We start from the raw sequence: 72089 nt of genomic DNA, 5'->3' as shown, positions 1-72089 counted from the left end.
CTATGACAGTCATTAGGCACATAAACAACACATATTCAGACAGGAGCTAATACCTTTTTCAATGTGCCATACATCGTAATACTGTGTGATGTTGGCCTCCCGCAGGTATTTTTGTATTTGAGGGTGCCGGTCTGTAACAATGCTGTCAAAATTCACACCGTGTGCCCTCAAGAGATCAAGGCTCCTCCTCAGACCCTCTTTCTCCATGTTGTTGCTCCCTCCAACTTCATTACTCTGATTACAAAATAAAGGGCATACATGACAATTGTTGTCAATGCCTGTTATGTTAGCAATAGCTACACAGTAAAAAAAAAAAATCCCTGTGCCTTTTTTTCTGTACATTTACTTTGTTACATTGCATATGCATTACATCTTGCATAAGTCTGTAATGTTAGACTCACCTGAACTAGTTGCAGATCAATAATAGTGCTGGTCCTTAGGTCCATCACTGAGTAACTTCCAAACTTGGCTGAAGGACCTTTACGTAGAAAATTAATGTTTACTTTGTAATACATTCGGTATTTATTAGTATTACCATGTTTTGCTTTCACAGTAATATGTAACAGTTGTTCAGCATTTAGTACCTGGTGAATCTGCCCTCATGTCTCCGCCCAGGACAATGTTCTGCTGCTGTCCGAGCTGCTGCAACATGCCATCCTGTGCCGTCTTCCAGCTATGTACAATTGCAGGCTGTATGTACCTCCGGGCATGAATTCGAAAGGTGGTGTAGTGGATCATTTTCAGTTTCATTGCCTGGAATATCTAAGGTCAGAAAAGATGATTCCTTCATTTAGCATGACTTCAGGGACAGTATGTTCATTTATTTATGTTCAGGGTTGATCTTTGTGATATTACTTGCAATAGTAAATTATAGGCTAGACAGTAAAATCCTCACCAACCTACCTGTTTAACTTTGAAGAAAGAGGCACCATTGGCATACACTGCAACAGAAAGCTGGAGGTTCCCTGCAGGAGTGCTTTGTATAATTGGCTGACTATTCCATTTCCTGAAGAAGTCACAGTGTGGGCAGCGTTGTTCCACAGAGAGGAATGTGCCAAATACTTTTCTCTGTACATTGGTAACACGTTGACACACAGGGCACTGCTCAAAGAGCTCCAGCAGGCAGTTTTCAAAAACAATGTAAGTCGCTGTCTTGTGAACCGGCTTTGAAGACTCAAATCTATTAGAATAATAAAGAGTTACTTAAATAATTTCCAAATTCCACAAAATTTATACAATCGAACTGATTGCAACATTTAACAAAAAAATAGTCTTGTCACTAACTTCACATCTGTTGGCTCAGTCAAGGTTGTGACAAAGTCTGCTGGATCATATGTGGAATCCATAGGCTCTTCCACATTCATACTTGAGCTGGCTCCAGAAGGGTCCTCCTCTTCCTCCTCTAGCTCCAAGCGAGATCTCTTATTTGGCCTCTTTATTGGTGTTAATGATGGCAGTGGTATTGACTGGCCAACACCAATATCTGGGTATAACATAGTTGTCTGTGTGCCTGTTACATAATAGTTGACATTTTAATACTGTGGAGTAATATAAAAAAATAAATATATATAAATATAAATATTTCACTTAAATGACAATTAATAGGTCATTTTCATTGGCTTTTAAGTGAAATTACTGAACTTAAATATACGAGCTTGATAAAAATGATAATTTCAGAAGAAAATTTCAGATGGCACTTAGAGGCTTTTGCATCTGAACTCTTATATATATATATATATATATATATATATATATATATATATATATATATATATATATAATTAATGACAATACCACAAAAACTGAATATATGACTTCACACTATATAAGATCTGGATCAGCAAACCTGTGCTTTTGTATTGCGGAAGTACAGTTTTCATTGAGAGCTGGGTCTGGGTGCCAACTGTGCACAGTTTCTTTTGGCTGGCCACATGTTGCACCATGTCCAATTTTTCAGATGTGCTTGCCTATACAAAAGCAAATAAGTGATCAGATAACATAACTTATTCCGGCGTAATATTGAAAAACATCAATTAGAGTATTTATAGTCTTGAATCATATGCATTTGCAGGATGTAAACAGTATTTTGCAGGTATTGTGTTACCATTCATCTTCATGCAGTTATAACTGTTTTTTTTTTTACATTACTTCTTAATCAGTAACAGACACTGTTATAAACAATCTACAAAAGTAAGCTTAGTGTAGTATTACCACGTTAACTTTAACACCTGCGTACACAGTTTGTAATAACACAATAACCATAACGCGTTGTTCATTATAAACGTGGGATTATGAATTATTTTGAGAACGTCGTACATAGAAAACATGCCGTAATGTACCCTGAGTGTAAACCTTAGCCGCATTCATCGTAACGCGTGCTAGCGATTTGCAAAGATTAATATAAAGGTTAATAAAAGTAAAACGTTACACTCACTTTTTCGGGAGGTGCAGCAGGAACACGAATAGTTGGTACTGATCCCTTTTTCAGGAGCAGCTTCTTAGCAAAACCAGCTTTATACTGACCCTCGTTTATAAAGCAGTCTGGTGAGAAATGATTCGCGCAAACATGAAAGTACTGACGCAGATCGTGGGGAATCTGCCCTTTGAATACAAAACTCAGCCACTGCGTCCTCAGCGGTTCGGGTTTAGGGACATCATAATGACTGCTGTGTTCATTATTACACCCAAGAACAGAACACCACAATCGCTTAGACGCCATTCTGCTCCAGCGTATCAACACACATTTCAGTACAATCAACTTGTAAAAGTGCATGTACCATTATATGACCATTGTTGTGGCGCGCTTCGGCACGTGCGACGCAGGAATCGTCCTGATAGGATCGCACTTCCTCACCGCTTCGCCATAGGTTCGTGCAGTTCCCTCAGCCCAGCCAATCAGCACGCTAGACAGCTCTGCATTGTGCTAGCTGTGTATGGCAAGCCGTTTTAACATTTAATCTTTAAAACCCACTAGTCTCTATTTTTATGCTACTAGTACTTATTTTTTAGACACTAGTATCTATTCCATTAAGTACTAGTGTTTATTCATTAGATACTAGTGCCTATTCTTTAGATAGCCTACTAGTACCTTTTTAAAAGATACTAGTAGTTATTCATTAGATTCTAGTGCCTATTAAATTGGTACTAGTTCTTATTTATTAGATACTAGTGCTTATTCAATAGATACTAGTACTTATTCAGATACTAGTACCTATTTATTAGATACTAGTATTTATTCAATAGTACTTATTCAATAGATACTAGTACTTATTCAGATACTAGTACCTATTTATTAGATACTAGTATTTATTCCAAATGTTACTAGTAAGATTTTTTATTTTACTAGGAAGATTTTTAATTGAACTCTCCAGTGGCCATTCTGACTAGTCATAACATAAGACGAGTAAAAAAGCAGCTGTGACTAGTAAAATAAGAATAGTTACTAGTAACAATTACAAAAGATACTAGTGTCTAATAAATAAGTACTAGTATCTATTGAATAAGTACTAGTAGCTAATGAATAAGTACTAGTATCTAATTAATAGGTACTAGTATCTAATGAATAAGTAGGCTACTAGTATCTAATTAATAAGTACTAGTATATATTGAATAAATACTAGTATCTAGTAATAGGTACTATCTAAAAAATAAGATAGATACAGATAGATACCTTTTAACAAAGTTTGAAAAGTCCACCCAAAATACTTTGCAATTCACACAGTCCCAAAACACATGATTGTCTCTTCAAACTAATGACAAAAGGAACACATGCAGGGAAAACTATTAATACATTTACATTTATTCATTTAGCAGATGCTTTTATCCAAAGCGACTTACAAATGAGAACAATAGAAGCAGTTAAACTAACAATAGGACAACAATATGCAAGTGCTATGCAGGGAACAGTCCAGGTGAAGGTCCGTGAATTTGTGCCTCTTTGAGATGGCACCACAAGACGGCGTTCACTTGCAGAGAAAATTTAGCAAGTTTAGTTAACTGGGTAGCAATTGTGAACAATTTTAATAGAGAATTCAACAATAATTTGGATGTCTTCACCACTACAACTAACCGGTTTGATGACGCATTAGTGATACTGAAAGCTGATTGGCCTTGATGGCGGAAACGGGCAAATTGAATTAATCTAGACAGTTTAAAGATGTCAGATTTATTCTCCCTTGTGCCTTTTTGTGCACATTTTCCACGGATTTTAATAATAAAACTGGTATGAAAGAATGAATCTCATATTAAAGAAAACGTCAACATTAAATATGTAACTATTTAATAAATCAGATTCGTGTGCGCGTGCATGTGTATGTGTATGCAAGTGATTCGAATTTTAGTTGCTATAGCGACACGTTATGAAGGTTATGAATTCTGACTGCATGTAATAAGGGATCCACTGGAGGCAAGTTGTAAATGAGAACCCAAGTGCAGTTTATTTGAAACAAAACAAAACATGAAACAAAAACATGACGTGGCATGAAAACAAAAACCGTGGCATGAACATGAAACTTGCACTACAGCAGAACTACAGGAAACAATACTTGACAAAGACATATGGCAAACATGAGGGCTTAAATACACAGACTAATGATAAAACAAGGGACACCTGTGAACAATGATCAGACAATTAACCAATGACAAGACATGGCAGGATCACATGACAAACAGGGAATCACATGACAGACATGGAAACAAGACATGACACAGAAACATGACAAGAACAAACCCAAAACGTGACAGAATCCCCCCCTCTAAGGGTGGCTCCCGACACCCAAACAAAAGAAAAAAAGTTCAAGGAGGGTGGTGGAGCGGTGGCGGTCTTGGGGGCGACAGGACATGGGACGTGGCATGGCGTGGACGGGTCTGGGTCGTGGCATGGCGTGGGCGGACCTGGGCCGTGGCAAGGCGTGGGCGGACCTGGGCCGTGGCAAGGTGTGGGCGGACCTGGGCCGTGGCAAGGCGTGGGCGGATCCGGCAGTGCAGGAGGCCAGGGCGGATCCGGCAGTGCAGGAGGCCAGGGCGGATCCGGCAGTGCAGGAGGCCAGGACGGATCCGGCAGTGCAGGAGGCCAGGGCGGATCCGGCTGTGCAGAAGGCCAGGGCGGCGCGGCCTCCATGGTCCTATCAAGGACCCTACTGCCCCCCCCCAAAAAATTTTCTTGGGGACAGCTATGGGGTTATAGGCTGGAACAGACAACGGCTCAAGAACAGAAATGACATGAAAAGTCTCAGCAGTCGTGATGTGAACAGTCTCTGGCTCGGCAGACGTGACGTGAACAGTCTCTGGCTCGGCAGACGTGACGTGAACAGGCTCTGGCTCGGCAGACGTGACGTGAACAGGCTCTGGCTCGGCAGACGTGACGTGAACTTCACATGTGTGCACCGACCACACACACCATATGGCTGTGGCCATAATTGTTAGTGTAGCCATAACTGAGGACTCAAGATTAGTGGCGGCCATCTCTGCTGAGGGCTCAGGTTCAGGCGTGGCGGCGGCCATCTCTGCTGAGGGCTCAGGTTCAGGCGTGGCGGCGGCCATCTCTGCTGAGGGCTCAGGTTCAGGCATGGCGGTAGCCATCTCTGCTGAGGGCTCAGGTTCAGGCGTGGCAGCAGCCATCTTGTCAGGAGACACAGGCTCGGCGTCGGCCATCTTGTCAGGAGACACAGGCTCGGCGGCGGCCATCTTGTCAGGAGACACCGGCTCGGCGGCCGACGTGGCGTGAACAGACTCGGACATGGCAGACATGACGTGAAGAGATTCAGGCTTGGCAGACATGACATGAAGAGATTCAGGCTTGGCAGGCTTGGCAGACATGACATGAAGAGATTCAGGCTTGGCAGGCATGACGTGAAGTGACTCAGGCTTGGCAGGCATGACGTGAAGTGGCTCAGGCTTGGCAGGCATGACATGAAGTGGCTCAGGCTTGGCAGATACTGTGGGTTTGTGGGGCTTCTCCTCAAAACCCACAGTAAATGAGGAACCGCTCAATAATAGAGCATAATCCATGTATTGTTCAAGTGAGAAGTGAATTTTCCCCCCAGGCAGTCCATAGTGCAAAGGTTCGTCTAATCCATGTCTAAAAATGTCCTTGAGTGCTACATCATTAAAATCTACCTTGTGACAGAGTTCGCAAAAGTCCTTGACATAATCCTCTATGGTCCGGTTGTCCTGACGAAGACGAAGGAGGTCAACTGCTGGGTTCATAGTTTAGGTCAAGTATTCTGTAATAAGGGATCCACTGGAGGCAAGTTGTAAATGAGAACCCAAGTGCAGTTTATTTGAAACAAAACAAGAAACAAAAACATGACATGGCATGGCATGGCATGGCATGAAAACAAAAACCGTGGCATGAACATGAAACTTACACTACAGCAGAACTACAGGAAACAATACTTGACAAAGACACATGGCAAATGTAACCCTTTTGCCACCCTTACTGAATCATTCCTATGGCAATAGAGACATTCCGATGTATAAAAACTGTGTCTAGGATAAAATATGATACTCACTTACGAATCTGATAATAAGAGGTTTCCCCGAAATAATAATCAATGAATAAACCAATGCGAAAATGTCACTAGCAAAAATAAGAATTAGTATTTTTACAGTGTAGCCTACTTAAATGATGAAATGATTAACACACACACAATAACTGCAGTTCAGACTTGTTAGTCTACTGTATTCAAAGTTTGAACAATGGAAAAAAACAATACAGTTTTTAGAGAAAAAAAAATAGTTTGAACCAGTTAGGATAAAGTTTAGTTTTTTTTTTAATAGAGTGCACTCTTTAGTTTTTAGAAACGTTGGCGCGCGTTGGAGCTCTTATCCATTGGAAACAAATTTAAAGCAATAATCCTACCAGTCAGGAATGAAAAGAACCTTGTCCTCACGATCAGATGAGCAAGCTTGTTGCACGCAGAACCTCTCTCTGTCCCGTTGTCCTCAACGCAGATGAGTGCTGATCCTCCGGGCGGCAACACCGTTTCTCCTCACCGTCCGACTTCTGACGAGGCTGATCCTTCCGACTCAGTAGCTTCACGTTAGCTTCACTCAGCTAGTTCAGTTCTGTCCTAGCAACGCCACTCAGCTCACTCTCTCGCGGTACGGGTCGTTAGTAAACTCCACCGCAGTCCACAGAAACGAGAGGTAAGTTATCCAGGCCTAAAGTCACTGAGCTATATAATATTTCCTCTTTCTCTCGTGCACGTGTTACCTTCATGCACCTAGCGCAACACGCCATCTCTCTCCTTCTCTTCCCGTATTCTCAATTTTTTCTTTCTACGCTTCCGGTAATGTCTCTTCTTCTACGCTTTCCATCTAGCGAAGCGCACACAAAGCATCACCATGGAATAAACAGAATAATACAGATTTGTTTTTAACTTACAACTAAACTATGAAATTCCTTAATATTTTAACATATATATTTTACCATCAAAACATGAAATAATGTACATTACCATGTAGAAAAAAACATTTAACACCCCAGTGTTATTTAACTTGTAAACAAAAAACAATATACTGATTTAATAAGCAATCAGGTTATTACACTCTCCCCCTACCAAAATAAAGACATGCCCTCATGGCTTGGTAAGTAATAAGGTAAGATAGACCCAACTAAGGTGGGAAAGGGGAGCTTATCCACTTATAAAAACAAGAAACAAACTTCACAGGGCAAATACTGGGACTCCCTGGTTTATCATAAGTAAGTCTCAATGGAACTTTCTTAAGTCTTTGAGATCGTCGGGTCTCACTATCAATCTGTAAGTCTTCCTGTGAGTCTGTCTTTGGATTAAAAGGTATCAAGTCTTGTGTCTCTGTCTCAGTGTTGCGCGTCTCTTGCAAGTCTGACTGTTCAGCTATGTCAAGTATAGTCTCTTTATTTGCATTTTGGTCTTCTTGAAACTCTTGCAAATCTTCTGTCTTCTCTTCAGGTTGCATATCAAGATCTAGACTGAATGGTTCACATGTTTCATCATCTTTGCTGGTACTTTGTATTGAGAATGGCATATAGAACATTTCATCCTCTGAATCTGTGTCGTCATCTTTGTTCTCTTGTTCTGACATTTCAGGGTCTTGGATGAATCCTTTGTCAACCTCTTTATTTTTGTGTCTTTTCCTCCTTCTTAATCTCCTCTTTGGAATAATGTCTGAGTTTTGTGTTGGTACCAAACATACTTTCTGTCCCAAGGGCAAGATGTGATTACGATGAAGGATTTTGATAGGACCATCACCATCCTCTGGTTTCAGCCGAAACACAGGTAAGTTTGACAGTTGACTTTCAACAACATAAGGTGTTGAGGCCCAGCGATCTGCCAGTTTATGCTTTCCCTGCAGTCCAAGGTTACGGATAAGGACTCTCCAGGTAAAAGTTGTGTAAACTTAACCTTCCGATCATATCTTTCTTTGTTTCCTTTATTTTGTCTAGCAGCGGCAGACTCTGCAAGGTTGTAAGCAGCTTTGAGTTCTTTTCTCAAGTCTTTCACATACTTAAGGTAAGTTTCTTTGCAGGTGTTGTCGCTTGATGTTCCAAAACATAAGTCTACGGGCATCCTTGCTTCACGCCCGAACATGAGATAATACGGCGAAAAACCTGTAGCTTCATTTGGCGTACAGTTATAAGCGTGGACCAGATGTGAAATGTGCTTACTCCAATTCCTTTTCTCATTGGGCTCAAGGGTTCCAAACATGTTTAATAGGGTTCGATTAAACCTCTCGGGTTGAGGATCCCCCTGAGGATGGTATGGAGTGGTCCTCGACTTTTCCATGCCAAGAGAACTCAGTAACTCTTGAATGAGACGACTTTCAAAGTCTCTGCCCTGGTCACTATGCATGCGTTTTGGCAGACCATAATGGATGAAAAACTTTTCAAGCAGAACCTTGGCCACGGTTGCAGCTTTCTGGTCTTTGGTAGGAAAAGCCTGTGCATACCGGGTGTAGTGATCAGTGATGACTAGAACGTTCTCTGTTATTTTGGTCTGGCTCGATGGACAGGAAATCCATACATACTAAATCCATTGGACCGTCACTTTGCATGTGAAACAAGGGCGCTACTTTCTTTGGAAGTGTCTTTCTCTGTATGCACCTTGCACAGTTTTTACAGTGTTCTTCAACATCAGATCTCATTTTAGGCCAATAAAATCTTTCTTTGATGAGTCCGTAGGTCTTATCGATGCCTAGATGACCAGAATCATCATGGAGTGATTTCATGACTGCTGTTCTGAACTTTTCTGGTAAAACTAGTTGTGAACGGCGGTTTCGACCTGGTGGAACTGTCACTCTGTATACAACATCTTGTAGTAGTTTTAGTCTTTCGAACTCCCTCAACAAGAGTGAGGCTGCAGGGTCTCTCGACTTGATCTGAGGTGATCCATTCTGCTTTAAAGCTCTCCATATCTCCTTTAGAGTCAGATCTTCCTGTTGAGCTCTTGAGATCTCAAAGGGACTCAGAATTGGCATTCCCTTCAAGCTAAGTGTGGACAGGTTACAGAAGGCTTTGGGTACAGCATGTATGGACAAGCCCAAATGATCGATTGCTCTCACGTGATTAGTGTTTTTCTTGGTCACGTGAAACACTTGACACATTGCTCTGACGCCATCTGCGGAGATGTCTGTCCACTGTTTTTCTTGGCATGGGTCAGGGTGAGGGCGCCTTGAAAGGGCGTCAGCGTCAATGTTTTGAACTCCTGCTCTGTATTTAAGACTGAAGTCATATGTTGACAGGGCCGCAAGCCAGCGGTGACCTGTTGCGTCTAACTTGGCTGATGTCAGCACATAGGTCAAAGGGTTGTTATCTGTTCTGACCTCGAACTTTGCTCCATACAAATAGTCATGTAGTTTGTCAACTACGGCCCACTTTAAAGCAAAATATTCCAACTTGTGTGCAGGGTAGTGACGTTCAGAGGGAGTTAGACTGCGACTGATGAAAGCGACTGGTCTTAGCCCTTCACCTTGATCTTGGTATAAAACTCCACCAAGTCCTTCTCGGCTTGCATCAATGTGTAGCACATAGGGTAACTGTGGATTTGCAAAGGCCAGCACAGGGGAGTTGGTGAGTCTTTGTTTTAACTCCTCGAAAGCAGCTTCGCACTTGTCATCCCACCGATGACCAAATGGCTCTGATGGATTATAGTAGACCTGGTCTAGCTTTTTCTTGGAACTTTTTGCATGGGGCGGGTAACCAGACAAAAGTTGAGTCAAAGGAAATGCGACTTTAGCATAGTCTTTGACGAAGCGTCTGTAATATCCGCAGAAACCGAGGAAAGATCTCAAGGCAGCTACAGTGGTTGGTCTGGGCCATGTAGTGACTGCTTCTGTTTTCTTGGGATCTGTAGACACTCCTTTTTGTAACACGATGTGACCAACATAAGACACTGATGGTTGACAAAACTGGCATTTGTCCAATGACAGTTTGAGGCCCTCCTCTTGTAAGCGGTCAAGCACTTTGAGTAGTCGTTGCTCGTGCTCTTCGAGTGTTGCTCCAAAAACAATGAGGTCATCTAAATAGACCAACACTTCCAGCAGGTTCATGTCTCCGACAGTTTTTTCCATGATGCGCTGGAAAGTTGCAGGAGCGCCTGACACACCTTGTGGCATCCTGTCAAACTGATAAAACCCAAGAGGACATATGAAAGCGGTCTTTTCTTTGTCTGACTCACTCATTGGCACTTGGTAGTATCCACTCCTGAGATCAAGGACACTAAACCACTTGCTTCCATTCAGACATGTCAGAGCATCCTCAATCTTGGGCACCGTGTATTGGTCAGGGGTTGTGCGCCTGTTGAGGGTCCGATAGTCCACACACATACGGATCTTTCCATTTTTCTTTCGCACAACCACTATAGGGGAGGCATATGGACTGCGAGATTCAGTGATTATGCCAGCTCCTTTTAGTTCTAACAAATGCTCTCTGAGTGCTTCAAGATCGGCTGGAGGTAAGCGGCGAGATCTCTCTCGAAATGGCTTATCATCTGTGGTTTTGATTTCATGCTGCATACTTTTGCTACAGCCCACATCAAACTCATGAGTGGAAAAAACATCTCCTCTTTCAAGCATTTTATTCACCAACCTCTCTTTCCATTCTTTAGGAACAGATGAAGCTCCAAAGTCAAAAGAGGATGGGGTAAGTTTATTTGAGGTCTTAGGTTTGGTCTCTCTTTTCACAGGGGGCGTCGGAAACACATTCACTGGAAAAAGGTGAGCGATTGGCATACCTCGAGTCAGCATGATATCTTTAGACGAACTGTTAGTGACAAGGACAGTGATTCTCTTGGAACTCACAGCAGTGACTGATTGCAGCTCGGGTCTCACCAGGAGCTGATCTGGAAACCTTGGTTCTTCTGCAAGATCATCGGGTAAATCCACCAAAACTGCTTGAGTACTTGGTATCCCTTGAAACTTTGGCACGCCTTTGACCCTTACTACACCTCCTGGGCGTATTTTCATTGATTTTGGTTGAGCAAACCATACAGATCCTCTCATTTGGCTGTCAGTTTCAGATGGGGACTTTGATATTTCCGCCATAGCCTTTTGGAAAGCAGGGTGAATGTGTTTCACGGTTGTGATGTTTTCTCCCTCTTTGTCCTTGTAACTTTTTATGAGCCGTCTCACTGTTGGTGTGTTGGTGCCAACCAGTATAGCTGCATTATCTTTGACAACTGGATCAGGACAGACGAGTACAAGTGCATCAATGGTCTCTGTCACGCCAACATCAGCTTCCCTGAACTCCAGCTTGAGCGACAAATAGCCATCGTACGGGTAATCAGCAGGACTGAGACCCCATATCTGTAGAGCACTGATAGGTGTCAATGGCAGATGTGTCAGAAATCTGTCGTAAAAAAGGATCTGTAGAGTAGAGTGACCTGAGAGCCAGTGTCGAGTATGGCTTTCGTGTAAATGCCTTCAATCTGGACTGATACAGCAGAGCTTGGGCCCACTAAGCCTTTTGGGATAGTGTCTTCCACTATTTCCTCAGTTTTGATGCTCTTGGAACGTGTCTTTACCTCCGGGACGCCAGGCCGTTCCCTTACTGTGCCCCTTGGTAGTTTCCAGACTTCCTTATCAGTTTGATAAGCCGCTTATTTACTCTTTGCAAGTTCTCAACTCCATCACAGTCTCTCATGTAGTGTCCATCTTCTCCACATCTATAACAAAAGATCCCAGGCTGATCTGTGTTGTTCTTTGATCTTTGAGAAGTGGTGTTTCTTTGGTATCTGTTTTTGGTTGCATTGTCAAGTTTGGGGTTTTTTGTTTCGGTTTGAGCCGCTGCTGTTTCAACAGTTGCCACTTTAAGGTTGTTCATTTCAGCTTTAATCTCCCTGAGTTCTCTCTTTAGCTTTTCAACTTCTGGGTCAGCTTTATTCTCAGGTGCTGGGTTGGGGACTGAGGCGACTGGTTTTGACATAACCATACTTTTTGCATCAGTTCTGCCTTGTAACATGTCCTCTTCCTCTCTGACATCTTTTAGCAAATCGTTAAAGGAAGGTGGTGGTCGTAGTTTATGGGTCATGCGTATGCGCATTGCGATCATGTCATGTGGTAATGCACCTCGTACGATTTGTTCGATACGGAGTCGGTTCATGTCTGCCAACTGCAATCCTCCTTTCCTGAAGATACAGTGCAGCAACTTGTCAAGCCTCAGCAAGTACGTGGACAGTTTTTCACCTTCGCTTTGAAATGTGTGTCTGAACTTGACTAGGAGGTCAGATGAAGTTTCAGTAGTCCCAAAGGCTGTTTCAAGTGCTTGCATATAGTCATTTGCTGTAGTATTGGGATTTTGTGCTCTGAGGAATCTTATTATGTCAGCAGCTGGTCCTTTAAGACTCTCTACAACTCTTTGTTTCTTGACACTGTCACTGCATTGCCATTCTTCCAGCATGTGTGTAGTTTGCTCTGCCCAAGCGTCATACTCCTCTTCACCACTAGGTGTTGGTCGCACACCAGAAAACATTCTGAGCTTCCTGTAGCTTTGAATATCAGCAGGCGCAGCATTGCATTTGTCAACAAGCGAGCTAATGGCATTGATGAGAGCAGTATTTACATCAAGGGATGAAGGGTTTAACAGTCCTTTAACATCAGACATACTTTTGCCCTCATGCTCAAGAAATGACAGCAACTTTGCTTGAAAATCTCCTTGGTGTTCAGTTTCTGGCGGAATGATGTGAACGGGCCAGGGGCCAACTTCACCCGGAACGCCCACTTGGTCAGGTAAAGTGTGTGCAGTCACATTAGTTAAGGTCTGGACTAGCACAAAATCAGTCTTAGAAGTCAAGTCTGGACGTTTGTCCACTATTCTTGTCTTTCCCAGAATTTAACTGAGCTTAGGACTTCCTGTAAAACCTCATCTGAGATGTCACATACACCACTTAAAACTAAAGCATGAGTGGGATCTAACTGATGTCTGTGGCACCAAGCTTTAATCTCTACTGCCTCCATTTTGAGTACTTGAAGCAGAAAAAATAACCAAAATTCTCACAGCAAAACTCGAAAAATATTTAGCAGCATCACATAGGCTACAGCTTTAACCCTTGTGCATTGTTTAAATTTACTACCTTTCGTTATGTTAGTGGCTGAAAACAGCCACTACTTTAAACTGCTGTAAAAATGTATCAGATAAATATTTTTTTCAATTTTTTTTGCATAAATCTATTAATCAACCTCAGTCCTGCTCAAAAATACTAAATGTTTAAAAAAAATTCAGGATTTTAACTCTTTAATTGCCAAATTCGTAAATGATGTCACTGATTTGGGGGGAAAAAAACACAAAATGACTAATTTTCAATATAAAATGTGATTGTGGACTGGATTTTTTTTTACCTTTTATCACAGTCTTGGACATGTCAAAGATTAGAAACAACATTGGTTTTGATGCATTGTTAGTTTTTGTGCAGCATGAGATTTTAACTTTTTCTCCCTCATTTACTGTTCGTGGCTGTTTTTGCCCCATTGACTTCCATTATAACCACATTTTTTGATTGCAAAGCCATGACACCATATAATCATGCATTTTTGATTGTTGGTGGTTTTCCCTGTTGGGAAGAGGTAAAATTTGTAATTTTTACTGTTGATAACTAGGTGGAACCATTAACCCTTTAGATAGGCCTGTGCAAAAAAAAGCTTAGTTTCTGGCTTTTACATGGAGTATTATGGAGTTTATATGGAGTATAAAAGCATAATAAAGTGTGTGTGTGTGTGTGTGTGTGTGTGTGTGTGTGTGTGTGTGTGTGTGAACTCACCTTGATGCATCTGAGAAAATCAAAATATGCACCTCAGCTCTCAGAACTACATGGAGTAAACAAAAACAAAGTAAGTGTATTTATGCATCTGCTGCCTTTTGATGGTGAGAAATGCAGACTAAACAAAAACAAAGCAAGTGGATTTAAACGCGTGCATGCAAGCCTGCTGCTCATTTGATGGTGAGAAGAGCAGCAAGCAACATGAGAAAGGGCTTGACTTGTAGTGAAGTTTTAGAGATGATTATGCAGCCTGACCCCTCCAGCGAGCTGCATGATGTATCGTCTTCCCCCTCTGACACCACAGACTCAGGAGAGTCAGATCCTGATTTGGATGTGGCACCCTCATCATCCTCTCTAGCTTCCACTGAAGGCAAGGAGGATTCGGAGGATCCTGGATCTGGGTGGATTGGGAGAAACGGCGAAGTGTGGTTTTCCACCAACGCGGAGACAACTCCCTTTCTTCAGCCTGCCAGAGGCGTGACTCCAGGGCCGACGCGCTATGCCATCGCAAAGGTCCAGAACATGGATTCCGTGTTCAATCTGTTTTTTATGGAGGAGATGATTGACCTCCTTGTCAGCATGACTTGCGTCAACACATACATGTTTGTACAGTCATACAAACATGTATGACTATGCTTTGTGATGGCATAGCGCGTCGGCCCTGGAGTCACGCCTCTGGCAGGCTGAAGAAAGGGAGTTGTCTCCGCGTTAGTGGAAAACCACACTTCGCCGTTTCTCCCAATCTACCCAGATCCAGGATCCTCCGAATCCTCCTCGCCTTCAGTGGAAGCTAGAGAGGATGATGAGGGTGCCACATCCAAATCAGGATCTGACTCTCCTGAGTCTGTGGTGTCAGAGGGGGAAGACGATACATCATGCAGCTCGCTGGAGGGGTCAGGCTGCATAATCATCTCTAAAACTTCACTACAAGTCAAGCCCTTTCTCATGTTGCTTGCTGCTCTTCTCACCATCAAATGAGCAGCAGGCTTGCATGCACGCGTTTAAATCCACTTGCTTTGTTTTTGTTTAGTCTGCATTTCTCACCATCAAAAGGCAGCAGATGAATAAATACACTTACTTTGTTTTTGTTTACTCCATGTAGTTCTGAGAGCTGAGGTGCATATTTTGATTTTCTCAGACGCATCAAGGTGAGTTCACACACACACACACACACACACACACACACACACACACACACACACAAACACACACTTTATTATGCTATTATACTCCATATAAACTCCATATAACTCCATGTAAAAGCCAGAAACTAAGCTTTTTTTTGCACAGGCCTATCTAAAGGGTTAATGGTGCCACCTGGTTATCAACAGTAAAAATTACAAATTTTACCTCTTCCCAACAGGGAAAACCACCAACAATCAAAAATGCATAATTATATGGTGTCATGACTTTGCAATCAAAAAATGTGGTTATAATGGAAGTCAATGGGGCAAAAACAGCCACGAACAGTAAATGAGGGAGAAAAAGTTAAAATCTGATGCTGCACAAAAACTAACAATGCATCAAAACCAATGTTGTTTCTAATCTTTGACATGTCCAAGACTGTGATAAAAGGTAAAAAAAAATCCAGTCCACAATCACATTTTATATTGAAAATGAGTCATTTTGTGTGTGTTTTTTCCCAAATCAGTGACATCATTTACGAATTTGGCAATTAAAGAGTTAAAATCCTGAATTTTTTTTAAACATTTAGTATTTTTGAGCAGGACTGAGGTTGATTAATAGATTTATGCAAAAAAAATTGAAAAAAATATTTATCTGATATATTTTTACAGCAGTTTAAAGTAGTGGCTGTTTTCAGCCACAAACATAACGAAAGGGTAGTAAATTTGCCCACAGTGTACTGTTGAGTTTTTGAAAAATTTCAAAGCATTTTCCCAAAATATGTGTCAAAATAAGATTTGTCACCAAAAATCATTCCATTTGCTGAAACACAGAGAAAGTTATGGCCAAATTTAGACTAAAAAATACCCCATAGTGGATGAAAACATCCCCAACAGCACATAAGGGTTAAAGAAATAAATCCACACTGTACATAAACAATAATAAAAAAAAAATCCTCGGACGAGCCCCCAAAAATGTAACCCTTTTGCCACCCTTACTGAATCATTCCTATGGCAATAGAGACATTCCGATGTATAAAAACTGTGTCTAGGATAAAATATGATACTCACTTACGAATCTGATAATAAGAGGTTTCCCCGAAATAATAATCAATGAATAAACCAATGCGAAAATGTCACTAGCAAAAATAAGAATTAGTATTTTTACAGTGTAGCCTACTTAAATGATGAAATGATTAACACACACACAATAACTGCAGTTCAGACTTGTTAGTCTACTGTATTCAAAGTTTGAACAATGGAAAAAAACAATACAGTTTTTAGAGAAAAAAAAATAGTTTGAACCAGTTAGGATAAAGTTTAGTTTTTTTTTTTATAGAGTGCACTCTTTAGTTTTTAGAAACGTTGGCGCGCGTTGGAGCTCTTATCCATTGGAAACAAATTTAAAGCAATAATCCTACCAGTCAGGAATGAAAAGAACCTTGTCCTCACGATCAGATGAGCAAGCTTGTTGCACGCAGAACCTCTCTCTGTCCCGTTGTCCTCAACGCAGATGAGTGCTGATCCTCCGGGCGGCAACACCGTCTCTCCTCACCGTCCGACTTCTGACGAGGCTGATCCTTCCGACGCAGTAGCGTTAGCTTAGCGTTAGCTTCACTCAGCTAGTTCAGTTCTGTCCTAGCAACGCCACTCAGCTCACTCTCTCGCGGTACGGGTCGTTAGTAAACTCCACCGCAGTCCACAGAAACGAGAGGTAAGTTATCCAGGCCTAAAGTCACTGAGCTATATAATATTTCCTCTTTCTCTCGTGCACGTGTTACCTTCATGCACCTAGCGCAACACGCCATCTCTCTCCTTCTCTTCCCGTATTCTCAATTTTTTCTTTCTACGCTTCCGGTAATGTCTCTTCTTCTACGCTTTCCATCTAGCGAAGCGCACACAAAGCATCACCATGGAATAAACAGAATAATACAGATTTGTTTTTAACTTACAACTAAACTATGAAATTCCTTAATATTTTAACATATATATTTTACCATCAAAACATGAAATAATGTACATTACCATGTAGAAAAAAACATTTAACACCCCAGTGTTATTTAACTTGTAAACAAAAAACAATATACTGATTTAATAAGCAATCAGGTTATTACACTCTCCCCCTACCAAAATAAAGACATGCCCTCATGGCTTGGTAAGTAATAAGGTAAGATAGACCCAACTAAGGTGGGAAAGGGGAGCTTATCCACTTATAAAAACAAGAAACAAACTTCACAGGGCAAATACTGGGACTCCCTGGTTTATCATAAGTAAGTCTCAATGGAACTTTCTTAAGTCTTTGAGATCGTCGGGTCTCACTATCAATCTGTAAGTCTTCCTGTGAGTCTGTCTTTGGATCAAAAGGTATCAAGTCTTGTGTCTCTGTCTCAGTGTTGCGCGTCTCTTGCAAGTCTGACTGTTCAGCTATGTCAAGTATAGTCTCTTTATTTGCATTTTGGTCTTCTTGAAACTCTTGCAAATCTTCTGTCTTCTCTTCAGGTTGCATATCAAGATCTAGACTGAATGGTTCACATGTTTCATCATCTTTGCTGGTACTTTGTATTGAGAATGGCATATAGAACATTTCATCCTCTGAATCTGTGTCGTCATCTTTGTTCTCTTGTTCTGACATTTCAGGGTCTTGGATGAATCCTTTGTCAACCTCTTTATTTTTGTGTCTTTTCCTCCTTCTTAATCTCCTCTTTGGAATAATGTCTGAGTTTTGTGTTGGTACCAAACATACTTTCTGTCCCAAGGGCAAGATGTGATTACGATGAAGGATTTTGATAGGACCATCACCATCCTCTGGTTTCAGCCGAAACACAGGTAAGTTTGACAGTTGACTTTCAACAACATAAGGTGTTGAGGCCCAGCGATCTGCCAGTTTATGCTTTCCCTGCAGTCCAAGGTTACGGATAAGGACTCTCCAGGTAAAAGTTGTGTAAACTTAACCTTCCGATCATATCTTTCTTTGTTTCCTTTATTTTGTCTAGCAGCGGCAGACTCTGCAAGGTTGTAAGCAGCTTTGAGTTCTTTTCTCAAGTCTTTCACATACTTAAGGTAAGTTTCTTTGCAGGTGTTGTCGCTTGATGTTCCAAAACATAAGTCTACGGGCATCCTTGCTTCACGCCCGAACATGAGATAATACGGCGAAAAACCTGTAGCTTCATTTGGCGTACAGTTATAAGCGTGGACCAGATGTGAAATGTGCTTACTCCAATTCCTTTTCTCATTGGGCTCAAGGGTTCCAAACATGTTTAATAGGGTTCGATTAAACTTCTCGGGTTGAGGATCCCCCTGAGGATGGTATGGAGTGGTCCTCGACTTTTCCATGCCAAGAGAACTCAGTAACTCTTGAATGAGACGACTTTCAAAGTCTCTGCCCTGGTCACTATGCATGCGTTTTGGCAGACCATAATGGATGAAAAACTTTTCAAGCAGAACCTTGGCCACGGTTGCAGCTTTCTGGTCTTTGGTAGGAAAAGCCTGTGCATACCGGGTGTAGTGATCAGTGATGACTAGAACGTTCTCTGTTATTTTGGTCTGGCTCGATGGACAGGAAATCCATACATACTAAATCCATTGGACCGTCACTTTGCATGTGAAACAAGGGCGCTACTTTCTTTGGAAGTGTCTTTCTCTGTATGCACCTTGCACAGTTTTTACAGTGTTCTTCAACATCAGATCTCATTTTAGGCCAATAAAATCTTTCTTTGATGAGTCCGTAGGTCTTATCGATGCCTAGATGACCAGAATCATCATGGAGTGATTTCATGACTGCTGTTCTGAACTTTTCTGGTAAAACTAGTTGTGAACGGCGGTTTCGACCTGGTGGAACTGTCACTCTGTATACAACATCTTGTAGTAGTTTTAGTCTTTCGAACTCCCTCAACAAGAGTGAGGCTGCAGGGTCTCTCGACTTGATCTGAGGTGATCCATTCTGCTTTAAAGCTCTCCATATCTCCTTTAGAGTCAGATCTTCCTGTTGAGCTCTTGAGATCTCAAAGGGACTCAGAATTGGCATTCCCTTCAAGCTAAGTGTGGACAGGTTACAGAAGGCTTTGGGTACAGCATGTATGGACAAGCCCAAATGATCGATTGCTCTCACGTGATTAGTGTTTTTCTTGGTCACGTGAAACACTTGACACATTGCTCTGACGCCATCTGCGGAGATGTCTGTCCACTGTTTTTCTTGGCATGGGTCAGGGTGAGGGCGCCTTGAAAGGGCGTCAGCGTCAATGTTTTGAACTCCTGCTCTGTATTTAAGACTGAAGTCATATGTTGACAGGGATTAAGGATTAAGCCAGCGGTGACCTGTTGCGTCTAACTTGGCTGATGTCAGCACATAGGTCAAAGGGTTGTTATCTGTTCTGACCTCGAACTTTGCTCCATACAAATAGTCATGTAGTTTGTCAACTACGGCCCACTTTAAAGCAAAATATTCCAACTTGTGTGCAGGGTAGTGACGTTCAGAGGGAGTTAGACTGCGACTGATGAAAGCGACTGGTCTTAGCCCTTCACCTTGATCTTGGTATAAAACTCCACCAAGTCCTTCTCGGCTTGCATCAATGTGTAGCACATAGGGTAACTGTGGATTTGCAAAGGCCAGCACAGGGGAGTTGGTGAGTCTTTGTTTTAACTCCTCGAAAGCAGCTTCGCACTTGTCATCCCACCGATGACCAAATGGCTCTGATGGATTATAGTAGACCTGGTCTAGCTTTTTCTTGGAACTTTTTGCATGGGGCGGGTAACCAGACAAAAGTTGAGTCAAAGGAAATGCGACTTTAGCATAGTCTTTGACGAAGCGTCTGTAATATCCGCAGAAACCGAGGAAAGATCTCAAGGCAGCTACAGTGGTTGGTCTGGGCCATGTAGTGACTGCTTCTGTTTTCTTGGGATCTGTAGACACTCCTTTTTGTGACACGATGTGACCAACATAAGACACTGATGGTTGACAAAACTGGCATTTATCCAATGACAGTTTGAGGCCCTCCTCTTGTAAGCGGTCAAGCACTTTGAGTAGTCGTTGCTCGTGCTCTTCGAGTGTTGCTCCAAAAACAATGAGGTCATCTAAATAGACCAACACTTCCAGCAGGTTCATGTCTCCGACAGTTTTTTCCATGATGCGCTGGAAAGTTGCAGGAGTGCCTGACACACCTTGTGGCATCCTGTCAAACTGATAAAACCCAAGAGGACATATGAAAGCGGTCTTTTCTTTGTCTGACTCACTCATTGGCACTTGGTAGTATCCACTCCTGAGATCAAGGACACTAAACCACTTGCTTCCATTCAGACATGTCAGAGCATCCTCAATCTTGGGCACCGTGTATTGGTCAGGGGTTGTGCGCCTGTTGAGGGTCCGATAGTCCACACACATACGGATCTTTCCATTTTTCTTTCGCACAACCACTATAGGGGAGGCATATGGACTGCGAGATTCAGTGATTATGCCAGCTCCTTTTAGTTCTAACAAATGCTCTCTGAGTGCTTCAAGATCGGCTGGAGGTAAGCGGCGAGATCTCTCTCGAAATGGCGTATCATCTGTGGTTTTGATTTCATGCTGCATACTTTTGCTACAGCCCACATCAAACTCATGAGTGGAAAAAACATCTCCTCTTTCAAGCATTTTATTCACCAACCTCTCTTTCCATTCTTTAGGAACAGATGAAGCTCCAAAGTCAAAAGAGGATGGGGTAAGTTTATTTGAGGTCTTAGGTTTGGTCTCTCTTTTCACAGGGGGCGTCGGAAACACATTCACTGGAAAAAGGTGAGCGATTGGCATACCTCGAGTCAGCATGATATCTTTAGACGAACTGTTAGTGACAAGGACAGTGATTCTCTTGGAACTCACAGCAGTGACTGATTGCAGCTCGGGTCTCACCAGGAGCTGATCTGGAAACCTTGGTTCTTCTGCAAGATCATCGGGTAAATCCACCAAAACTGCTTGAGTACTTGGTATCCCTTGAAACTTTGGCACGCCTTTGACCCTTACTACACCTCCTGGGCGTATTTTCATTGATTTTGGTTGAGCAAACCATACAGATCCTCTCATTTGGCTGTCAGTTTCAGATGGGGACTTTGATATTTCCGCCATAGCCTTTTGGAAAGCAGGGTGAATGTGTTTCACGGTTGTGATGTTTTCTCCCTCTTTGTCCTTGTAACTTTTTATGAGCCGTCTCACTGTTGGTGTGTTGGTGCCAACCAGTATAGCTGCATTATCTTTGACAACTGGATCAGGACAGACGAGTACAAGTGCATCAATGGTCTCTGTCACGCCAACATCAGCTTCCCTGAACTCCAGCTTGAGCGACAAATAGCCATCGTACGGGTAATCAGCAGGACTGAGACCCCATATCTGTAGAGCACTGATAGGTGTCAATGGCAGATGTGTCAGAAATCTGTCGTAAAAAAGGATCTGTAGAGTAGAGTGACCTGAGAGCCAGTGTCGAGTATGGCTTTCGTGTAAATGCCTTCAATCTGGACTGATACAGCAGAGCTTGGGCCCACTAAGCCTTTTGGGATAGTGTCTTCCACTATTTCCTCAGTTTTGATGCTCTTGGAACGTGTCTTTACCTCCGGGACGCCAGGCCGTTCCCTTACTGTGCCCCTTGGTAGTTTCCCGACTTCCTTATCAGTTTGATAAGCCGCTTATTTACTCTTTGCAAGTTCTCAACTCCATCACAGTCTCTCATGTAGTGTCCATCTTCTCCACATCTATAACAAAAGATCCCAGGCTGATCTGTGTTGTTCTTTGATCTTTGAGAAGTGGTGTTTCTTTGGTATCTGTTTTTGGTTGCATTGTCAAGTTTGGGGTTTTTTGTTTCGGTTTGAGCCGCTGCTGTTTCAACAGTTGCCACTTTAAGGTTGTTCATTTCAGCTTTAATCTCCCTGAGTTCTCTCTTTAGCTTTTCAACTTCTGGGTCAGCTTTATTCTCAGGTGCTGGGTTGGGGACTGAGGCGACTGGTTTTGACATAACCATACTTTTTGCATCAGTTCTGCCTTGTAACATGTCCTCTTCCTCTCTGACATCTTTTAGCAAATCGTTAAAGGAAGGTGGTGGTCGTAGTTTATGGGTCATGCGTATGCGCATTGCGATCATGTCATGTGGTAATGCACCTCGTACGATTTGTTCGATACGGAGTCGGTTCATGTCTGCCAACTGCAATCCTCCTTTCCTGAAGATACAGTGCAGCAACTTGTCAAGCCTCAGCAAGTACGTGGACAGTTTTTCACCTTCGCTTTGAAATGTGTGTCTGAACTTGACTAGGAGGTCAGATGAAGTTTCAGTAGTCCCAAAGGCTGTTTCAAGTGCTTGCATATAGTCATTTGCTGTAGTATTGGGATTTTGTGCTCTGAGGAATCTTATTATGTCAGCAGCTGGTCCTTTAAGACTCTCTACAACTCTTTGTTTCTTGACACTGTCACTGCATTGCCATTCTTCCAGCATGTGTGTAGTTTGCTCTGCCCAAGCGTCATACTCCTCTTCACCACTAGGTGTTGGTCGCACACCAGAAAACATTCTGAGCTTCCTGTAGCTTTGAATATCAGCAGGCGCAGCATTGCATTTGTCAACAAGCGAGCTAATGGCATTGATGAGAGCAGTATTTACATCAAGGGATGAAGGGTTTAACAGTCCTTTAACATCAGACATACTTTTGCCCTCATGCTCAAGAAATGACAGCAACTTTGCTTGAAAATCTCCTTGGTGTTCAGTTTCTGGCGGAATGATGTGAACGGGCCAGGGGCCAACTTCACCCGGAACGCCCACTTGGTCAGGTAAAGTGTGTGCAGTCACATTAGTTAAGGTCTGGACTAGCACAAAATCAGTCTTAGAAGTCAAGTCTGGACGTTTGTCCACTATTCTTGTCTTTCCCAGAATTTAACTGAGCTTAGGACTTCCTGTAAAACCTCATCTGAGATGTCACATACACCACTTAAAACTAAAGCATGAGTGGGATCTAACTGATGTCTGTGGCACCAAGCTTTAATCTCTACTGCCTCCATTTTGAGTACTTGAAGCAGAAAAAATAACCAAAATTCTCACAGCAAAACTCGAAAAATATTTAGCAGCATCACATAGGCTACAGCTTTAAAGAAATAAATCCACACTGTACATAAACAATAAAAAAAAAAAAATCCTCGGACGAGCCCCCAAAAATGTAACCCTTTTGCCACCCTTACTGAATCATTCCTATGGCAATAGGATGTATAAAAACTGTGTCTAGGATAAAATATGATACTCACTTACGAATCTGATAATAAGAGGTTTCCCCGAAATAATAATCAATGAATAAACCAATGCGAAAATGTCACTAGCAAAAATAAGAATTAGTATTTTTACAGTGTAGCCTACTTAAATGATGAAATGATTAACACACACACAATAACTGCAGTTCAGACTTGTTAGTCTACTGTATTCAAAGTTTGAACAATGGAAAAAAACAATACAGTTTTTAGAGAAAAAAAAATAGTTTGAACCAGTTAGGATAAAGTTTAGTTTTTTTTTTTATAGAGTGCACTCTTTAGTTTTTAGAAACGTTGGCGCGCGTTGGAGCTCTTATCCATTGGAAACAAATTTAAAGCAATAATCCTACCAGTCAGGAATGAAAAGAACCTTGTCCTCACGATCAGATGAGCAAGCTTGTTGCACGCAGAACCTCTCTCTGTCCCGTTGTCCTCAACGCAGATGAGTGCTGATCCTCCGGGCGGCAACACCGTCTCTCCTCACCGTCCGACTTCTGACGAGGCTGATCCTTCCGACGCAGTAGCGTTAGCTTAGCGTTAGCTTCACTCAGCTAGTTCAGTTCTGTCCTAGCAACGCCACTCAGCTCACTCTCTCGCGGTACGGGTCGTTAGTAAACTCCACCGCAGTCCACAGAAACGAGAGGTAAGTTATCCAGGCCTAAAGTCACTGAGCTATATAATATTTCCTCTTTCTCTCGTGCACGTGTTACCTTCATGCACCTAGCGCAACACGCCATCTCTCTCCTTCTCTTCCCGTATTCTCAATTTTTTCTTTCTACGCTTCCGGTAATGTCTCTTCTTCTACGCTTTCCATCTAGCGAAGCGCACACAAAGCATCACCATGGAATAAACAGAATAATACAGATTTGTTTTTAACTTACAACTAAACTATGAAATTCCTTAATATTTTAACATATATATTTTACCATCAAAACATGAAATAATGTACATTACCATGTAGAAAAAAACATTTAACACCCCAGTGTTATTTAACTTGTAAACAAAAAACAATATACTGATTTAATAAGCAATCAGGTTATTACACTCTCCCCCTACCAAAATAAAGACATGCCCTCATGGCTTGGTAAGTAATAAGGTAAGATAGACCCAACTAAGGTGGGAAAGGGGAGCTTATCCACTTATAAAAACAAGAAACAAACTTCACAGGGCAAATACTGGGACTCCCTGGTTTATCATAAGTAAGTCTCAATGGAACTTTCTTAAGTCTTTGAGATCGTCGGGTCTCACTATCAATCTGTAAGTCTTCCTGTGAGTCTGTCTTTGGATCAAAAGGTATCAAGTCTTGTGTCTCTGTCTCAGTGTTGCGCGTCTCTTGCAAGTCTGACTGTTCAGCTATGTCAAGTATAGTCTCTTTATTTGCATTTTGGTCTTCTTGAAACTCTTGCAAATCTTCTGTCTTCTCTTCAGGTTGCATATCAAGATCTAGACTGAATGGTTCACATGTTTCATCATCTTTGCTGGTACTTTGTATTGAGAATGGCATATAGAACATTTCATCCTCTGAATCTGTGTCGTCATCTTTGTTCTCTTGTTCTGACATTTCAGGGTCTTGGATGAATCCTTTGTCAACCTCTTTATTTTTGTGTCTTTTCCTCCTTCTTAATCTCCTCTTTGGAATAATGTCTGAGTTTTGTGTTGGTACCAAACATACTTTCTGTCCCAAGGGCAAGATGTGATTACGATGAAGGATTTTGATAGGACCATCACCATCCTCTGGTTTCAGCCGAAACACAGGTAAGTTTGACAGTTGACTTTCAACAACATAAGGTGTTGTGGCCCAGCGATCTGCCAGTTTATGCTTTCCCTGCAGTCCAAGGTTACGGATAAGGACTCTCCAGGTAAAAGTTGTGTAAACTTAACCTTCCGATCATATCTTTCTTTGTTTCCTTTATTTTGTCTAGCAGCGGCAGACTCTGCAAGGTTGTAAGCAGCTTTGAGTTCTTTTCTCAAGTCTTTCACATACTTAAGGTAAGTTTCTTTGCAGGTGTTGTCGCTTGATGTTCCAAAACATAAGTCTACGGGCATCCTTGCTTCACGCCCGAACATGAGATAATACGGCGAAAAACCTGTAGCTTCATTTGGCGTACAGTTATAAGCGTGGACCAGATGTGAAATGTGCTTACTCCAATTCCTTTTCTCATTGGGCTCAAGGGTTCCAAACATGTTTAATAGGGTTCGATTAAACCTCTCGGGTTGAGGATCCCCCTGAGGATGGTATGGAGTGGTCCTCGACTTTTCCATGCCAAGAGAACTCAGTAACTCTTGAATGAGACGACTTTCAAAGTCTCTGCCCTGGTCACTATGCATGCGTTTTGGCAGACCATAATGGATGAAAAACTTTTCAAGCAGAACCTTGGCCACGGTTGCAGCTTTCTGGTCTTTGGTAGGAAAAGCCTGTGCATACCGGGTGTAGTGATCAGTGATGACTAGAACGTTCTCTGTTATTTTGGTCTGGCTCGATGGACAGGAAATCCATACATACTAAATCCATTGGACCGTCACTTTGCATGTGAAACAAGGGCGCTACTTTCTTTGGAAGTGTCTTTCTCTGTATGCACCTTGCACAGTTTTTACAGTGTTCTTCAACATCAGATCTCATTTTAGGCCAATAAAATCTTTCTTTGATGAGTCCGTAGGTCTTATCGATGCCTAGATGACCAGAATCATCATGGAGTGATTTCATGACTGCTGTTCTGAACTTTTCTGGTAAAACTAGTTGTGAACGGCGGTTTCGACCTGGTGGAACTGTCACTCTGTATACAACATCTTGTAGTAGTTTTAGTCTTTCGAACTCCCTCAACAAGAGTGAGGCTGCAGGGTCTCTCGACTTGATCTGAGGTGATCCATTCTGCTTTAAAGCTCTCCATATCTCCTTTAGAGTCAGATCTTCCTGTTGAGCTCTTGAGATCTCAAAGGGACTCAGAATTGGCATTCCCTTCAAGCTAAGTGTGGACAGGTTACAGAAGGCTTTGGGTACAGCATGTATGGACAAGCCCAAATGATCGATTGCTCTCACGTGATTAGTGTTTTTCTTGGTCACGTGAAACACTTGACACATTGCTCTGACGCCATCTGCGGAGATGTCTGTCCACTGTTTTTCTTGGCATGGGTCAGGGTGAGGGCGCCTTGAAAGGGCGTCAGCGTCAATGTTTTGAACTCCTGCTCTGTATTTAAGACTGAAGTCATATGTTGACAGGGCCGCAAGCCAGCGGTGACCTGTTGCGTCTAACTTGGCTGATGTCAGCACATAGGTCAAAGGGTTGTTATCTGTTCTGACCTCGAACTTTGCTCCATACAAATAGTCATGTAGTTTGTCAACTACGGCCCACTTTAAAGCAAAATATTCCAACTTGTGTGCAGGGTAGTGACGTTCAGAGGGAGTTAGACTGCGACTGATGAAAGCGACTGGTCTTAGCCCTTCACCTTGATCTTGGTATAAAACTCCACCAAGTCCTTCTCGGCTTGCATCAATGTGTAGCACATAGGGTAACTGTGGATTTGCAAAGGCCAGCACAGGGGAGTTGGTGAGTCTTTGTTTTAACTCCTCGAAAGCAGCTTCGCACTTGTCATCCCACCGATGACCAAATGGCTCTGATGGATTATAGTAGACCTGGTCTAGCTTTTTCTTGGAACTTTTTGCATGGGCCGGGTAACCAGACAAAAGTTGAGTCAAAGGAAATGCGACTTTAGCATAGTCTTTGACGAAGCGTCTGTAATATCCGCAGAAACCGAGGAAAGATCTCAAGGCAGCTACAGTGGTTGGTCTGGGCCATGTAGTGACTGCTTCTGTTTTCTTGGGATCTGTAGACACTCCTTTTTGTGACACGATGTGACCAACATAAGACACTGATGGTTGACAAAACTGGCATTTATCCAATGACAGTTTGAGGCCCTCCTCTTGTAAGCGGTCAAGCACTTTGAGTAGTCGTTGCTCGTGCTCTTCGAGTGTTGCTCCAAAAACAATGAGGTCATCTAAATAGACCAACACTTCCAGCAGGTTCATGTCTCCGACAGTTTTTTCCATGATGCGCTGGAAAGTTGCAGGAGTGCCTGACACACCTTGTGGCATCCTGTCAAACTGATAAAACCCAAGAGGACATATGAAAGCGGTCTTTTCTTTGTCTGACTCACTCATTGGCACTTGGTAGTATCCACTCCTGAGATCAAGGACACTAAACCACTTGCTTCCATTCAGACATGTCAGAGCATCCTCAATCTTGGGCACCGTGTATTGGTCAGGGGTTGTGCGCCTGTTGAGGGTCCGATAGTCCACACACATACGGATCTTTCCATTTTTCTTTCGCACAACCACTATAGGGGAGGCATATGGACTGCGAGATTCAGTGATTATGCCAGCTCCTTTTAGTTCTAACAAATGCTCTCTGAGTGCTTCAAGATCGGCTGGAGGTAAGCGGCGAGATCTCTCTCGAAATGGCGTATCATCTGTGGTTTTGATTTCATGCTGCATACTTTTGCTACAGCCCACATCAAACTCATGAGTGGAAAAAACATCTCCTCTTTCAAGCATTTTATTCACCAACCTCTCTTTCCATTCTTTAGGAACAGATGAAGCTCCAAAGTCAAAAGAGGATGGGGTAAGTTTATTTGAGGTCTTAGGTTTGGTCTCTCTTTTCACAGGGGGCGTCGGAAACACATTCACTGGAAAAAGGTGAGCGATTGGCATACCTCGAGTCAGCATGATATCTTTAGACGAACTGTTAGTGACAAGGACAGTGATTCTCTTGGAACTCACAGCAGTGACTGATTGCAGCTCGGGTCTCACCAGGAGCTGATCTGGAAACCTTGGTTCTTCTGCAAGATCATCGGGTAAATCCACCAAAACTGCTTGAGTACTTGGTATCCCTTGAAACTTTGGCACGCCTTTGACCCTTACTACACCTCCTGGGCGTATTTTCATTGATTTTGGTTGAGCAAACCATACAGATCCTCTCATTTGGCTGTCAGTTTCAGATGGGGACTTTGATATTTCCGCCATAGCCTTTTGGAAAGCAGGGTGAATGTGTTTCACGGTTGTGATGTTTTCTCCCTCTTTGTCCTTGTAACTTTTTATGAGCCGTCTCACTGTTGGTGTGTTGGTGCCAACCAGTATAGCTGCATTATCTTTGACAACTGGATCAGGACAGACGAGTACAAGTGCATCAATGGTCTCTGTCACGCCAACATCAGCTTCCCTGAACTCCAGCTTGAGCGACAAATAGCCATCGTACGGGTAATCAGCAGGACTGAGACCCCATATCTGTAGAGCACTGATAGGTGTCAATGGCAGATGTGTCAGAAATCTGTCGTAAAAAAGGATCTGTAGAGTAGAGTGACCTGAGAGCCAGTGTCGAGTATGGCTTTCGTGTAAATGCCTTCAATCTGGACTGATACAGCAGAGCTTGGGCCCACTAAGCCTTTTGGGATAGTGTCTTCCACTATTTCCTCAGTTTTGATGCTCTTGGAACGTGTCTTTACCTCCGGGACGCCAGGCCGTTCCCTTACTGTGCCCCTTGGTAGTTTCCCGACTTCCTTATCAGTTTGATAAGCCGCTTATTTACTCTTTGCAAGTTCTCAACTCCATCACAGTCTCTCATGTAGTGTCCATCTTCTCCACATCTATAACAAAAGATCCCAGGCTGATCTGTGTTGTTCTTTGATCTTTGAGAAGTGGTGTTTCTTTGGTATCTGTTTTTGGTTGCATTGTCAAGTTTGGGGTTTTTTGTTTCGGTTTGAGCCGCTGCTGTTTCAACAGTTGCCACTTTAAGGTTGTTCATTTCAGCTTTAATCTCCCTGAGTTCTCTCTTTAGCTTTTCAACTTCTGGGTCAGCTTTATTCTCAGGTGCTGGGTTGGGGACTGAGGCGACTGGTTTTGACATAACCATACTTTTTGCATCAGTTCTGCCTTGTAACATGTCCTCTTCCTCTCTGACATCTTTTAGCAAATCGTTAAAGGAAGGTGGTGGTCGTAGTTTATGGGTCATGCGTATGCGCATTGCGATCATGTCATGTGGTAATGCACCTCGTACGATTTGTTCGATACGGAGTTGGTTCATGTCTGCCAACTGCAATCCTCCTTTCCTGAAGATACAGTGCAGCAACTTGTCAAGCCTCAGCAAGTACGTGGACAGTTTTTCACCTTCGCTTTGAAATGTGTGTCTGAACTTGACTAGGAGGTCAGATGAAGTTTCAGTAGTCCCAAAGGCTGTTTCAAGTGCTTGCATATAGTCATTTGCTGTAGTATTGGGATTTTGTGCTCTGAGGAATCTTATTATGTCAGCAGCTGGTCCTTTAAGACTCTCTACAACTCTTTGTTTCTTGACACTGTCACTGCATTGCCATTCTTCCAGCATGTGTGTAGTTTGCTCTGCCCAAGCGTCATACTCCTCTTCACCACTAGGTGTTGGTCGCACACCAGAAAACATTCTGAGCTTCCTGTAGCTTTGAATATCAGCAGGCGCAGCATTGCATTTGTCAACAAGCGAGCTAATGGCATTGATGAGAGCAGTATTTACATCAAGGGATGAAGGGTTTAACAGTCCTTTAACATCAGACATACTTTTGCCCTCATGCTCAAGAAATGACAGCAACTTTGCTTGAAAATCTCCTTGGTGTTCAGTTTCTGGCGGAATGATGTGAACGGGCCAGGGGCCAACTTCACCCGGAACGCCCACTTGGTCAGGTAAAGTGTGTGCAGTCACATTAGTTAAGGTCTGGACTAGCACAAAATCAGTCTTAGAAGTCAAGTCTGGACGTTTGTCCACTATTCTTGTCTTTCCCAGAATTTAACTGAGCTTAGGACTTCCTGTAAAACCTCATCTGAGATGTCACATACACCACTTAAAACTAAAGCATGAGTGGGATCTAACTGATGTCTGTGGCACCAAGCTTTAATCTCTACTGCCTCCATTTTGAGTACTTGAAGCAGAAAAAATAACCAAAATTCTCACAGCAAAACTCGAAAAATATTTAGCAGCATCACATAGGCTACAGCTTTAAAGAAATAAATCCACACTGTACATAAACAATAATAAAAAAAAAATCCTCGGACGAGCCCCCAAAAATGTAACCCTTTTGCCACCCTTACTGAATCATTCCTATGGCAATAGAGACATTCCGATGTATAAAAACTGTGTCTAGGATAAAATATGATACTCACTTACGAATCTGATAATAAGAGGTTTCCCCGAAATAATAATCAATGAATAAACCAATGCGAAAATGTCACTAGCAAAAATAAGAATTAGTATTTTTACAGTGTAGCCTACTTAAATGATGAAATGATTAACACACACACAATAACTGCAGTTCAGACTTGTTAGTCTACTGTATTCAAAGTTTGAACAATGGAAAAAAACAATACAGTTTTTAGAGAAAAAAAAATAGTTTGAACCAGTTAGGATAAAGTTTAGTTTTTTTTTTTATAGAGTGCACTCTTTAGTTTTTAGAAACGTTGGCGCGCGTTGGAGCTCTTATCCATTGGAAACAAATTTAAAGCAATAATCCTACCAGTCAGGAATGAAAAGAACCTTGTCCTCACGATCAGATGAGCAAGCTTGTTGCACGCAGAACCTCTCTCTGTCCCGTTGTCCTCAACGCAGATGAGTGCTGATCCTCCGGGCGGCAACACCGTCTCTCCTCACCGTCCGACTTCTGACGAGGCTGATCCTTCCGACGCAGTAGCGTTAGCTTAGCGTTAGCTTCACTCAGCTAGTTCAGTTCTGTCCTAGCAACGCCACTCAGCTCACTCTCTCGCGGTACGGGTCGTTAGTAAACTCCACCGCAGTCCACAGAAACGAGAGGTAAGTTATCCAGGCCTAAAGTCACTGAGCTATATAATATTTCCTCTTTCTCTCGTGCACGTGTTACCTTCATGCACCTAGCGCAACACGCCATCTCTCTCCTTCTCTTCCCGTATTCTCAATTTTTTCTTTCTACGCTTCCGGTAATGTCTCTTCTTCTACGCTTTCCATCTAGCGAAGCGCACACAAAGCATCACCATGGAATAAACAGAATAATACAGATTTGTTTTTAACTTACAACTAAACTATGAAATTCCTTAATATTTTAACATATATATTTTACCATCAAAACATGAAATAATGTACATTACCATGTAGAAAAAAACATTTAACACCCCAGTGTTATTTTACTTGTAAACAAAAAACAATATACTGATTTAATAAGCAATCAGGTTATTACACAAACATGAGGGCTTAAATACACAGACTAATGACAAAACAAGGGACATCTGTGAACAATGATCAGACAATTAACCAATGACAAGACATGGCAGGATCACATGACAAACATGGAATCACATGACAGACATGGAAACAAACCCAAAACGTGACACTGCATATATATTTACACTAGAACCGATCGCTGTCTGTATGTGCATAGTGTTTTAAAATCTTAGTTGCTGTAGCGACGCGGTATGAATTCTGCCGATATTAACACTTGAACCGATCGCTATCTGTGCGTGCATATGAGTGATTTGAATTTTAGTTGCTATAGCGACGCGTTTTATGAATTCTGCAATCTGCATGTATATTATTTACACTCGAACCGATCGCTGTCTGTTGGTTGAGAGACGAGGCGAATTTACAGACTTTTGCAGAGAATTTTCTGTGCAAATCTTGAGACTTTGAAGCTGTTTTCTGGATTTCTGAGAGGAGACTTTTATTCTAGAAGGACATCGGAGGATATATCCTTTATATAGAGTTATATTTTTGAAAGCGTCATATAATTTCCGACAATACTTTTATTTGATTATTCTTTTCTTATTTTAGGAGGTTATTTTTTATTTATTTATTATTATTTATTATTTATTTTTAGGGGAGTATTTCTGAGGAGATTTGTATTTTATTGTATTGTATTTTGTATTGTTTTTATTGCAGTTTGCAGGAGGATGTCGATGGCTCACATGATGGGTGAAAGAGGAGGTGAGTGTTAATTAATTTTTCATTTATGGTTTATGGTATGATGTTGTACAATGACTGACTACATTAATGTGAAGAACCCATTTGATCACATTTATTTGATTCCTTGCATGTGAAATAAACTTTTAAATTTGAGTAAATGAAGTAAAAATTTGTAATTGACCACAGACATTGATTATTATTGATTATTATTATTAAAAGATTACTAATTATGTGATGTGTGAAATATTCCATCCTCAGACCACTCCAGATCCAGGAGAGCTGCTTTCTCTCAGACGGCTGGTCAGGAGGTTTGGACGAGGGCGAAGCAGAACCCAGATGATGGACGTCCGTCCACTTCATCTGAACACTCTCGCAGAGGTCAGAATAGGCTTTTAATAAAGAAGTAATGGCTTAGTTTCTATTTCTATTTTCAATGGCTGATTTGTCATTGAAAATAGAAAGTTGAACCAATTAAAGTAATGTGAACACTTTATTTTGATGGTCCCTTTTGAACATTCTGTTGACTATAAGTAACTTTGCAACTGCATGTCAACTAACTCTCATTAGAGCATTAGTAGACGCTCTGCTTAATATCTGCAAACTCTTTATTGTGATGCTCCTCCAACAGAAGCTCTACTGACTATAAGTAACTTTACAACTACATGTCAACTTATTCTAACCCTAACCCTACCAGTCTACTAATACTCTACTAATACTCTAATGAGTGTTAGTAGACATGTAGGTGCAATGTTACTTATAGACAACTGAATGTGTTAAAGGGACCATCAAAATAAAGTGAAACCTATTTAAAGCCCATTCACACCAAGAACAATAACTATAATGGTGACTATATTAAAATCCAAACCGAATGAACGATAACGCTGTTCATTCTAAGCATGTACTGCAGTTTCCCTTTCGAGAACGTTCACTTCGTATTGCGTAGCTATACGCAGTGGGAAAACTCCTTTTCTCAAAAATATTGAAGCCTTTAATTTAAAACGCAGTGCAGCTGCACAGCCATGGCTGGACTGGGATAAAAAATCGGCCCTGACATTTTGGCCCAGACTGGCCCACTACATATGATCATAAACGCCACCCATCTTTGCACGTCCTTGAATATGTATACCAACTCCTATTCCTTAAAACCACTAATGGCATGTAGTGAGTGAGTAGGAACGAGTGAGAGTTAACAGATGAAATAAGTACAGAATTGTCATTTATTAAAGCTGCCGTCGGCAACATTTTTTTATCATATTCAGTGAAATCGACACTATAATCCGACAGAACAACATAAATAAGGTGGTTTTAGAAAAAAACCTGAGCTTCTAACTCCACCTGGAGCGTGTTATTTGTTTTGCAAAAATCCACCGCTCCCGGATCATCGGGTCCAATCGGCGCAGGGGGGTGTGAGATCTGACTGTCAATCACAGGTCGTGCACACGCCACAGATCCCACTCCCCCCTCGCACACGTTACATTCACATGCACACGCCTGAAGTTCGCGCAGTAACGAAGAGTGATGGCGGAAAAGATTCCAATTCCTCGGTTAACCTCAAGAGCTAGGAGGTCAGAGCTTGCAACATTTCTTCTCGACAGGTAATTGTGCTTTATCAACCATTTACTTTATGAGTACTCCATGGTGTTGATCGATGCTGATGAGACAGGCGCGTTCACAGAAAATCTGGTGCACACGCACTGACCCTCACAAAATCGATGGGAGGGTATTAGTTGATAGTGGGGGAGGGGCATGAGAGTTGTAAACATTCAAAATTTTGTCTAAGTCCACTCAATCTTCCAGGGTTGCCGACGGCAGCTTTAATACAATTAGACTCCACAGTGATGAATCCTAAAACAAGCTATAAGCTGCATTGGCATAGCAATACCAGTGTTTCTCACATGGATTTTTGGTAAATCTGTGGTGTGTGGACCTTGGGCCTTCTAGGGGGGTTCGAGGGCATAATGGGTAATGGATTCCTACACTCGTGACATAGCCTAAGTGTTTTGAAAGTAGTTCTGCTTACTGCAGGCTCTACACTTTCTCATCTCTCTACTGATCCTCCTCACTATCCTCATCAGCCACTGAAGCTGGTGAAGGTCCTGCTGCTGCTGAAAACATATCTGTTATTTTGACACATTTACAGCGTCTGCTTGAAGGGCCTGTATTCCTTGCGTTTCTTCTCCATCTCTCAGACTATTCTGACAGATACACACTGCATGCTCGGTCAGAGCCCAAAGGGGGAGGTGATTAAAGATGTGATTGGGCCAGTCCAGTGTCAATCAAGAAAAGAACCAATGGGCCGTTTATCTACTCGTTTCATGGACCGGTCTGTGAGAAAAAAAACTAATGCTGACTTTTTTTGACCAATATGCATTACACTGGCACTAACCCAGTGCTGTCAATGAAGCAAAACAAAACAAAATGAATGGGCCACCGAGTTTTATGGGCCGTTAAGACAAAAAAAAAGAAAGAAATGTATCGGCCTAAAAAGCATGTCGGCCCACCGGGAATCTCCCGGTAGTCCCGATGGCCAGTACATGCCCGAGCACAGCTAGCACAATGCAGAGCTGTCTAGCATGCTGATTGGCTGGGCTGCGGGAACTGCACGAACCTATGGCGAAGCGGTGAGAAAGCGCGATCCTATCAGGACGATTCCTGCGTGCTGAAGCGCGCCACAATGGGCGTGGCTGCTGACTATATTCTGGCCATTTCGCCATAGAAATCAGATTTAATCTCCTTCAGCGATCGACACGCCTTTGCTGACTCTCCTTGAAGAGGAGCCGGCCCAGTCCCCGCGTGCCTCGCTGTCTCCAGAGAGAGATTCCCCACCTGTCCTGTTCACGAAGATGGACCAGCGCCCCTCCCTCAAAGCGGCCGGCCTCGTCTCGTTCGGGGGATCAGAGGAGGAGCACGAAGACAGCTTATCCTTGGCTGCATCAGTGAAAACCCAGACATGGTTTCCCGAGTTGGCGCAGCTGATAGAGACAGCTCCATGGCCTGTAGGGAGCATCTCCTCACGCAGGTCAACAGAACAATTTGTGCACCCTCGTCCCGGCTTGTGGGCCCTTCATGTATGGCCCCTCAACGGGTATCCGGGAACCTCCCGGGAAAAGGCCCTAAACACTATCACTGAGGCTAGAGCGCCATCAACCAGACGCCTCTACGCTCTTAAATGGTCAGCGTTCACCGGCTGGTGTGCAGCTCGGGACCTTGACCCTTATTCATGTGATGTACCATCAGTACTTTCCTTTCTGCAAGAGCTGATGGAGACGGGCCGGACCCCCTCCACACTCAAAGTATACGTGGTGGCCATAGCACCCTTCCATGCTCATGTGGCCGGCCAGTACTTGGGAAGGAACGACCTGGTTGTGCGCTTCCTTAAAGGGATCAGGAGGCTTAACTCAGGGCCTCAGGGCCCTTGAGGGACCCCCTTTCGAGCCGCTTCAGTCGGCTGACTTAAAGCCTCTCTCACTTTAAGACCGCACTCCTGCTAGCACTAGCTTCGGTCAAGTGAGTGGGCGACTTGCAAGCGCTCTCAATGAGCGCTTCCTGTCTCGAATTTGGGCCTAATGACTCCAAGGTCGTCTTCAAGCCAAGACATGGTTATGTACCTAAGGTGCTCTCAACGTTCAGAGCCCAGGTCATACGATATAGAATTGAGTCTACTCTGCCCTGTTAGGGCTGTCAGATTTTATCTGGAGCATTCTGCCTCATTCAGACAGCCAGAACAGCTCTTTGTATGCTTCGGCGGCCGGACCAAAGGGCTTCCGGTCATGAAACAGAGATTATCGTGAGATGGAGATGGATCGTAGAGATGGATAGTGGACGCTATCCTTTTAGCCTATGCCTCAATGGGCCTGCAATGTCCCATTTCTATCTAAGAGGCCTTGGAGCGCCTCGGGCGTGACTGATCTTGGAAGCACAAAACCAATCACGACAGTGATGCGGGAGTCCTCATAAATATCGCTGTAAGCATCCCCACTTCATTCTCGTTCTCTTCACCATCAAAATCCTTATTGGGAAGTTATCCTCAGCAAATCTTTGCAGGAAGTGGCTGCTAAAAAGTTCACTTGAGAAAACCAGTGTTTTTAGGTATGTCTCTGAACACGACTTACCCAAAAGAGTAACACTTGAACTTGACACACAACATTTTTTGAGTAAACTCCACGAACAGGGACTGAAGTCCATGCAACTCAAAAGATTACGTTAAAATCATAAGTTGCCACAACATAAATAGTCATGTTTAGCTAATGAATAACAGAACTGGTTCAGTTGGCTGAACACAAATGGGCCTATTATCTATACTGTAGGCCTATATTGATTTATTCTATATTATTTAAATAGTTTAATTAAATAAGAGACAGACCATAACACAAGTCAGATTACTTTTTTATTTTTATTTAGACAGTTTGTGTCCGATGCATAACAATGACATTATAGTAGCAAGTCCTAATTTGTTAACTCAGTGCACGGTACTTACCAATGCACGTTAAAGTACATTAGCCTGAAGGTTTAGTTCACCCAAAAATGAAAAGTCAGTCATCATTGATTTACCCTTAAATTGAAATTGAAATTAAAAAGAAGATATTCTGAAGAATGCTGGTAACTAAACAGTTGACGGTAGCCTTAAAATACTGCAGCAGTCAGTGGCTACTGTCAAATGTTTGATAGTAACATTCTTCACAATATCATCTTTTGTGTTCAGCAGAAAAAAGAAACTCGTACATGTTTCGAACAACATGAGGATGAGTAAATGATGACAGAACTTTCATTTTTGGATTAACTATTCTAAACCAATTAATACTTAACAACATTAATCAATACATTGACAGAGCAGTATTGTTTTGTTTTTTTAGTCATTAACTATTAAAGTATAATTCAAATGTTGCCATGACATTTGCAAAATGGCTTTGTCCATTTAGCTAAATTTAAACTTCAGTGACTGCACTCTTGCAGAGAAGGTACCTCCAAGATTATGGAAGCTTATGGGTAGCAATATTCAATTTGAAATGTAATATGCAAAATGACAATGTAAATATGTAAAATGGCAATGCATTTCTGTATTTCAATTTTAATTTTCCCATACATTTGTGCAACGTTTGGTGCAAAATGAAAATGAAAATTCAATTATAAAATTTACATTTGCCATTTCGTACACTAGTTTTAATATGTACATTGAATACATAATTTAACGCTTTATAAGTTGCATAATTAAAATTAAAATGTATTACAGAAATGATTAGATATGTTTAACATGTTCAAGCAAAAACTGTGGCAAAATTGTAATTTAAATGTTATTTTTTCTTAATTGCATTTACACTCACAGTTGTGAATGTAGCAAAATTCAATGTGCAATTTGAAAATGCATTCTGAGCCGATCACGTGCACGTCCCGCCCTGTCAATCACTGCGTGAAGTTGGCCCCGCCCCCAACCCAATGCAAAACGTCGGCAAAATAGGCCACATTCACCCAAAATAGAGTAGACTCATATGTTTGTTTGCGCGCGATAAACGTTTATTTTGTGCTGCTTCGGTTTCTTAAATATTAAAATAATATTTATTGGTCATTCTGAGGTCACTCAGCCCCCCTACCACATTCACCCAAAATAGTCTCGTTTGTTTGTGCCGGTTAAAGTTTCGTGTGCTGCTTCGTTGTTTAAAATATTAGACACTGAATTATAAGACGATGACGTCACCAACCCTCGACCTTCTCCACATTCACCCAAAAAAAGGCTAGGTCGATGAATTTGACCCGTCAGATTCCGTGACCATGTACATATGTATTAATACCTTATCAATATGCTTTATAAAATGGAAAGGGACATGCACTGTTTCCCAATTGACTGAAACTGAATGAAAAACAGACTGATGTCATTATTAAGTCTGGAAATGAGGCATACATTATTAATCTTTATAAACCTATTTTTTTTCTGTGGTACTGAAATAATTAGAAAATTGTATAGTTACTATTATGGAGAGCACAAACTTTATTTTATTTATTTGTTTTTTATATGTTTTATTATATACTTTTTTTTTTTTTTTTTTTTTTTTTTTGCTGGTAGTTCTATATACATAGGCATATTTATATTTTATATTTTTATTTGTACATTCATTATAATAATTTTAAAAATCAATTAACATTCATTTAGTGTCTACTGTTGTAAAAACAAAACAAAAAAAACTCTAATATAGTATAAAGCACGTGTCATCTCATCACTTTAACAGAAAAACGAAGGTTTTCTTACTTATTTTTAAAAAAGCATTGAAGGTTTTCTGTCAGTTTTCACTTTAGTTATTTTCTTTATAAAAGGTTGAATCCAAACGCAAGAGGGCAGAATAGCATCACTTAGCGCTCATTGTTGAAAAAATGGAAGAAACAAAAAAGTCCAAAAAGTCAAGTTGTTTGATTTTTTTTTTTTTTTTTTTTTTTTTTTTTTTACAGTAATAGCCTACTCTTAATAGCAGTACGATTTCAAAATCAAACGCGTGCATATAAATAAATAAATTAAAAATAATTTAATAAACAAACAAATTATATTGACTCGTATTTAATTGGACTGCAATCGCCTATATGCAGTAATGTCTGGCAACTAATATATCTAACAAACAAATGACGTCAATTAATGTTATGGTACAAATGCTGTGAACTGAGTTCAAATTTCATTAAGCGAGCATATTTTAAAGAAAAAAAAAAGTTATAAACGTGTCAAATGGTCCGTCATGTGTAGAAGTGCTGCTGCTGTTGCTGCTGTTCTTCTTTAAATATCTCTCTATCGGCTGAGACTCTCGCTTACGGCCATACCACCCTGAACACGCCCGATCTCGTCCGATCTCGGAAGCTAAGCAGGGTCGGGCCTGGTTAGTACTTGGATGGGAGACCGCCTGGGAATACCAGGTGCTGTAAGCTTTTGCTTCATCTTCACTGCTCAGATCATTCACTTCAGCAACGCTTTTTCCTTTATCCTTTCAAATTAGATTTATGTTCTTACATTTTGCTTTCTCTCTGGCTTTTGTCTGCTATTAGTGCGGCAAAGGAAAAGCACAGATCAGCCTCGTCATTCTTCCTTTCTCCTCCAGGAGGCGATCGAGTTTGTTTCTTTCTAACACTAAGCGCTACACTTTCTTTTGTACCCGCTCCTCTCCTCAACTTCAACTAGACCAGAGCTTCATAAACTCTTTTTTGTCAGCCGAACCCCTTACACATAAATGATTTACACGAAGTAAGCCTACCACTTGCGCTTTAAGTTAATATTTCAATAATTCAACAACACAATCGCATGTGTTCTCTGATGCTGGTTAACGGAAATACAAGTAAGATGATAGATAGATAGATAGATAGATAGATAGATAGATAGATAGATAGATAGATAGATAGATAGATAGATAGATAGATAGATAGATAGAACTTCAACCTATTTCAACTTAAGTTCAGTTGCCGAGTTAAATTTCCAAGTTAAAGCAACTTAAAGGCAGGGTAGGTAGGACTTTATAAAAACAAAAAATGCAAATTTGTTTAAACTTTCTATATATATCAATACATAATTAAAATGTAAGTACTCTGAAAAAAAGAGTATAAAAATCAAGTGACTCTAGACCGTTTAATCTGCATTAAACACAGCTCATTATTTCCATTCGGGACGAAACAAAGGATTGGCTTAGGCGACTGTCACTCTCTCGCAACCATGGCAACCACCCTTTTGCCACGGGATCTGCCCACTTGCGCGCGCACGTTTGATTTGAGGAATTCAAGAGGCATGGAACCTGGGAATAGCAAAACAATGGCAGAGAAAGAGCAATCAAATTTCACATTACCGGCATGCAGTTAGTGAAGGCAAACAAGGCAAAAAAAGAAGACAGTACAAGAAAAGGTAATGAACAAAAAGTCTTTGGATAAACAAAGAAATAAAACGCCTGTCAACAGGGACGCGGGAAGTGGGGGTGCTGGGGGTGCTGCAGCACCCCCTGTTTTCACAGAATTGTAAATGCAACGCATATGTTTGTTCATTAAAATGTATTAATTTTTAGCATTTAGTCATTTATTTGTAATAAACACTTTAAGTGGGCTATTTAAAAATTGTTATATTATGTTAAATTATGTTTTTAAAACATAAGCGCAGAGTGTTACGTAGGCTAATATTGTGTGTGCGTCGAAAGAATTTGTCCGCAGCTGCTGAAAAAACACAGTCAAACACCCCACTGTTAGTGTTTTGTAAGGAACAGGCAAATGTGTAAAATATAGCAGGAGACATTTTAATTGTTTACTAATAAAACAGTTATTTTTTATGACAGTGTCGGCTATAAGATGAAGTTGACGACTCGCGATCTTCGCAGCGCCAGAGAGAAATGCACATTTCATACGAATTACATAAGCAGCGCAGTCTGTTTTCTTTCGTTTTGAATTGTTCTGCTTAAAAGTAGACATTTCAAGCTATCTATGTCTCAGGTCTGTGAGGCAATAGGCTACCTTATACGCTGAGTTACGGTTCATTATGAGACGAGCTCCAGGTTCGCCAGCGCCTCCGTGTCCTGATTGTCTGTTTTCTAATAGCCTATACTTCTTTCATCAATTGGTTGATGAAACATCGCTTAAAATTAAGATACAATTAATACAAAACGAAATTAAATTTAAAGACAGGCTTTGTGCTTTCAGTTTGAGTTCTCAGTCTGTGAAAGTTTTAAAACATTCGTTTAGTGGCGCTTTAGAGCGCTCACGTCCGTAACGGAGAACTGTCTGTAACATTTTTTTTTTTTGTGAAATAAATTTCTAAAAAAAATGCGACTTAGTCCAGTGACTTAGGCTAGGCCTATATATGTTTTTTCTTCCTTGTGACGCATTTTTTGACCAATATGCGATTCCGGAGCGACTTATAAAATAGACTACGGTAAGTTATTTATTATTTTTGTGCAAATGTCCCATAAAGTCTCATCCTTTAAGGATTAATTTATGTCCCGTTGACCGGTGCATTGCATTACGAATAAAAGCAGAATCAATAAAGTCAAAAATGTGATGTGCAGTCAGGTTTGAGTGTGTGCGCTATTTGAACAAGTGTTCTCACTGATATGCTTGTTGTGATTCGCGGAGATTTGACGAGTTTTATAGTCTTGATATTGTTTCTTATTCAAAAGTGGTGACGCCCCTACCCCCCCCCCCCCCCCCCCCCCCCCCCCCAAAAAAAAAAATCAGCACCCCCAACCTAAAACCTCTTCCCGCGCCCCTGCCTGTCAATATCATCTGGCTTTCCAGCGACCACCCCGTCCTCGGCCTCTACTTCCTCGGACCCTAGTTGCACGCCACGGCGTCTTGCACGACCTCCTCTGCTTCGCCCTAAAATTATTTTTATTTTACAAAAGGGCATTTTACAAACCTACGTTTTGCGCATGTGCTCCTGCATGCACTTTTCCAATCACAACACAGCAATCAAAGGAGGACGCGCTGAAAACTGTAATGCTGTTCTCTTCCTTCATAACTCGTACTGAGAAGTTGCAGAGGAATTTGTGACTGTTTCAGCTGTTCAACCACATCAAAGTTTCGTAATTAGTAAGTCCGTGCTTTTTCTCTTTTTGTTCTTATGTGCTGAAGGGCCGCTGTGCCTTGGTGAAACGGTGTTTATACGTGAAGAGCTCTTTTCCAAAACGCCATAAACCTAAAAAGCTGCCTCAAAGATCCAGCAAAAGTAATGATTATGAATATGTAAAATATTGCAATAAGACATTTTAATTGTTTATTAATTTCTGTGTCGGCTGCAAAGATGAAGTTGACGATAGACTCGCGATCTTCGCAGTAGGCTAGTGAACGCACCAGAGAAATGCACGTTTATTAGGCTACATAGTTTTGTTTTGTTTTGGATGGTTTTGTTTAGAACCAGCTTTCTGTAAATATATTTCACATTTTTTAGGCCTGTGAGGCGAGGCTACGGTTGGGTTCATGATGATATAATCTTCAGTTCAAGCACCTTGTGTTGTGATTGATAGCCTATATTTATTTTTATGTATGTAATCCAGAAAATTGGTTAATGAAAAAAATATTAAAATTAAGATACAATTAATACAAAACGAAATTCGTTTTAAAGAAAGGCTTTGTGCTTTCTGTTTTGAGGTCTCTGTGAAAGTTTGAAAGTCTAAGTGCCGCTTTTTAGAGCGCTCGCGTCCATAATGGAGAACTGTCACATAATATTGTTTTTTCCTCATAAATGCAAACACGAAAAATAAAAGACAAAAGACGTTTTTAAAAAGACAAACCATACATTTTTGAAAAAAAAAAAAATTATGGATTTATAGCGTTTTGGGGAAAAATGGATGGATTTATACCATTTTGAAAATGTTTTTTTTTTTACTTTGAATTGATCATCAACAATATTGTTGTTTGATTTAATAATCAGTTGCAAGAAGTGCCTAGTTAAGTTTTTTTTTTTTTTTTGTAAGTGGAAAAAGTAGGGGCTGCCAACGATTCTGTTTAGTTAGCTCCTTTTTTGTTTTTTATAGCCTGCAATAATATAGGTCAAATGCAGCAAGTCAAAAGACCAACTGGACCTTCTTTGCCAGTTTGCACACATTTCTTTGAAGGATGGCAAAAATATCGCCTGAATATCGATATCTAGATATTGGAAAAAAATATCGAGATATTCATTTTTGTCAATATCTCCCACCCCTACATGCAGAACACCATACTGTATATGTTATGAATCTTACACGAAATTCATCTTCATCACAATGTAACTGATGGTAATGTAAAAAAGTGTATCAATGCAACCTGTTTTTAGCTTATATAACTAGCTCGTTAGCGAATCAAAAAATATATATTTTAAATTTAAACTTTACCAATATCAATATGTTAGGTTGATAGTGAGTACTAAAATACATCTTATTTGTTTATATTCATAAGCAATTAGCATTAGATTTTTTTATTACATGTGATTCTGACATGATGTCACTACTGTGCTCCTTCCTCTCTGCTTCTCTCAGGTAAATAATGGGTCTTCAGCTCAGCGGTCGGAGTCGCGCGTTCATGTGTTTTGGGGGCGTGGCTTTGAAAGGAGCTCAGAAGGGAGGGGGTGGAGTGAATGGAAATAATGAGCTGTCTTTAAAACAGTCGTGAGAGGTCTACAGACACTCGATTTTTATACTTTCTTTTTCAGAGTACTTACATTTTAATTATGTATTGATGTATAAATAAAGTTTAAACAAATTTGGAAAATAATTTTTTTAGACAAATCCTACCTACCCTACCTTTAAAAGGCATTTCAACTCACTATTTTAAATCTTGACTAGTGCTGAACTTGCTCATTTTGATTTGACTGAACAATATTTGCTGTTTCAAATTGTTAAATTAAGTTAAAAAAATAATAATAACGAGTTTTGTGTCTAATGCTGTCAAATCAAAGATGTACAGTTGTCAAACTATATGCGATACACACTGTGCGTGACTCTGTACAGTTTGAGTCTATGAACTGTGAGTATGTAGGCAACACGCTACACGAGTATAGACTCCGTCTGTAGAATGGCGTCTTATTGCAGTGTTTCTAAAGTTTATATCCGTAGGTTTTTGCTGTCATAGGTATATATTTCGCTTAAAATATAAATATATTCCAATTCCAATTCCAGTCCAATTATCTCGCGGTACCTGTCAGAGATTTGATATGGGCCGTGGGATAAGACAAGGATGTCCATTCTACGTCTGTATGTGCTCGGCTAAGTCTCATTCAGCTAAAAGTCTTTCATCGAATTCATCTGACCAAAGCTAGACTTCCTAAATTGTTCCCAGAAACAGAGGACTTCTGTACCAGATGCTCCTTCTCTCCCGCTGATCACACCCATACATTCTTTAGCTGCCCAAAACTGGCCTCATATTGGGCTTCTTTTTTTGACTTCATGTCTAGGGCTCTGCACGTTTCTTTATCTCCATGTCCTCTAGTTGCCATCTTTGGTGTGTCTCACTCGTCATCTATCACGAGACAGAAAGCAGAGGCTATCGCCTTCGCTTCTCTTATTGCTAGAAGGTGCAGCTTGTTGCATTGGAAGTGCCTAACCCCCCCTCCAACTACCTCTTGGTTAAAGGATCTGTTGTCATTCCTTTCACCTGAAAAATTGTAATACTCTACTCAGTACTGATACATTTTATAAAACCTGGAATCCTATTTTAAATTACGACTCTGTATCCTCTATAGATTCTGACTAATTATATATATATATATCATGGGTGTGCAAGCATGCTTTTTTTTTCCCTTCTTCTTCTTTTGAACAGGTTTATGTGTGCATATGCTGTGGGTATATGATTATAATATGTGTGTATGCATTTGTTCATACTATTTTCAATTTAAAAAAAAAGACAAGGATGTCCTATATCACCTTTTCTCTTCACATTGTTTACTCAGGTCATGGCTGCTCATCAAAAAGCAAGTTTTCAAGGAATATCAGTGTTTGGAAAAGAGATTAAACTTAGCCAAGTTTGGCAGAGCTACGGTCTCATGTCGTGGATCAATGGCATCACTTTTAGTATTTACTTTAGGCTTGAGTTTTGTTTGATGTTTGATATATTCAAGAAGCGTGTTTTTTTTTAGCAGGTCAAATTAAATGTTCAGTTATCTGACTGCTTTTATTTATTGACAAAATTGTATACATGTGAAAATTGAGGATGCAGTGCATCGTGATATCGAATTGAACTGAATCGATGACATGATAATCGTAATCGAACCGAACCGTGAGACCAGTGAGGGTTCACACCCCTGATATCAAGACCACATCTCAACACAAATTCAAGGCCGCCAATATTTTTTTAACCATATGGACCCATAGAGTATGGACCATATGGTCTCGAGATAACCAAAGATTTTTTCATACTCCATACTCTATTAACAACATGTTTGGTAATCATAACCCCTATGTACTTAACCTCGTTTTTCACTGGAATGCCCTCTTCTAAATCACAATTATGGATAGCCATTAATTCACACTTTTGAAACTTTAGGGTTAGGCCTGGTGCCTTTGAAAAGATAGAAATTTTACCAATAACTAATGGAAGCACGTCTTTATTTTTGAGAAATATGAGAGTGTCGTCTGCAAATTGGCTTATAGTAAAGGTCCTTTGAATGTCTATCACTACATTGTCCTCAATTTTTTATGAATAGAGACATTAATTCGACTGCAAGATTAAAAAGTAATTGTGAAATACCTAAGTTACGGGAAACACTTCTAAAAATCACATTATAGAACATGGAAATTACTCTACAAAGCATTGGACCAAAGCCAAAAAAATACTCAGGACTTGAACAGAAAAGGTTGTTCGAGGGTATCAAACGCCTCGAAAAAGTCTGGAAATAGAAGTAAGCTTGTATGAGGAATTAAATAATTATAATACTTCTCCCTTTGATAAAAGCTGATTGTGTTTCACTGATAATTTCACCATTGCCTTTTTAAAGTCTATTTGCAAAAACACGAGAAAGCGATTTGAAATCGTTACATCAAAGAGTTGTTGTCTAAATATAATTTATCCTTGTATGACTTTGGAACTAGAATAATTAAACCATGCTTCATTGATGGCGATAATTCAGCTTTACCTATACGCTCTTTTAGTGCTTCAAGATTCTAATTTCAGGCCAATTTATTTTTAAATATAGTTCTACTGTGATGCCATCAATACCTGGAGACTTTCCATTAGACATTTGTTTTATAGCAATGCCTAATTCTGAAATCTCAATGTCAGCTTCCATCATATTTCTATAAGCCTATGAGTCTATAATAGGAACTTTATCTTTTAAGAAGGAAAAGAAAAGATCAGTCTTTCTCTGTATATTTTGATTTATATAAATCATTATAGAAGGAATGAATCTCTCTCTCTCTCTCTCTCCCTCTCTCTCTCAAAGGATGTATTTATTACCAAAATAATTTTAATTGTTATCTGCCTTAATTTTCTAGCATTTACAATTCGTTCAGCTTCTTTAATTGCCAATCTTTTAATGCTAAATTTAACCCATTCCCATTTGCCAATTAAAGTTAATTCAGACAAAAGTTAATTTTAACATAATTACAAAAGGATTCACATTTTAACATATTATTGTTAAACTTCCCTTGAGTTCTGGTAGAAGGTGAGCTGCCATTGATCCTAAGAGAGAGTGATATGGCACTGTGATCAGTCAAGTCAAGTCAAGTCACCTTTATTTATATAGCGCTTTTTACAATATAGATTGTATCAAAGCAGCTTCACAGTGATAACATGAAAATAATACAACAAAGTTTGTTTCTAGAAGAAAATTGCGTCATCGTCCACCCTAAGTAAGGCAGATCAATAATATTGTTGAATATTAAATGTCCCCAACTAAGCAAGCCAAAAGCCAAGGCGACAGTGGCAAGGAACCAAAACTCCATCAGGTGACAGAATGGAGAAAAAAACCTTGGGAGAACCCAGGCTCAGTCGCTCAGTTCTCCTCTGGCCAACGAGCGAACAGTGTATGATTATGATCCAGGCAGCATTACAGGTCAGAAGTCAGATTGGTCGTGTCGATGAGGCCTTCACAGGGCTGATGAGGCTGGCACTTCAGGGATGCGTCATGGATAGGTCCAGGTGCAGGTCCACCATCTGATCTGGATACGGCCAGGGTCCGGCTGACTTCAGTAAACAGGGAGGGACTGGTTGAGACTTCAGGACTGCGTTGTCATCATGTCCAGGCGCAGGTCCTTCATCGGATCTGGATATGGCCTGGATCCGGCGGACTGCGGTAAACCTCGGATAAACAGAGAGACTAATATTAGCGTAGACGCCATCCTTCTTATGATGAACAAGTACATCAGAATGTTTTTGGGAGTGTTCCCGGTTCCGGCTGACCTAAACTATGCAGCCTTACATTGAATTATAAAAGTCTATAATGTGTTATGTGTATGCTATGTCAAAGAGATGTGTTTTTAGTCTAGATTTGAACTGGCTGGCAGACGGTCGGTTAAGCCAGTCTGTCTGCTTCCTGACCTGAGCCCCAATTCATGTTTGAGCTCTAAGACTATGTGCCATATTACAAGAGAGAAGAGCAGCACCATCCCAGGAGGGATGAATACCATTTCTTTTCAACAGGTCAGGTCTGCCCCAAAAACTTTTCCAATTGTCTATGAATTCTATATTATTTTGCGGACACCACTTAGACAACCATCCATTGAGTGAGGACAATCTACTAAGTATCTCATCACACCTGCGAACAGGAAGGGGGCCAGAGCAAATTACAGTGCCTGACATCATACTTGCGATTTCACACACCTCTTTAACGTTAATTTTGGTGATCTCCCACTGGTGGAGTCGAACATCATTAGTGCCGACATGAATAATTTACGATTAGCATTAGCCAGCACTTTTAAATTTGGATGGCATGCTAACAGGCTAGCGAATTACTAGCGTGTTGAGGTGGCAATAACGATTTAGATTGAAGCTAGCGATGTCAGGTTAATGTGTGATGTTGTATATTTAGCAGTAAAACAACAAGGAATGATAGTTAATAATGATTCAAAACAGATGACACAAAAGATATACAAAGCTTACAGATGCAAACCAACGCAGGAGCAATAAGGCAGACAAGAGCAATCGACAACTACAGTGCACTCCTAGAAATCACAGATCAGTTAAAATGTCACAGATCAGAGAAATATTACAGTTAAATGAGGAAGAAGATTACTAGTTATCAACCAAAAATCCAATCTAGAATGTTGAATGCGCCCTGAAAAGGACCCCATGTAAAATGTTTTTTATGTGGGTTCTTTACACGCCAAATATCAATCAGATCAAGAAACTGGGATGTAATATTAATAACCTTGCTTTCTGGAAAACCCCCAGGAAACAACTGCCATTAAAACCAGATGTCACCACCGACGAATTTTCTCACTTTTCCTCTTCATTTGCCTATATCATGATTTTTTTTAACAATATACTGTATTTATAGTTTATATTTTATTTTAACACAGAGTAAACATTTAGCAAACTACTTTTGAAAAACTTTGGTGAATAGCACTTATTTTCTAAAAAGTTGTTCTTAGAAAAAGACATTAGTGTGAAGACAGGTATGATATCAAACACACACCACAAGCAGATTAAGGAATGATTTAAGGAATGATGAAATAAGGAACAGCGACAACACACAACATCTCCAATTGTAATATTTTTATTGAAAAATATTTTATTAAAATTGATGTGCAAAGGTTTAAGGTTCTTTTTTTATTTTTGAAAGATTGTTCTTATTTTGCTCATGATTGTTCTTTTATCTGTGCTGTTTTTTATCGGGTTCCATTTGTGCCAAAAAATTAGTCGACTACTTTGTGCTTTGTACAATAAATTTGTCCTTGACAACAGTCATGGCCTAGTTGTTCAGATAAATTAGTATATGTTGAAAAGTATGTTCTCTGTTTATGTCATCTTGCTCTGTCATCTGGTTCCGTCATCTATCTAGATGTCGTCTTGTTCTGTCATCTCTTTCTGTCATCTGGTTCTGTCGTCTTAACTGAACTGTCGTCTCTTTCTGTCGTCTGGTTCTGTCGTCTCTTTCTGTCATTTGGTTCTGTCGTCTCTTTCTGTCATTTGGTTCTGTCGTCTTGTTCTGTCATTTGGTTCTGTCGTCTTAACTGAACTGTCGTCTGGTTCTGTCATCTTGTTCTGTCGTCTCTTTCTGTCATCTGGTTCTGCCGTCTTAACTGGACTGTCGTCTTGTTCTGTCATTTGGATCTGTCGTCTTGTTCTGTCATCTTAACTGTCGTCTCTTTCTATCGTCTGGTTCTGTCGTCTTGTTCTGTCATTTGGTTCTGTCGTCTTGTTCTGTCGTCTCTTTCTGTCATTTGGTTCTGTCGTCTTAACTGAACTGTCGTCTTGTTCTGTCATCTTGTTCTGTAATTTGGTTCTGTCGTCTTGTTCTGTCGTCTTGTTCTGTAATTTGGTTCTGTCGTCTTGTTCTGTAATTTGTTTCTGTCGTCTCTTTCTGTCATTTGGTTCTGTCATCTTTACTGTCATCTTGTTCTGTCGTCTCTTTCTGTCATCTGGTTCTATCGTCTTGTTCTGTCATTTGGACAGTTAAGATGACAGAACAAGAGGACAGAACCAAATGACAGAAAGAGACGACAGTTCAGTTAAGACGACAGAACCAGATGACAGAAAGAGATGACAGAACAAGACGACATCTAGATAGATGACGGAACCAGACGACAGAGCAAGATGACATAAACAGAGAACATACATTTCAACATACTGTATACTAATTTATCTGAACAACTAGGCAATGACTGTTGTCAAGGACAAATGTATTGTACAAAGCACAAAGTAGTCGACTAATTTTTGGCACAAATAGAACCCCATATTTTTTTTTTTTTTTTTAAGTGCACAGATAAAAAATAGAGCAGAGATACAAATCTTTATTTTTATTTTTTATCTAATCTATTTTTTTAAATTATTTGTGCACTTTAATCTGTGCTCTGGTTATAAAAAGTAAAGAGATACAAATAGGCATCTATATTAATAACACGCTTACATGGCAGGTTCATGTTGACAACCTATGTACTAAACTCCAACAAAGACTTTACTTCCTGAGGAGACTCAGGCGGTATGGTGTCAGCAAAAAAATTATGACTGTATTATCAGGCTGTTCTGGAGAGCCTAATCAGGTATGGGATCCAAGCCTGGTATGGTAACCTCTCTGTACAGTTAAAAAACAGACTTTCTGAAAAACTGCCATGAAAATTGTGGAGTGGAAAGACTATCCATCGCTTCAAACACTGTATGAGCAGTCTGTGTATCGAGGGACACACAGAATACTGGCGGATCCCTCCCACATTCTTTATCCTGAGTATGTTCTTCTGCCTTCGGGCAGAAGATATAGAGTGCCCAAATGTCGACTTAACCGATTTAAATACTCTTTTGTGCCTGCCTCCATTAGAATCCTGAATGACAAGTTTGAAGACTTGATCATTTTTGGTTAACACTGATTATTTTATTTTATACTGTTTATTACTTATTAGTTTGTGTGATTTAAAAATGCAGCATACACACTGTGCCCAAGACAAATTTCCCTAAGGGGACAATAAAGTATATTGTATTGTACTGTAAATAGAGCAGATATAAAAACCTGTGATCAAGCAGAGTGGGGACGGTGGCACACGTGCGAATGAGCATCACATGCGCGCCACACCGTCTCGCGTCTCACGAGGACCAGGCCTGAACTATGTACATTTTTACATTATTATTGAAGTATTTTGTAAACTTGTTGCTCTGCAGCACTTTTTTCCAGCTGTTTTTTTTTTACATCCAGCTGTAGTTTTCCTATCTCATTTGTAGCTTTATTGCGCACAATTCCTCATTGAGGATTTCCAGCTGCTTCAGGAAGTCTATGTCGGGCTTGATATATCTCACCTCTATGAGATGATCAATGGCATCCTCCAATGTCATGTAATGGTGGATCATGAGGTATGCCAGAAAAAGAGTAGGGGCGTAGCTGACACCCTCAGTGCAGTGAATGAACACCTTATCTGTGGAAATAAAAAGAGAAAGACAGTCAGAAAAAGTCCCAAACAGTTTGTCACTCCAGAACACTTGATAAAAGATCTTACTTTTTGGGTTTTTCTTGGCTTTGTGGATGAATTTGGCAGCTGACACAAAGTATTTGCTGATTTTGGAACTGTGCGTTGTAGGCAAGCCACAATAAGTGATGTTCATGCCACGGTAGTATCTCGCCCCTGTATTAACGGTTTCACTCGGGTCTTTCTCCCATGGGAACCTCAGCTTCTTCACAGCAGCAGCATTGAGGATGTGAGTAATACCCAGCTCCTTCATTTTCATTCGGTCCCTTGCAATCTCTCTGCACAAGAACACAACAGCCAAGATTAGTCTTTCACTGCATAGGATTTACAATGTAGAAATATAATTGTGTTTGATTCCTGTTCCTACTCCTGCATTACATTATTAATCACATGGTTTATATTAGTCTATATTAGGTTTATATTAATGTGTTGTAGACTTACTCATTTCCAATGAAGATGTTGTCCCAGACCGCAGTGACAGGTTGCCGATGCTGTATACAGCCTTTCACACGCTCCTCCAATGGGACACAGGTTTCTTCTTGAACTAGCTCCTGCTCGGAACTGCATGCATAAGGAACGCTTGGACCTGGAACACACGATTCATCTGAATCAACCAAATCCAATTCCGGTTCCAGCTCAGGAACGCTTGGACCTGGAACACATGATTCCTTGGGATCGACCAGATCCAATTCAGGTTCATCGATCCCACTGCTGCTCCCTGCCACTTCTGTTGGTGACACCAACTCTGAGATGACACTTTTAACTTCATTCTCCTGCTGCTCATCTCTCTCTACACACGCTGAGGTCGAGTCGATCATATCCAAGTCAGCCTGCGCAGCGTCCCCCTCTAACAAGGTGTAACTGAATGACATGTCCTCAGGTAAATCAACCTCCAACTGGGCACTGATCACTGCCGAGCTACCGAAATGGTCGTAGATGGCATCGGTGATGGTAAACTCCAACTGCGCATCTCCCTCTTCTGATAACGTTACCCAGCGACTGTCACTGCTGTAGAACTCGCCGTTGATGTATACCTCCAGACACACCTCTCTGAAGTTGGTAGACATTGCGAGTTTTGTGTCTAATGCTGTCAAATCAAAGATGAACAGTTGTTAAAAACCACATATTAAAAATGAATAATTAGTCCAAATTGAAAGACATTTCTGTTTGCATCTCATTTGTTCTGTACACACACAGTTCAGTAATTTACAGGAGTGACAACTGCATTTACAAAAATTCTACACAGTGTGTACGGAACCAAACCGGACAACTAGTTGTTAATGACGTACGACGAGAGATATGAGAGATGACAGACGTGTATCTCATCTTTATGTGTGGTGCAAGAAATCATAGGGGAAAGTGGGATGAGCCTTGACTAATACTTGTTGCCAGATCTTGTAGCCCATAAAAAAGTTAATAAATGAAATATTGCGACCTGCACCTGCTCACTTTAATAACGCCATAAATTCAATCGCTGTATGAGCGAACGTTTATAATAAGTGGATCTGGCAACACTGCAAGAGTGAGTCGTGTTCCAAACACACATGGAATGATAATTTAGTGGACTCGCTCCTGCATTTAAATGCGGTTGTCACTCCTGAAACTTTACAGAGTGTACATTGTAATGTTGCATCTCAAATGCTCTGTTGACATTCACCTTTTGGGCTGATCTTTTCAGGGGTTTCAGGAGAAGCATCCATGCCATCCTGATCGATCCCACTGCTGCTCCCTGAAGGCCCTGCTGAGTCGCTCAGATCGTCACACACCAATGTAGGGCTCTTCAGATCTGAGATGGCATCCCTGACTTCAACTGCCTGACCTTCAGAGGACACTGGTTCTGGCTCAGAACGGTTTAGACCTGGGACAACACTGGACTCCTCTGGATCAACCAGATCCACTTGAGGTTCCTGCTCAGAAACTCTTGGAACTGGGACACTTGATTGCTCGGTATCGACCAGATCCGTTTCAGATGTTGGCTGAGGAATGACTGGGACACACAGTGGCTCTGGAACACCAAAAAGCCTTTGAAAGAATCCACAAATTTTTTTCATCATCCACACTTTGGTACTTTCTGAAAAACAAAAGAAAAACATAAGTTATTAGAAACATCTCAAACCATTAGACATGAAAAATTAGTCTGACTTGAAAGACATTTCTGTTTACATATCATTGTTAATGTTACATTTATACTCGACGTGCTCGTCGTTGTAGTATTCTTTGAAACGACAGGGAGTAATTACTCTGAGTAATTTTTCTTGAAACCATCAGGAATCAGCAGCGAGAGAAATAAGGTGCACAGATGATGATGTTTATTTAGAAGCTACACTTCACCAACCACACTACAAATTATTAGTGTAAAACCCAGTAAACCTTAACCCTTTCATGCATGAATTATGATAACCTCAGTCAGGATTTTTTTCCCATGTATTTTTAATGCTCTTAGGGCATGAAAAACAAGATGTGAATCTTATTTTATGTAAAAATGTTTTACACATTTTTCAAAGAGATCTTCAGATGTCCACTTGAGTAAAGTAATGCGTTACAAGTAATGTGCATTACGTAATCAGATTACTTTTTGATCCAACAAGTAATGCATTACAAGTCACACACTTTATGTAATCACATTACTTTTTTTGATGTAAATGAAAATTACATCCTAATAATACAAATACATTTATTTACAGTCAAAAAAAGTTACTGCAGATTAGGTATTTTCAAAAACAACATTCACAGTATAAATATGAATTGTGCCTTCAAAACCCGAGCAAATTCAAGAAAATGCTTTTTAAACAGCTGTCCACTGTAGTGACCTCTATGCATGAAAGGGATAAGATTATTACTTGACATTAGAACACAATAAATGGATATGAGAATGCATGCATACAACTAAATTAACGATCTCTTAAATATTTTCTAATTTCACTGAACATTTAGCTTTGTGAACATTTTTAATGAACTTTGAACTTCATGTTCATTAAAAAAAGGCTTATTATTCTATTGTAGGCTCATTTTGTAAATGTGATCAACTAATTTCGACATTCGCAAACTGGGTGCTGGTGTGATGAGACATGCTCGGCCAGATTCGCCTCGAAGTCGTTCATCTTCGGATCCGGAGCTGCGCGGAAAACTTTTTTTATACAAATAAATTACTAAATGCTAAAAATGAACAAATGTAAATGACATTTTTTCCCCCGTTGCGTTTACAATCCTGTGAAAAGCTCCCCCATACCCGACCCTGCCCTGCCCTGAATATATATAGAAAATGTATCAGTGGTGCATGTTGACCTGTTGTGCATGTTTAACATTCACCTGTTGGGCTGTTCTCAGGGGTTTCTGGAGAAGCATCGATCCCACTGCTGCTCCCTACCACTTCTGTTGGTGACACCAACTCTGAGATGACACTTTTAACTTCATTCTCCAGTTGCTCATCTCTCTCTACACACGCTGAGGTCGAGTCGATCATATCCAAGTCAGCCTGCGCAGCGTCCCCCTCTAACAAGCTGTAACTGAATGACATGTCCTCAGGCAAATCAACCTCCAGCTGGGCACTGATCACTGCCGAGCTACCGAAATGATCGTAGATGGCATCGGTGATGGTAAACTCCAACTGCGCATCTTCCTCTTCTGATAACGTTACCCAGCGACTGCTGTATAACTCGCCGTTGATGTATACCTCCAGACACACCTCTCTGAAGTTGGTAGACATTGCGAGTTTTGTGTTTAATGCTGTCAAATCAGATGTACAGTTGTCAAACTATATGCGATACACACTGTGCGTGACTCTGTACAGTTTGAGTCTATGAACTGTGAGTATGTAGGCAACACGCTACACGAGTATAGACTCCGTCTGTAAAGAATGGCGTCTTATTGCAGTGTTTCTAAAGTTTGTATCCGTAGGTTTTTGCTGTCATAGGTATATATTTCGCTTAAAATTTAAATATATTGACTACTATGCTTCTGCTCTGCTCGGAATATCGCTCAACTGCAGTGACTGCAAACGAGCCTTGCTGTCTGTGACGTAACCAAACACTGTGACGTAAGCAAACACTATGACGCGCCATGGTTGCTTATTACCGAATTATATATTACTAGTGCAAAGTTCCCATGCAAAATCAGTTTTTGTGTGTGTTTTTAGTAATTGTTGGTTTCTTGGTAAAGAAAACTATAATATTCAAGGAACCAAACTGTAATATTCAGAAGTAAACAGTGTAGCTGACTGAGTGTTTATGTCAGAGTGTTTATTTTTAAACCACAACCTTTTAAAAATGATATATTTAATGATATCTTTAGCATTTCTCATCCAAACAACATCAAACTTGGCACTGCACTACTCGTGCCCATGGCAAGACTGTCGAATTTGAAATCCATCGGACTAACGGTTCGAGAGATATGTGGTTAACAGACACACACACAGACAGACTCACAGAAAGACACACAGACAGACACACAGAAAGACACACAGACAGACAGACAGACAGACAGACGTTTCTGTAATTTATAGATATATTATTATTAATAATAATATAAATTCAATACTCAGATTACCTTTATTATATCGATTTAAATCACCTCAGAGGTGGGCAATATTGGTATATTATATTGGTGATTTCAAATGAATAATAAATGGACTTAGCCTACTAATGATAATCCCAAGGATATTTCTTGTTTTCTTGTATTTCTTGTTTTCAATTTTATAGTAAATTGTATAGTTCAAATAATCAACTAAATGATGCAGATTGTTTTCTTAGTAATTTATCAACCAGTATTAATACGATTACGTCAGACTACAAAAATTCATGTGATGAATTAAATATTGAGGAAATTACAAATTGTATAAATAGTCTTAAAGAAAATAAGTCTCCTGGGAATGATGGCTTGAAAGGGGAGTTTTATAAAAAAAAAAAAAATGTAATGACCTTGCACCCTTTATACTTGCAGTATCACTAAAACAAGGGGTAATTACACTTATACCCAAGCCTAACAAAGATAAATTGTTCTTAGAAAATTGGAGACCAATTAGTTTGTTAAATAATGATACTAAAATCTTTTCTTTAATTTTTGCAAAAAAGACTTAAGAAAAATCTAAATACAATAATTGATGAAGAGCAGTCAGGTTTTTTGAAAGGCCGTTATATTGGAAATAATATTAGACTAATTTTAGATTTAATTGATTATAGACACCTTATATTTATTGATTTCTATAAAGCGTTTGACACAAATGAACATTCGTTTATGTTTAAAGTTATTGATTTCTTTGGTTTTGGTAATTTTTTTTCAAAAAGCAATTTATACTTGAATAGTTCAGTCCAATTATCTCGCGGTACCTGTCAGAGATTTGATATGGGCCGTGGGATAATAGTCCTTGGGCCAAGACCCAAAATTTCACGTTTTGGTACCATCTGGGTGGGCAAATTCTAGTTGCGATTTTTTACATCATATGCATCCCTAGATAATGTTTTGACATGATAACCCTTGCCAACTGGCAGCTTAGTAGTGGTTATGACCGCTTGAAGTGACTGACCCCTGTAAGCGGAAAAAATGGCAAAAGTACCTTCCATGGAAATAATCTGGTTCATCCATTTGATAATTCATCAAGTGGTTCATTCATCACAAATAAAGTAGGTTCCAAATTAGTGAAATAATGAGATAAAGGCAATAATTCCAAAATAAATTGCTAAAAATTGCTAAATTTGGGAGTTTTAGCATGTCAAACCGTAATACCCCAATATCATGAAATAGTCTAGCCAACTAGGTGAACCCGGAAATGTTGAGTACACCAAAGTTTTATTGCAGAAATGTGAAGTATGGGTCCTCAGCATACAGAAACTGCCGGATGCTAATTTGCATATGTTGAGCAATTTGCATGATTAGCATAATTAGCATTATTAGCTTAATCGTCCATTTTCACCAGATATTTTGCACTGTATGGTCAATTTCTACAATATGTGAGTGGTTTTAGAGGATGCTGATTTCATTTCTGGCATTTTCAGATTTCAAAGAGCTATTTTGACTTCTGCTCTGCTCGGAATATCGCTCAACTGCAGTGACTGCAAACGAGTCTTGCTGTCTGTGACGTAACCAAACACTGTGACGTAAGCAAACACTATGACGCACCATGGTTGCCATAGAAACAGATTGTTTGGCAAAAGTAGCAGGCTCAATGGTTTATGTTTTCGCTTATTCCCGAATTATATATTATTATTATTATTAATAATAATATAAATTCAATAATTTTACACAAATTCCTGTACTCAGATTACCTTTATTATATCGATTTAAATCACCTCAGAGGTGGGCAACAATATATTGGTGATTTCAAATGAATAATAAATGGACTTACTAATGATAATCCCAAGGATATTTCTTGTTTTCTTGTATTTCTTGTTTTCAATTTTATAGTAAATTGTATAGTTCAAATAATCAACTAAATGATGCAGATTGTTTTCTTAGTAATTTATCAACCAGTATTAATAAGATTACGTCAGACTACAAAAATTCATGTGATGAATTAAATATTGAGGAAATTACAAATTGTATAAATAGTCTTAAAGAAAATAAGTCTCCTGGGAATGATGGCTTGAAAGGGGAGTTTTATAAAAAAAATTGTAATGACCTTGCACCCTTTATACTTGCAGTATCACTAAAACAAGGGGTAATTACACTTATACCCAAGCCTAACAAAGATAAATTGTTCTTAGAAAATTGGAGACCAATTAGTTTGTTAAATAATGATACTAAAATATTTTCTTTAATTTTTGCAAAAAGACTTAAGAAAAATCTAAATACAATAATTGATGAAGAGCAGTCAGGTTTTTTTAAAGGCCGTTATATTGGAAATAATATTAGACTAATTTTAGACTTAATTGATTATAGACACCTTATATTTATTGATTTCTATAAAGCGTTTGACACGAATGAACATTCGTTTATGTTTAAAGTTATTGATTTCTTTGGTTTTGGTAATTTTTTTTCAAAAAGCAATTTATACACTTTATAATGGTTTGAATAGTTCAGTCCAATTATCTCGCGGTACCTGTCAGAGATTTGATATGGGCCATGGGATAAGACAAGGATGTCCATTCTACGTCTGTATGTGCTCGGCTAAGTCTCATTCAGCTAAAAGTCTTTCATCGAATTCATCTGACCAAAGCTAGACTTCCTAAATTGTTCCCAGAAACAGAGGACTTCTGTACCAGATGCTCCTTCTCTCCCGCTGATCACACCCATACATTCTTTAGCTGCCCAAAACTGGCCTCATATTGGGCTTCTTTTTTTGACTTCATGTCTAGGGCTCTGCACGTTTCTTTATCTCCATGTCCTCTAGTTGCCATCTTTGGTGTGTCTCACTCGTCATCTATCACGAGACAGAAAGCAGAGGCTATCGCCTTCGCTTCTCTTATTGCTAGAAGGTGCAGCTTGTTGCATTGGAAGTGCCTAACCCCCCCTCCAACTACCTCTTGGTTAAAGGATCTGATGTCATTCCTTTCACTTGAAAAATTGTAATACTCTACTCGGTACTGATACATTTTATAAAACCTGGAATCCTATTTTAAATTATTACGACTCTGTATCCTCTCTAGATTCTGCCTAAATATATTTGGAAAAGAGATTAAACTTAGCCAAGTTTGGCAGAGCTACGGTCTCATGTCGTGGATCAATGGCATCACTTTTAGTATTTACTTTTGTGTGTTCTAAATGCTCCTGTTGTCTTCTTGTGCCCAGGCTTGAGTTTTGTTTGTTACATTCAAGAAGCGCGTTTTCTTTGAGCGGGTAAAATTAAATGTTCAGTTCATATATCTGACTGCTTTTATTTATTGACAAAATTGTATACATGTGAAAATTGAGGATGCAGTGCATCGTGATATCGAATTGAACTGAATCGATGACATGATAATCGTAATCGAACCGAACCGTGAGACCAGTGAGGGTTCACACCCCTGATATCAAGACCACATCTCAACACAAATTCAAGGCTGCCAATATTTTTTTTAACCATATGGACCCATAGAGTATGGACCATATGGTCTCGAGATAACCAAAGATTTTTTCATACTCCATACTCTATTAACAACATGTTTGGTAATCATAACCCCTATGTACTTAACCTCGTTTTTCACTGGAATGCCCTCTTCTAAATCACAATTATGGATAGCCATTAATTCACACTTTTGAAACTTTAGGGTTAGGCCTGGTGCCTTTGAAAAGATAGAAATTTGATCAATAACTAATATATAACGTCTTTATTTTTAAGAAATATGAGAGTGTCGTCTGCAAATTGGCTTATAGTAAAGGTCCTTTGAATGTCTATCACTACATTGTATCACTACAATTTTTTATGAATAGAGACATTAATTCGACTGCAAGATTAAAAAGTAATTGTGAAATACCTAAGTTACGGGAAACACTTCTAAAATCCCATTATAGAACATGGAAATTACTCTACAAAGCATTGGACCAAAGCCAAAAAAATACTAAAGAATTAAACAGAAAAGGTTGTTTGTTTGAAAATGTTTCAACATTTGCAATGTATTTGGATGCTAAACTATTCTTTATTATAGGCTTTGTACTTCACTTACGTTCCAATATCGATGGAAAAAATCATCCTCTTCACACGCGCAAAAATGTGCTTGGAAACATCACAGTGGAGCAGTGCTTACTGTGAATGTACGAATTGTACTACTGATTATTTAAACAGAGCAGTGTAATTTTTATATATAGGTTGACCATTTTATTATTATATTTTATTAAGGCTATAATGAACAGTTTATAAGACATTGAGAAGTAAGTTGGTGTAAGTCCTCTCCCCAAACAGCGCTCTGCTACTGCTACTGGAGGTGGGGTTACCCACGGGGAGCTTCGGGCAAGATGGAGACTATAATATGTTCTCTAAATGTAAATGTCAAAGTAGAAACAAGTGTTTTTCTTCAGCATTTTTAAGTTGTTTTCCAAAATGTATATAGATTTTTCTTGAATCAAGAAGCATTTACTGGAGATACATAATGACAAAATACGAAGTCTTGTTTTCTGTGAAATTGATCAACATGAGTTGAGTTTATGCCAACGGGGATCTCTAATGAAAGGAAAGTTTTCATAACTCATTCATTGATGGATGTTTGTTCTTGTATAAACTCACTTAATTCTTAACATTTTTCAAAACCTCCAATTTGAATTTGTATCCCAAGTAAATATTTTGATTTAAAAAAAAAATTGGAATCAGGACAAAAATACTGAGGAAGAATTTATGTATTTATTTATTTATTTATTTATTTATTATTTATTTATTTTTGCCAAAACTAATGTGGTACTGAAAGTATTAGAAAACTTTATAGTTACTTTTATGGAGAGCATGCACATACAAAAAAAGCTGTTAAAAATGTTTCTTTATTTAATACATTTTTGAAATGTTTTTATTTTGTGAAATAGTTAGGCCTTTTATTATTTTATTTGTATTGTTATTTAGATTTAGATTTTTTTTTTTTTTTTTACACCCTTGGCAGTTTTGTTTCGTAATTGTTGTTCAAGCATTCATAATAAAAACAAATCAATTAACATTCCTGTAGTGTACTGTAAACCAATCTCTAATATAGTACAAAACACACACGTCATCTCATCACTTTAACAGAAAATCAAAGGTATTATTTTATTTTTAAAACAGTATCTAGGTTTTCTGTCAGTTTTCACTTTAGTTATTTACTTTATTAAGGTTTAATCCAAACGCAAGAGGGCAGTATAACATCACTTACTGCACTCATTGATGAAAAAAATGGAAGACTCAAAAAAACTCATTGGGCCCTATTTTAACGATCTGAAACGCAAGTATCAAACGCAAAACGCAAGTAACTTTGTGGGCGGATCTCGGGTGCTGTTGCTATTATACCGGCGGGATAAATGACTCTAAAATGGGTTGGTCTGAAGTAGCTTCATTAGTCATAGGTGTGGTTTGGGCGTAACGTGAAATAAACCAATCACAGCGTCATCTCACATTCCCTTTAAAAGCAGGCGCGCTTGTTCCATGGCGAATTGCTATTATAACGGCAGATTTGCCAGGCGCAGCCAGGAGCGGTTCACAGCCGAGGAGACCGACGTCTCGTCAGGGCCGTAAAAGACAGAGAAGTGACACTGTATGGGGATGGAGAAACCCACCCAAATAAGCTTCGGTTAAACAGGCGTATAATAATTTGGGTAAATGTGTAAGCTAGATTTATGCCTATTTTTTCACATCTTCATGGACACCACAATGATTTCCCTCATGTGGAATATTTTTCCTTGTAATTATGTATTGTTTGCAAAAATGTGAACTGCTGCGTCTGTGTGTAGATGAGAGAAGCAAAGTGTATGCGCTTTGTGCACACGCTACATTATGGCCAAGCATGCGCCCTTAAAATAGCATCTGAATAACGCGCCACTGACTTTAGACTAGGTTTTTCCTGGTCTGTGGCGGAATTGTTTTCTGGAACTGCAAAATAGCACCAGGGAACGTTTGCGCCGGAACACGCCTCCTCTTTGCGCTGAACCGCCCCCGGGAGCGCAAGTTCATTCCCTAATTTACCGATGTGCGTCTGTGGAGGGAAAAGTCTGCTGTGCGTCGGGTGCAAAATAGGAATGATACATGCGTCGGTGTACAAATTCAATTGTGTTGGGTGCAAGATAGGGCCCAATAAGTCATATATTTTTTTGCGGTAATACTCTTAATAACAGTACGAGTTCAAGATCAAATGCGTGCATATAAATAAATAATTAAAAATAATAAATAAATAAACAAACAAACAAATTATATTGACTATATTGAGATTTAATTGGACTGTATTATATTCAGTCATGTCTGGCAACTAACACATTTGTTTACAATATCATTATAACAATTAAGGGAATCATTTCCACTCACAGTGCCTCACTGTAACCTTGACTTTTGCCATTCTCTTTCTTTCGTTCGTTGAGAAAAAGGGACGAGTCAACGTTTTTTTTCTTTCTTTTTTTCTTAGTTAGGCTACTCAACGTAATGTGTAGAGTTGCTGCTGCTGCTGGTGTCCTTCTTTAAATATCTCTCTATCAGCTGAGACTCGTTTACGGCCATACCACCCTGAACAGCACTATTGAGCTAAACAGGAAGTGAGTGAATTCAGTGCGGAAAACAGATGGAAAGTTTGAAACTTTCTTTTATTTCTTTTGTTTCTGGTTTTATTCTGGGAGATAAACCGAGAAGTTTATAAGTTGGTGTAAGTCCTCTCCCCAAACAGCGCTCTGCTACTGGAGGTAGGGTTACCCACGGGGAGCTTCGGGCAAGATGGAGACTAACAAGGAGAAAGACAAGGGGTCGGTGAGGAGAATGAGGGGTGAAAACGCAGCAACCGGACGGAGTTATGAGAAGAAACTAACAGTGTTGGTAGAAATTGTTGGAAATGAAAGAATTACGATGATGGAATTATTGTGGAAAGTAAAAGAAGAGTGCGGTGAGGTCATTGACTGTAGATACAAGAATCCAAGGGAATACGAACTGACCATGCATGAGGAGAAAGGGTAAAACAAGATATTAGACGGAATAAAAATCAGAAATGGGAGCATATTGGCGAAGGAGATCAATAACAATGAGACCGTGGTCTCTTTCCTGAACCTGCCAACCTACATAACTGATGAGGAAATAATAAAGAAACTAACAGACTGGGGAGTGACAGAGGCTTCTATAGTGAAAAGGAGAATATGGCCAGGGACTGGAATCGCTGACGGGACGAGGTTCCTAAAGGTCAAGTTTACAGAAAAGGTAAAATCACTCCCATACTCAATGAAGTTTGAGATTGTGGGAGGAACCGAGCACTTCCGGGTGTTACACGATAGACAGGTGAAGGTATGTCGCCTGTGCATACAGCCAGGACATATTGTTAAAGACTGCCCGAACTTCAAATGTTATAAGTGTGGTCGGCAAGGACATTACGCACGGGAGTGCAGCGAAGGGAGCTGCACCGTGTGTTGGAAGAGAAAGGAATTGTGTGTATGCAACACAGCAGAAAGGACGCAGACAAAGAGGAGATGGGGGACTCTGTAGATCTGTATGGTGAGGTGGAAGAGACCCAACTATCGAATGGCGAAGAAGGAGGTGAGGAATGGAGCGAGCTGGAAAGCATAATGGAGGCAGGAGGGTCTGGGAAAAGCAGTAGGAGGCAGAATAACGCGAGCGGAGGGATGGACAATGAAATGACAACCAACGGTGATGGGAGCACCGACGAGCAGGAGCTCCAAAAGCAGGAGCACTGACCAGAATACGAGAAGGAAAAGGAGAAGAGGAAGAAGAAGAGGGGATGATTATACAAGAGGCTACCTTTATGGACGAAACGGGAAAAAATTAAGCTGTCTCTAAACCACTTAAGAGGAAAAAGGGTGGAGAAGGCAGCGCCAAAAAGTAAGACGCAAAATCTACTAATGAGACACATTAATGTTTATGTTATTATTTCTTAGAATTTTCATTATGGATGAAGTATTAAGCATTGCTTGTTTGAATTGTAATGGTCTGAGGGACATGGACCAATTTAAACAGGTGATAAGTGGGCTTAATGCTCAAGTAATATATCTGCAAGAGACAAATTGGACAGATGACTTAATGGGCGGAATAAAAAAGGTTTGGGACGAGGAGATATATGTAAACCATGGCACCCAAAAAGCCCGTGGAGTAGCAATTTTGATTAGAGATGGGAGGATGTATTATAGAAAACAAATACAAAATGATGGTAAGGGGAGGGTATTAGGGATAGATTTTACACTTCAAAAAGATAAATATAGATTAGTTAATATGTGTCATAATACACAAGCGGAAGCAAAGGTGCAAGTAATACTCATTATTGGTAGGTCGCAAGACAAGAACAGTACAAAAACTCAGGAACTCGGGTGGGCTAGTGGCGCAGGGACAAGATGGTCAGCGTGCTGGTGAAGAGTGGTGACGGTGAATCCAGTGCAGGTGAACATCCAGACGAGACGAGACGAAACCCACGAAGACACCGAACAGGAAACTCAAACCAGGAACAGGACTGTAGACACACACGATGACACACACTGAGGACACCAAACACCACCGGCTCCGGAACAGACACCACCGGCTCCGGAACAGACACCACTGGCTCGGCGGCGGCCATCTTGTCCGAAGACACAGGCTCGGCGGCGGCCATCTTGTCCGAAGACACAGGCTCGACAGACGTGACGTGAACAGGCTCGGCGGCGGCCATCTTGTTCGCAGACACTGGATCCGGCTCGGCGGCCATCTTGTCCGAAGACACAGGTTCGGCGGCGACCATCTTGTCCGAAGACACAGGCTCGGCGGCGGCCATCTTGTCCGAAGACACAGGCTCGACAGACGTGACGTGAACAGGCTCGGCGGAGACCATCTTGTCCGCAGACACTGGATCCGGTTCGCCGGCGGCCATCTTGTCCGAAGACACAGGCTCGGCGGTCACCATCTTGTCCGAAGACACAGGCTCGACAGACGTGACGTGAACAGGCTCGGCGGCGGCCATCTTGTCCGAAAACACAGGCTCGACAGACGTGACGTGAACGGTCTCTGGATCGGCAGACGTGACGTGAACGGTCTCTGGATCGGCAGACGTGACGTGAAAACTCCTGGGAATCTCTAGGATCTTGAATAGCTTAGAAAAATAGTCCAATAACGTTTCCGCGGCCATCTTGTCCGGAGACACAGGCTCGGCAGACGTGATGTGAACAGCCTCTGGATCGGCAGACGTGACGTGAACAGCCTCTGGATCGGCAGACGTGATGTGAACAGCCTCTGGATCGGCAGACGTGACGTGAACCGTCTCTGGATCGGCAGACGTGTGCCTCCTCCCCCTTCTCCGTCCGCGATGGCAAGACGGCGGCTCCGATCCGTCCCTCACGAGCCCAGGGTCGAAGGGGGGCCATGGTGGAGAGTATTGTTGGACTCCCTCTCGACCACCCACTCCTCTGCGACCTCCCCGGGTCCCACGACTCGGGTTCCCTCAAAACAATCTCTCCTCTCCCGCTCGGTGGCTGGGGAAGAGAAGTTAGAATACATACCACTGGATCTTAGGGACGGAGTCCTTCTGTCCCTTGTCACTAATCATTGCACTCAGCCAATTCCCCATTAGCATTGTCAATTCCCTGTGTATATAACCCTGTCTGTTTTAGTATGTGTCACGGAGTCCTTGTATTTATCACGCCACTTCCGAGTTCTGTTCTTGCCCGTTTGTCTTGTGCCTGTTTATGTTTGATTGCTACTTTGGTTTTGACCCCTGCCTGGACTGGATATTGATGTAACGGTTTTCCCTTATTAAACTTACTGCAATTGGATCTACTTTTCCTCTGTTCTTGTGTGGATCGTGACAAATATGTATGCTCCAAACGTGGAAACTGAAAGAAAAGAGGCTTTTATGATGTTGAAATCTTTATGTATCGAGAATTGTATAGTGGTGGGAGATTTTAATGTGAAATGTACAAGACTAGACATAGCTAAAAATATGGTGTATAAAGAGGATACTTCTAGAAAATGTTTAAAAATGTTAATGCAGAGTAAGGATATGGCAGAGGAAAACTGGAGGGAGGAAAACCCTTACAAGAGAGAATTTTCAAGGAGGCAAATGGTGATGGGCGACCTTAAACAAAGTACAATAGATCTATGTCTGGTTAAAAGAGATATTTTACAATGTGAGCTATAACTTCACAGGTATAAGCGACCATGCCGTAGTGACAGTGAAATTAGGGGGAAACTCTAAAGAGAAAGGTGGTGGTCCGTGGTGTCTAAATTCTGCTTTATAGAATAAAGGCGTATAGAAGACGTATAGAGAAGTGTATTAAATACGAAATGGAAAACTCCCTATACGAAGAAAATATATGTAAATGGTGGGGAATATTAAAAAAGGAAATTAAAAGATTAAGTATTAGATACTCGAAACAGAGAAATCATATGAAAAAATGCAAATTAGATACTATGCACTGGTTATTGGAAGAAGAAGTCGGGAAAATTGAAAATAATCCTGAATATACGAAAGAACCTTATTGTCAGATAAAAGCAGAAATAGAGGTGTGCGAAAAAGAAAAATGTGAAGGTGCAAAAATAAGGAGCAAAGTCACAATATGTTTTAGAAGGGGAAAGATGTACAAAATATTTTCTGAACCTAGAGAAGAAAAAACAGGGGAAGAAATTAATTACGGATTTGGAAAACGAAGATGGGGGAAAAGTTACAGACTACGTAGAAATAATAGAAAGGGTAGATACGTTCTATAGGAATTTATATAAGAAAGGGAATATAAAACAAGAAGATGTAGATAGGGTTTTAGATAGGGAGTTGTGTGAAGGAGACATAACTCTAGAAGTAGAAGAAGCAATTAAATAGACAAAGCCAAATAAAAGCCCAGGAGCCGATGGATTAATACACAAATTTAATAAGATCTTTGTTAAAATTTTGGCACTGATATTGTTAAAAATGTATAGGAAGATAGAGGAATAAAAAGGAAGTACCAAAATCTATGTGTATGGGGATGATAACGAGTCTTTTAAAAAATAAGGGCAGTCCACTCAAATTAGAAAACTACAGACCTCTAAGCCTATTAAATACGGAGTATAAAATTTTAACCAAAATTTTAGCAAATAGGCTCAAAAAGATCATAGGGATCATAATAGCGCCAAACCAAGCTTATAGCATCCCAGGAAGAGACATAACGGACACAATTTGCACAATAAGAGATGCAGTGGGCAGTATGGGGGAGGATCAAGAAGGTGGAATAATTTTATGTATAGATTTAAATAAGGCTTTTGATAGAGTAGAACATGATTACTTGGAGCAAACAATGAGGAAATTTGGTTTCGGGAATGCTGGAATGGATAAATCTGCTATACAGTAAAGCGGAAAGTTGTGTTAAAGTAAATGGGGTTTTGACAGACCCATTTCCACTTGAAAGGTCAGTGAGACAAGGATATCCGATGTCTGCCTTACTATATTCAATCTCAGTTGAACCACTAGCAATAATGGTTAGAGCAGACAAAAGGATAAAGGGTATCCAAATACCAAACAGTGGTGAGAGTTTAATACACCAATATGCAGATGATACAACATTTACGATTAAGGATGTAGAAAGCATAAAAAAGGTAATGAAGCACATAGAAATGTATGGGAAAGCTGAAATAATAATAATCTGAAATAATGAGTATAGGAGGTGTGGACTTGAGAGGGTGTGACATGCCTTCTAAAATTACAATAGACTATGTTAATATTTTAGGAGTTCAAATTGGAGAAAATGCGAAGGATGCAAGGGATGCCACATGGACGGGGATTTTAAATAAAATAAAACAAATACTCCAATTCTGGAAATTAAGAGAACTAATGTTAAGAGGGAAAGTTATGGTTGTGAACTCTCTGTTGCTCTCCAAATGCAACTATATTTTAGGTTCTGTCGATTTACCACAATGGGTAATTAACAAGATGACTGAGATAACAAACGATTTTATGTGGGGAGGGAAAGGAGTTAAAATAACAAGGAAAACATTAATTGCAAGTTATGCTGTTGTGCTGCAATCACAATGTGTGATCTGTTTCAATAGAGAATAAAAAAAACTGTCCACAGACTTATTTAACACAAAACATTCAAAACAGCTCAAGGGCTGGGCCTATTTATTGCAGTGCCTATAGGTGGTTTGGTTGTTATCACCATTTTTTTGTTTTAGATTTCAGTGTTCTTGAAGGTATTCCCAAATGTCATGGTTGATCTGAACAGACCTTTAGTTGACCGGTTGTGGTACTGGGATGAAACAAATCACCTGATCATCACTGTACCAATTTATGTCATCTCTGGGGCTTGGCCAAAAAAAACTTGTTTATGCCGTTCCTGTGCATACATTTGATTTTGATGTTGTGGTTCTCCACTTCCTGAATGATACCAGGGTATGACTGTTCATCGTAATTAAGAACACACCACTGTCCAATGTGTTTACTCTCTATGACCTCTGGACGAAGTGAACAATCAGATGACAATTGTTCAGTTGTTGCAAGATTTTCCATTTTTTTCATGCAAAGAGATGCCTCTTGGAGTGCATAACATGGGCAATCATACACAACCTTTTCAGCCTGGCAGAAACAACTTATGTCTCTGTATTTTAGACAGCTGGGTTCAGTGCTCACCACTTGATGAATTTTTATCGTTCCCTTTATAGTGCTCAGTGTTTGCACTTCTTCCATCATTTGTACCCAGGCATCAACATCCTCTTCTCCAACATAAAACAGTCGCACCACTGATCCAGAATGTTTTTTAAATGGTAAAAGAGGGATTCTGCATCGGGCAAATCTTGTCCATGCCTAACTAAATTGTCTGCAGTTATTTAAAGTGTTCCGCCTATCCCATCTGGTGCCCCCTTGCCATGACTGGCTTCGAAGTAGTTCCAGGTGGTTGTGGAAAACCCTTTCTTGAAAGGTACAGTGGACAAAAGGTAGAAATTGGCTTTCTGCTTGTACTGTGAGGCTGGGCCATCACTAAAAAAATGCAGACAGGTCACATTTGGATGGTTCTCTTGAATCATTTTAAGAACAGGATCCAAGTGGGCCCAAATGCTAGGAGGGTCATGTCTTCTGCTTGGTGATATAGTGCAGAAGGGCACTGGTGCTGGCTCAGCCTTGACATAAAGCACACCTGTATGAAGGGTTGCCTGTTTGTGTGAACCCCCCAAATGAACTGCCTGTATCTCTTTTGCATATTTGCAGGAGTAATTTTCACTGAAATCTACATGGATGAGGCATTCATTTGGGCCAAGATTTTCACGCAGTTTCCTGTACATGGAATACTGCCATCTGATGTTAAAGATGTGTCCACGGAAGTTAAACAATCTGTCCTGAAACTGAGTCACAAGTTCATCCTCTGTTATAGCAATTTCCTTTTTGATTGTAACAGTGGATCTATCACAACCATTCTCATGACTTATCTTTTCAAGGGACCACTGAGTCAGATTTACCTCTTTGTTCTGAGGGGATCTGAAGAGTGAACACGTGGTCATCTTGCATTCCTTGCATTGGCCATATGCACACTCCTTTTTTGTCATATCGCACGCAATGGCATCAGCCATTTCCTCCACATTTTTGGAAGTAATTATGCCAAGTGAAAACAGCTTGTCTGCCATATACTGCAAGTTCTCATGTGTTTTGTAGAGGCAAGTATCCCGGTCAGCCTTTTTTGGCTGTGTAACCCAAAATGGTCTCTGGGCACAAAAAAAAAAAAAAAGAGAGAGTAAGACACATGCTTATGCTCTGCACTGAACTTCTTGTGGAGATTGACCATTGTGTCACAGAGAATTCTTCTTTGCTTTTTTATTTTTCTTACAGTGACTGTGTTCTTCTTTCCAGTGACAACCCTACTCACATCATCTCTCAAAAAGAATTGTTTGACAGAGCTCCTTAGACCTTGAGAGATTTATTCTTCTGTCTTATGAAATCAAGTTCTTTCCACCTTTTATATGAAAAGCCAATCTGTTGGCAGAAAGCCTTTAATTTATACTTCTTGATCAATTTTCTACAAATCAGCCGTGCATAAATTTGTTTGACCCTCTCTTTTTTGCTGCAGAATATCTTGCCTTTATTTCACTTAAAAGAGAGAAGTGAAACCTAAGGGTTTTTTTGACCAGTGATGAGGCATTGCTTCCCTTAAGAATGTTTTGGTTGTAGGGGCTCTGAGGATTCTTTTTCAGCATTTTCTTCTTTAGACGGGCACATTTTGTTTTGTACTTTGCAGCTTTTTTTTCTCCATTTCAAGTTTATGTTGCAGCTTTTTCAGTTGTCGGTAACATTGCCTTTTCTCTCTGTGCATTTTCTTTTTTCCATGGATTTTTTGCCTGAAATACGTCAAAATACGATTAAGCCACAAGCCATCACTTACAAATGGTTAAGTATAATTTGAATTATTTACATACAAAATATGATTTACAGTTACAATGCCTTTTATTCGTCCTAAAACCTAACCTGGATGTGCTGGGTATCCTCCTTGGATTATCTGAACTTAAAGGGATAGTTCGCCCAAAAATGATATTTAAGCCATGATTTACTCACCCTCAAGCCGTTCGAGATGCATATGTCAATCTTTTTTCAGACGAACACATTTTCAGTTATTTTAGAAAATGTCTTAGATCTTTCAGTGGTTATAATGTGAAGCAATGGGGTCCAGCTGATTCAAGTCGCAAAATGTGCATGCATCCTTCACAAAAATAATCCATCCGGCTCCAGGGGGATAAACGAAGGCCTTCTGAGGGTAATCCGTGCGGTTTTGTCGTAAAAATATACATATTTAAAACTTTATAAACAAAAATAACTGGCTTCCGGTGGCGGTCGGCGCGCGTTCATGGAGATGGTTGCTGGCTTATGACGTAGGACGTAGCGCAGGAAGCGTCGTGACGTAGAACGAGCGTGACAGCGCAGCCAGAGAGCAGAGCAAAACAAAACTCTACGTTCGCTCTACGTCACGACGTCATTCATCTCCATGAACGCGCGCCGACCGCCACCGGAAGCCAGTTATTTTCGTTTATAAAGTTTTAAATATGTATATTTTTACGACAAAACCGCACGGATTACCCTCAGAAGGCCTTCGTTTATCCCCCTGGAGCCGGATGGATTATTTTTGTGAAGGATGCATGCACATTTTGCGACTTGAATCAGCTGGACCCCATTGCTTCACATTATAACCACTGAAAGATCTAAGACATTTTCTAAAATAACTGAAAATGTGTTCGTCTGAAAAAAGATTGACATATGCATCTCGAACGGCTTGAGGGTGAGTAAATCATGGCTTAAATATCATTTTTGGCCGAACTATCCCTTTAATGGTGTGTCTGGTGGAGTCAAGGTGCCCTGTTGTGACTCTCTGTGGTTTCTTGCCCTGTATTCTGCCTTGTATATTCTCCAGTGCTTTCTTGCTGCTCTCTTTCCCCTCTCTGGGAGATCTCCTATTCTCAGTCTTTTTTTTTTTGCACTGAATATTTTTTAAATATGTCTGCTGTTTCTTTTGAAGGAACTCTGCTCTTCGAACAGGGTCTGCATCTCTGCACTGTCTATAAAGACTAGCAGTTAATCTTGCCATACCTGACAAGAGAGATACAATTATATGATTATGGCTGTCCTATGTGTTTTATTAAAAATACAACATTTCTGGTTGTATATTGTCTGTGGAGTTACTATAGAGTCTGTGGTGTTACCAGGAAAGACAGTAACACCACAGACAAATTAGCCTAAATCCAGACTTTTCTAAAATGGAGGCTGCCATCATGATGATTTAAAGATCAGGGGACATTTTGGAAATATGAATAAGTATGTATTTATCAAAATTTTGATTAAAATATGTCAAATCTGCAAGTTATCAACATAACACCACAGACACTAATAAAGTGTGACACATGAAATTGTCAGGAATTTAGCTAACTTTAAGAAAATTAATAAGAAAGAATGTACTCACCATGCACCCCTCAGATCAACCAGCACCTGCAATGACCTTTACAAACAGGAAGTAGTCCAAATAGATTTCCCCCTTTTCTTAAAGGGACAACATCCATTGATGTAACACCACAGACATGAATTTGGGGGACACTACTTTTTTCTTAAATATTACAAAATATGTATTTTTAAAAACAATTTAATTAAATTGTCGGCTACATGTTAAATCAAATCTATATTCACAATATAACCACTTTATTTGTGATAAAAATGTTATATTGTTACAATTACATTCCATGATACCTCTCTGAGGTAAGGCGGGAACATGCATATTTTGTTACAAATGCAATCTCTCAAACTCAATTAAATATGTATTTTAAAACAAAAATGTAATTATTAATAGTGCACAAAGTTTAAAGTTTATTTCAGCTGTTGTAAAGTAGAGGGACACCACTTGCCACCACAAATGAAGAATGACCCATATAAATAAATAATAAAATGATACAGTATGAGTGTGAAAATATAAATCAAGTTTTAAAACAACTAATATTTTTAAATCCAAAAATTAGAATGAAAGAGAGAGTGTTTTATGACAAATTG

General features: G+C 40.2%; 2 protein-coding genes across 6 annotated transcripts in view; both read right to left on the bottom strand.

Moving 5' to 3' along the window:
• The window catches only part of LOC311072257 (uncharacterized protein), a gene marked incomplete at its 3' end in the record, with an annotated part of 5048 nt that extends 2206 nt beyond the window's left edge, over nt 1-2842 (bottom strand). For both annotated transcript variants that reach the window (XM_084097126.1, XM_084097127.1), the window contains exons 1-7: nt 2435-2842; nt 1847-1967; nt 1285-1510; nt 904-1180; nt 585-762; nt 402-478; nt 54-234 (exon numbers count right to left, since the gene is read on the bottom strand). In XM_084097126.1, coding sequence (XP_083953252.1) covers nt 54-234; nt 402-478; nt 585-762; nt 904-1180; nt 1285-1510; nt 1847-1967; nt 2435-2773 — 1399 coding nt within the window. In that variant the 5' untranslated portion in view covers nt 2774-2842. The remainder of the gene's footprint in view (nt 1-53; nt 235-401; nt 479-584; nt 763-903; nt 1181-1284; nt 1511-1846; nt 1968-2434) is intronic.
• A 43839-nt stretch (nt 2843-46681) lies between these two features.
• LOC311072146 (uncharacterized protein) lies at nt 46682-70356 on the bottom strand. 4 transcript variants are annotated; one of them, XM_084096922.1, is made up of 7 exons: nt 70116-70356; nt 54382-54798; nt 52730-53143; nt 51514-52159; nt 51103-51350; nt 50906-51021; nt 46682-47258 (listed from the first exon to the last, which is right to left on the bottom strand). In XM_084096922.1, the coding sequence occupies exons 1-7, from the start codon at nt 70135-70137 to the stop codon at nt 47214-47216; spliced, it is 1908 nt and encodes a 635-aa protein (XP_083953048.1). In that variant the 5' UTR covers nt 70138-70356; the 3' UTR covers nt 46682-47213. The 4 variants fall into 4 exon arrangements, with proteins under 4 accessions (XP_083953048.1, XP_083953047.1, XP_083953049.1 ...); XM_084096921.1 differs by lacking the exon at nt 46682-47258 and having other exon boundaries at nt 49833-51021; XM_084096923.1 differs by lacking the exon at nt 46682-47258 and having other exon boundaries at nt 49833-51021; nt 54382-54761.
• Between the last annotated feature and the right edge of the window lie 1733 nt (nt 70357-72089).

The sequence above is a fragment of the Abramis brama genome (genome assembly GCF_963993115.1).
Source record: "Abramis brama genome assembly, chromosome: 21".
Classification (NCBI taxonomy): Eukaryota; Metazoa; Chordata; class Actinopteri; order Cypriniformes; family Leuciscidae; genus Abramis; species Abramis brama.
The sequence above is the reverse complement of the archived record's forward strand: the minus strand, read 5'-3'. Positions and strand labels throughout refer to the sequence as shown.

Excerpts from the sequence above, each read along its gene's own strand:
- LOC311072146 (XM_084096921.1), bottom strand. The coding sequence starts at position 70,137 with ATGCATCTCGAACGGCTTGAGG. Across the intron at positions 52,160-52,729 it reads TGAAAAGATCAGCCCAAAAG|CATTAGACACAAAACTCGCA; the intron begins GTGAATGTCAAC and ends TTGATTTGACAG. Across the intron at positions 51,022-51,102 it reads AGCCAAGAAAAACCCAAAAA|ATAAGGTGTTCATTCACTGC; the intron begins GTAAGATCTTTT and ends TTATTTCCACAG.